General features: G+C 39.4%; 1 protein-coding gene and 1 pseudogene across 1 annotated transcript; both read left to right on the top strand.

The window, feature by feature from the left end:
* Positions 1–36,164: 36,164 nt before the first annotated feature.
* Positions 36,165–65,285, top strand: LOC112397268 (RAD52 motif-containing protein 1-like; annotated as a pseudogene).
* Positions 58,986–61,847, top strand: LOC112397970 (RAD52 motif-containing protein 1-like). The gene is made up of 4 exons (XM_024742361.1): positions 58,986–58,997; positions 60,080–60,202; positions 60,581–60,749; positions 61,708–61,847. Exons 1-4 carry the CDS (start codon positions 58,986–58,988, stop codon positions 61,845–61,847), a joined length of 444 nt encoding a protein of 147 aa, XP_024598129.1.
* Positions 65,286–69,260: the final 3,975 nt, after the last annotated feature.

The raw sequence follows: 69,260 nt of genomic DNA, 5'->3' as shown, positions 1-69,260 counted from the left end.
TACTGGGCATATACCCAGAGAAAACCATAATTTAAAAAGAGTCATGTGCCAAAATATTCATTGCAGCTCTATTTACAATAGCCAGGACATGGAAGCAACCTAAGTGTCCATCAACAGATGAATGGTTAAAGAAGATGTGGCACATACATACAATGGAATATTACTCAGCCATGAAAAGGAACGAAACTGTTATTTTTAGTGAGTTGGATGGACCTCGAGACTGTCATACAGAGTGAAGTAAGTCAGAAAGAGAAAAACAAATACCGTATGCTAACACATATATATGGAATTTAAAAAATGTGATCAGCAGAACCTAGGGGCAAGACGGGTATAAAGATGCAGACCTACTAGAGAACGGACTTGAGGATATGGGGAGGGGAAGGGTAAGTTGGGACAAAGTGAGCCAGTGGCATGGACATATATACACTACCAAGTGTAAAATAGATAGCTACTGGGAAGCAGCCGCATAGCACAGGGAGATCAGCTCGGTGCTTTGTGACCACCTAGAGGGGTGGGATAGGGAGGGTGGGAGGGAGGCAGATGCAATAGGGAAGAGATATGGGGACATATGTATATGTATAACTGATTTAGTTTGATATAAAATAGAAACTAACACACCATTGTAAAGCAATTATACTCCGATAAAGATGTTAAAAAAAAAAGAAGTAATGTGACACAAACTTTTGGGTATTTGTCCTGGCACTTTCCACTCTAATTTCCAACCTAGGAACAGGAGTTCCACTAAGTTTCCGTTTGCCCTAGCAATCAAGTTGAGTATGAATAAATTCCACTGCCTTGTTGCCCTTTCCTGCAACTGCAGCATTAAAACCAAGGCTTATGGGTACTTAATATTCACAAGGGCTGTAGGGCTGCAAATGACCCTTGCAATCAGGGAATGTCCAGGGATAGTTAAGCAAAAAAAAAAAATTCAAAAGAAACAGACTTTCAAGATCTTATTTCAATAGGTAAATTTTACTCACACTGTTTAAAAGAAAAGCACTTGAAAAGATGCTCTAATTCATGTACTATTAGCAGCTTGGAAACCAATACTACAATGAGGGATCACTTCTCGTGAGTCAGAATAGCCATCATCGAAAAGTCTACAAACAGTAAATGCTCGAGAGGTTGTAGGAAAAAGGGAACCCTCCTATGCTGCTGTTGGGACCTAAATTGGTAACAGCCACTATAGAGAACAGCATGAAGGTGCCTTTACAAGGTAAAATTACAGCTACCATATGATCCAGCAGTCCCACTCCCAGGCATATATCAAGAGAAAAGCAGAATTGGAAAACCCACATGTGCCCATATGTGTACCGCAGCACAATTCACAATGTCTAAGACATGGGAGCAACCAAAATACCAGTGGCAGATGGATGGATAAAGAATTGGTACATGTTCACAGTGAAACATTACTCAGAAATGAAAAAGAATGAAAGAATGCCGTTTGCAGCATCATGGATGGACCTAGAGATAATCATACTAAGTGAAGTAAGTCAGAAAGAGAAAGTCAAATATCATATGATACCACTTATAGGTGAAATTTAAAAATTGATACCAATGAACTAATTTACAGGAGAAAAACAAGAACTTCCCTGGTGGTCCAATGGTTAAGAATCTGAGCTTCCACTGCAGGGGGCGTGGGTTCGATCCTTTGTGTTGGGAGAACTAATATCCTGCATGCCTCGCAATGCAGACAAAAAAATAAAAGAGAGAGAAACAAACTTACAGACTTAGAAAACAAACTTATGGTTACCCAATGAGAAAGGTGAGGGGGAAGGAATAAATCAGGAGTTTGGGAAAAACATTTACACACTAATACATATAAAATAAATAATCAACAAGGACCCACTGTATAACAAAGGGAAGTCTTCTCAACACTCTCTAATAACCTATATGGGAAGAGAATCTGAAGATGAATAGACCTAAGAATATATATAACTGAAAAAGATTCTGTATGCCTACCACAAACAATATTTTAAATCAACTTTACTCCAAGAAAAATGAAAAATTAAATTAAAAAAACCAAGAAGTAACAAAATACATGATTTTGGGTGTTTGTTCTGGCACAGTCCACACTAATTTACAATCCAGGAGCCCGTCTTCCACAGTGGCTCTGGTTACCCAAGTAACCAGAGAGGGACATGAAGGAAATCCTACCTCTTGTGCCCATTTCCACAACAGCAACTTTATAACGTGTGTTTATGAGTGCTTAATATTCACAAGGACTGCCAGAGTGTAAATGGCACATGTGCTTAAGAAATATCCTGTGGTAGTTATCAAAAAAAAAATTTTTGCAGCATCATGGAGCCATTTGCAGCATAATGGACAGACTAAGTGAAGTCAGAAAGAGAAAGTCAAATATCATATGATACCACTTATAGGTGAAATTTAAAAATTGATACCAATGAACTAATTTACAGGAGAAAAACAAGAACTTCCCTGGTGGTCCAATGGTTAAGAATCTGAGCTTCCACTGCAGGGGGCGTGGGTTCGATCCTTTGTGTTGGGAGAACTAATATCCTGCATGCCTCGCAATGCAGACAAAAAAATAAAAGAGAGAGAAACAAACTTACAGACTTAGAAAACAAACTTATGGTTACCCAATGAGAAAGGTGAGGGGGAAGGAATAAATCAGGAGTTTGGGAAAAACATTTACACACTAATACATATAAAATAAATAATCAACAAGGACCCACTGTATAACAAAGGGAAGTCTTCTCAACACTCTCTAATAACCTATATGGGAAGAGAATCTGAAGATGAATAGACCTAAGAATATATATAACTGAAAAAGATTCTGTATGCCTACCACAAACAATATTTTAAATCAACTTTACTCCAAGAAAAATGAAAAATTAAATTAAAAAAACCAAGAAGTAACAAAATACATGATTTTGGGTGTTTGTTCTGGCACAGTCCACACTAATTTACAATCCAGGAGCCCGTCTTCCACAGTGGCTCTGGTTACCCAAGTAACCAGAGAGGGACATGAAGGAAATCCTACCTCTTGTGCCCATTTCCACAACAGCAACTTTATAACGTGTGTTTATGAGTGCTTAATATTCACAAGGACTGCCAGAGTGTAAATGGCACATGTGCTTAAGAAATATCCTGTGGTAGTTATCAAAAAAAAAATTCAAAATAGTCAGACTTTCAAAAAGTCAACTTCAACTGTAACTTTTTCTCAGTGTTAAAAAAAATACATGTAAACATGCTCAACATCTTGAGTTATTAGACACATGCAAATCAAAACTACAACAAGGTATCACCTTGCACAGTCAGAATGGCCATCATCAAAAAGTCTACAAACCATAAATGCCGGAGAGTACATGGAGAAAAGGGAACCCACCTATGCTGTTGGTGGAATGTAAGCTGGTAAGAGCCACTATAAAGCACAGTGTGGGGATGCCTTTAAAATATAAAAATAGAGCTACCATATCATCCAGCAGTCCCGTTTCTGGGCATACATCTGCAGAAAACAAGAATTCAAAAAAACAAATGCCTTTTGTTTCTCTAAATCCAATACCCCTCTGTATGAAATAAACAAGCAAGGATATATAGTACAACCCAGGGAAATATAGTCATTATTTTGTAATAAATTTAAATGGAGCATGATCTATAAAAATATTAAATCCATAGGTTGTACCACTGAGACTAATGTAATATTGTATCTCACAGAGAACAAATTAGTGGTTACTGGTGAGGCAAGTGAAGGGGGGAGGGAAATACAGTAGTTTGTTTCTCTAAATCCAATACCCCTATGTATGAAATAAACAAACAAGGAAATATAGTACAACACAGGGAAATACAGCCATTATTGTGTAATCACTTTAGTGGAGCATGATCTATAAAAAAATTAAATCCATAGGTTGTACCACTGAGACTAATGTAATATTGTAAATCAACTATAGTTCAATTTAAATAATCCCTAGGGTGGCTGAATGGATTAAAGAAAGTTCAATTATACTGTGTACAAGAGATTCATGTTAACTTTAAATCCATGTATAGCATAAAATTGAATGATTGGAAAAAAGATACTCCATGAAAATGATACTTGCCTGACTAGTCTATTATCAGGTAAAAAAGACTTGAAGTCAAACCTCTCAAAGGAAAGAAGGTCGTCATATAATGATAAAGGGATTAATTCATCAAGAAATCATGACAATTATAAATATGTATGTGTCCAGCATTGGAGCCTCTCAACATATAAAGAAATTATTAACACACATGAAGAGGAAAATGGGCAGAAATAAAATAATGGTAAGAAACATCGATACCCAACTTTCAACACTGTATAGATCATCCGGACAGAATATCAATCAGGAAACATTGAACCTGAACACACACTTGATATCAAATGAACCTAACAGACATATATAGTACATTCCACTCAACAGCAGCAAAATTTCCATTCTTCTTAAGTACACATAGAACATTGCCTAAGGTAGATCCTATGTTAAGCCACAAAACAAATCTTCAAAAATCCAAGAATATTGAAATCATATCAAGGATCATTTCCAACCACAATGGTATGAAACTGAAATTCAATAGTAAAAAGAATAATTGAAAATTAAAGAACACTTAGAAACTGAACAATAAGCTCCTGAATAGCCAATGCATACAGGAATAAATCAAAAGGGAAATTTAAAAGAAATCTTAAAGCAAACAAAATTGGAAACACAAAGTACCTAAATTTATGGAATACAGGAACAAGACTGCAATTCAAAGAGTTATGTTTACAGTAATAAATGCATATATTTTCAAAGAATTCTTGAGAGGGGATCAAGATGATAGAGTAGGAAGATACTGAGCTCCCCTCCTGCCAAAGACACACCCAAATTACAACAACTTACACGGAAATTATCTCTGAAGACTAGCAGGGAACGTTTTCCACAACTAAAGATATAAGGAAGGAGAAACCACAAGGCAGGTAGGAGGACTGGAAACACAGTCTAATTGGAACCCACACATGGAGCAGTGACCCACAGCTGGAAGATATCACAATTGCATACGTCCTCCACATGGAGGGAAGGGTATGAGCGTGCATCAGGCTGCTCAGCCCAGGGTTCCTGCACTGGAAGAAAGGAACAGAGCAGGTCTGGCTTTGAAAACCTGCAGGGATTGCTTTCAGGAAAGCTGGAGACTAAAGAAAACTGAGACTTTGCTCTCATTGGGCACACACAAATCTCACACATTCTCAGACCCTGTGCAGAGCCAGTAGTGTGAAAGACACCTGGGTCAGACCAACTTCCTAACTCGGAGAGCTTCTTGGAAAGGCAAGAGGCAGCTGGGACTCCCGCTAGGAACTGAGACATTGGCAAGCAACATTTTAGAGTCTTCCCTGGAGCTGATTAGAATCAGGGGCCTGCCCCATTTACCACCATGCCCATAGCACTCCTGCACCAGAGGCCTCACAACCAGACACACTGGGGGCCTACCCTGTCCGCCTGTGCACCTGGAGCACCACACAGCCACCCATAACGGAGGGCTGCCTTGGCTAACAGCACACCCATGGCAATCACATACATGGGCTCACAGCCATTTAGGTCAGGGTCCAACACCGCCTACCAGCTTGGCTACAGCAGTTGGCCCTCCCATAAGAGAAAGGTGTGTGCAGCCCACACAGGGGACACCCCTGGAGCATGTGGCTCTGATGGCCAGAGGACAATGTGCTGCTGGGCCCTATCAGTCATCTCCTATATAAGGCCACTTCTCTGAGACCCGGGAATGTAACAACCTGAACCTAATGAATAGAAATGCACAGAGAATTAGGAAACATAAGGAAACAGAGGAATATGTTACAAATGAAGTAACAAGACAGGACATCAGAAAAAGAACTGAATGAAACAGGGATAAGCATTCTACGCGATAAAAAAAGTGTTCACAGTAATGATTATAAAGACGCTCACCCACGTCAGGAGAAGAATAGATGGACACAGTGAGAATTTCAACAAAGAGTAATAACATGTCAAAAAGAACCAAACAGTGAACAATACAATAAAAGAACTTAAAACACACACACACACACACACACACACACACACACACACACACACACACGAGAGAAGTCACATTATATTCTATGATACGGAAGAACAGATCAGTGAAATGGAAAACAGAGAAGTCACATTATATTCTATGATACGGAAGAACAGATCAGTGAAATGGAAAACAGAGTAGTGAAAATCACCCAAACTGAATAGCACAAAGAAAAAACAATTAAGACTATAGGTAAAGGGACCTCTGAGACAACATCAAGAATATGAACATGAGCATTACAGGGGTCCCAGAACAAGGAGAAGAGAGAAACGGGCAGAGAACTTATTAGAGGATATAGTAACTGATAACTTTCCTAACCTGGGGAAGGAAACACACATCCAGGTCCAGGAAACACAGAGTCCCAAACAAGATGAAGACAAACAGGTCCACACCAAGACATATTATAAAGTGCCAAAAATTTAAGGTAAAGAGGGATCATAGAAGCAGTGAAATAAAAGCATCTAGTTATGTTCAAGTTATTCCCATAAGACTGTCAGCTGACTTTTCAACAGACTTTGCAGACTAGGAAGGAATGACAGGATATATTCAATGGGCTAAAAGGAAAAAGCCTTCAACAAGAATACTCCACCAGCAAGATTATGATTCAGAATTGAAGGAGAGGGCCTCCGTGGTGGCACAGTGGTTGAGAATCTGCCTGCCAATGCAGGGGACACAGGTTCGAGCCCTGGTCTGGAAATATCCCACATGCCATGGAACAACTATGCCCATGAGCCACAACTACTTAGCCTGTGCTCTAGAGCCCATGAGCCACAACTACTGAGTCCGCGAGCCACAACTACTGAAGCCCGTGCACCTAGAGCCCATGGTCCACAACAAGAGGAGCCACCACAATGAGAAGCCCGCACGCAGCAACAAAGACCCAACACAACCATAAATAAATAAATTTATAAAAAAAAGAATTGAAGGAGAGATCCAGAGTTTCCCAGACTAGCAAAAGCTAAAAGAGTTCATCACTAAGAAAGCAGGCTTATAAGCAATGTTGCAAGAATTTACTTAAGCTTAAAAGAAGTCTCACTAATTATTGATAGTAACCAGAAAACAAAAGTAAAAATCTCACTGCAAAAAGTATACATAGAGTAAAGGTAGTAGATCAAACACTTATTAAGCTTCTGTAAAGAATAAAAGACAATAGTAGTATGATTTTTTAAACAGAGAGAGAACAAATAAATCAGAAATTAAAGAGATGAAGTTACAACAGACACCACAGAAATACAAAGTATCCTAAGAGATTACAACAAACAATTATACACCAACAAATGGGACAACCTAGAAGAAGTGGATAAATTCCTAAAAACATAGATCTTCCAATATTGAGTTAGCAATAAATAAAAAATCTAAACAGATCAATTACTAGCAATGAAATCAATCAATAGTCAAAAAACTCCCCATAAATAAATGTCCAGGACCAGGTGGATTTACTAATAAATTCTACCAAACATTTAAAGGACAGTTAGCATCTATCCTTCTCAAGCTATTCCAAACAATTGATGAAGGAGTGCTTCCAAACTTATTTTCTGAGGCTAGCATCACCCATATATGAAAACCAGATAAACACACTACCATAAAAGGTAAATTACAGACCAATATCCCTGGTGAACATAGATGCAAAAAACCTCAACAAAATACTGGTAAACTGAATTCAACAATACCCTAAAAGAACCATACACCATGATCAAATGGATCAGCTCAGCAATGCAGGAATGACTCAGTCTATGCAGATCAATTAAGTGACACACCAGATTACCAGAACAAAGCATAAAATCATATTATCATCTTCATATCTCCAGCAAAGGATTTGGCAAAATTCGACAAAATTCAACATTTTAATTATGATAAAAACTCTCAACAAGGTGGGTATAGAGGCAACATACCTTTTTATAATAAAGGACAGGGACTTCCGTGGCAGTCCAGTGGTTGGGAATTCATGATTCCACTGCAGGTGGTGTGGGTTCAATCCCTGGTCTGGGAACTAGGGTCCCCCATGCTGTGCGGTGGGGCCTGAATGAATGAATGAATAAATAAATATAAAGGGCATATATGACAAAAGCAGACCTGACATCATACTTAATGATGAAAAGCTGAAAGCATCTCCTCTAAGAACAGGAACAAGACAAGGATACCTACTCTCACCGCTTTTACTCAACCCGGGATTAATAGTTCTAGCCACAGCTGAAGACAAAAATAAAAATACAAAATAGGATCTAACTTGTAAAGGAAGTAAAACTGTCACTCTTTGCAGATGACATGATAATATGTAGAGAAAACTCTAAAGGTCTCACCAACAAGCTATTAGCATAAATAAACTCAGTAAATTTGAAGTATACACAATTTTTTTCTTATTTTTTTAATTAACTTTTTTGGAGTATAGTTGCTTTAAGATTTTGTGTTAGTTTCTACTATACAGCAAAGTGAAGCACCTATACGTATACATAGATTGCCCTTTTTTGGATTTCCTTCCCATTTAGGTCACCACAGAGCACTGAGTAGAGTTCCCTGTGCTATACAGTAAGTTCTCATTAGTTATCTATTTTATACATAGTATCAATAGTGTTTATCTGTCAATCCCAATCTCCCAATTTCTCCCATCTCCCATTTTCCCCCCTTGGTGTCCATACGTTTGTTCTCTACATCTGTGTCTCTATTTCTGTTTTGAAAATTAGATCATCTATACCATTTTCTAGATTCCACATATATGTGTTGACATATGATATTTGTTTTTCTCTTTCTGACTTACTTCAGTCTGTATGAATCTCTCTAGGTCCATCCACATCTCTACAAATAATCCAATTTCGTTCCTTTTTACAGTTGAGTAATACTCCATTGTATATATGTACCACGTCTTCTTTATCCATTACTCTGTTGATGGACATTTAAGTTGCTTCCATAACCTGGCTACTGTAAATAGTGTCACAGTGAATATTGGGGTGCACGTGTCTTTTGGAATTATGGTTTTCTCTGGGTATATGCCCAGTAGTGGGATTGCTGTATCATAACATAGCTCTATTCCTAGTTTTTTAAGGAACCTCCATATTGTTCTCCATAGTGGCTGTATCAATTTACATTCCCACCAACAGTGCAAGATGGTTCCCTTTTCTCCACACCCTCTCCAGCATTTATTGTTTGTAGATTTTTTGATGATGGCCATTCTGACCGGTGTGAGGTGATACATCATTGTAGTTTTGATTTGCATTTCCCTAATAATTAATGGTGTTGAGCATCTTTTCATGTACCTGTTGGCCATCTGTATGTCTTCTTTGGAAAAATGCCTATTTAGGTCTTCCACTCATTTTTTGATTGGGTTGTTTGTTTTTTTAATATTGAGCTACATGTGCTGTTTCTATATTTTGGAGATTAATCCTTTGTTGCTTCATTTGCAAATATTTTCTCCTACTGTGAGTGTTGTCTTTTCATCTTGTTTATGGTTTCCTTTCTGTGCAAAACTTTTAAGTTTAATTATATCCCATTTGTTAATTTTTGTTTTCATTGAAATATATGCAATTAATATACAGAAATCTGTTATTTTTCTCGGCACTAATAACAAACTGTCAGAGATATTAAGAAAAAAAATTTACAAATGTACCCAAAATAATAAAATACCTGGGAATAAATTTAACCACGGAGGTGAAAGATTTATATATTAAAAATTATAAGACATTGATGAAGGAAGTTGAATATGACACAAACAAATGAAAAGATAACCCATGCTCTTGGATCAGAACAATTAATCTTTTTAAAATAGCCCTATTATTCAAAGCAACCTACAGATTTAAAGCAATCCCTATCAAAATACCCATGACATTTTCATACACAGAACAAATAATTCCCCAATAAATATAGAACCACAAAATACCCACACTGCCAAAGCAATCCTGAGAAAAAAAAGACCAAAGCTGGAGATAGCATGCTCCTTGACTACAAAGCTACAATAATCACAAAAACAGACACATAGATCAAGGGAACAGAATAGAGAGCCCAGAAAGGATCTCACACACTTATGGTGAATAAGTCTATCACGAAGGAGTCAAGAATATACAATGGAGAAAAGAGAGTTTCTTCAATAAGTTGTGTTGGGAAAAGTGGAGGGCTACATGTAAAATAAGGAATTTAGATCATTTCCTCACACCAGACACAAAATTCAAAGTGGATTAAGGACCTAAAAGTAATACACCAAACCATAAAACTCCTAGGAGAGAACATAGGCAGAACATTCTTTGACATAAATTGTGCAATGTTTTTTGGGATCTGGCCTCTAAGGCAAAAGAAATAAAAGCAAAAATAAACAAGTGGAAGCTAAATAAAATTTAGGAGCTTTTGCAACAGCCATGAAAACCATGAACAAAATCAAAATTCAAAGTGTAAGAAAATATTTGCAAATGATATGACTGACAAAAGGTTAATATCCAAAATATATAAATGGTTCATACAACTCAATATCACACACACAAAAAATGAACAAACAACACAATCAATTATGGTCAGGAGACATGAGTAGACATCTTTCCAAAGAAGATACAGATGGCTAAAAGGCAGATGAAAAGGTCCTCAACATCACTAATTATTAGAGAAGTTCAATTCAAAGCAGCAATGAGATATCAACCTCCACATGTCAAAATAGCTCTCATCAAAGTGTATACAAATACCAAATTTTGGAGAGCATGTGGAGTGTACCCTTGTACACTGTGGGTAGGATTGTAAATTGTTGCAGGCACTATGGAAAATAGGATGGAGGTTTCTCAAAAAAGTAAAAGTAGAACTACCATATGATCCATCAATAACTCTTCTGGGTACCTATGTAGGAAAAAAATGAAAACACTAATTCAAAAAGATACATAAACCCCAATGTGCATAACAGCACTATTGACAATGGCCAAGTTATGAAAACAACTGAAATGTCGATGAACAGACAATGGATAAAAAGATACAATATATATGTACAGTGGAATATTACACAGCCATAAAAAGAATGAAATTCTGCCATTTGCAGCATCGTGGATGGAGCTCGAGAATATTATGCTTAATGAAGTAAGTCAGAGAAAGACAAATACTGTGTGATAACTTTGATATGTGGAATCTAAAAATAATACAAATGAATGTATATGCAAAACAGAAACAGTCTCACAGATCTATAAACAAACTAGTGGTTACCACTGAGGACAGGTAAGGTGGGAGGGGCAAATTAGGGGTATGGGCTTAAGGGGTACAAACTACTATGTATAAAATAGATAAGCAACAAAGATGTATTGTATAGGACGGAATTATAGCCATTCTCTTGTAAAATCATTTAATCAAGTGTAATCTGTAAAAAATCCCAGATCACCTGAAACTGATATAATATTGTAAATAAATTATAATTTTAAAAAATAAAATAAAAACAATTGGGTAGAGGATCTGAATATACATTTTGCCAAAAAAAAGATGCTAAAAACCACATGGAAACATGCTCAACATCCCTAATCATCAGGAGGGAAATGCAAATGAAAACCACAAAAAGAGATCACCTTACAGGTGTCAGAATGGCTATCATCAAAATGACAACAATTAATAAGTGTTGCTGAGGATGTGGAGAAAAGAGCACTCACCTGAACTGTTGCTAAGAATGTAAGTCAGTGCAGCCAACTATTGAAAACATTACGGAGGGTTCTGAAAACATTAAAAAATAAAACTACCATATGAGTTAGCAATTCCACGTTTGGTTATTTATCCAAAGAAAAAAAATCAAAAAACTAATTTAAAGAGATATATGCACCCCTGTGTTAATTGAAACATAACTTACAATAGGCAATATATGGTAGAAACCTAAATGTTCAATGATATACAAATGGATAAGTGATATATATACACACACATGTATACACATACATACATATGAATATATACAATGCACATACACACATATGTATACATGTATCTATACATATATGTAGATATATTCATATACAGATACACATATATGTATATATGTGTATACAAATGTACATATAGAGTTATATATTACTAAGCCATAAAAAGATAAAAATCTTGCCATTTTTGACAACATGGATGGACCAAGAGAGTATTATGCTCAGTGAAGTAAGTCACATAGAGAAAGACAAATTCCACATGATCTCACTTATGTGTATAATCTAAAAACAAAACAAATACAACAAAGCAAATCTTACAGGCACAGTGAACAAACTGGTGGTTGCAAAAGGGGAGGGGAGTTGGTCTTGGACAAGACAGGTGACAGGGTATAAGAAGTACAAAATTCCACTTATATGATAAAAATTGACAAGAATTTAATATACAGAATAAAGAATATGGTTCATGATACTGCAGTAACTGTGGATGGGGACAGATGCTTACTAGACTCATCAAGGTGATCATTTTGTAATATACTTAAATGCTGAATCATTATGCTGTACATCTGAAACTAATGTAATATTATAAGCCAACTATTCTATCAAAAAACAAAACAAAAGAAAGAAAGAAAAATAATGTATGCCGTGACAGCATTTCACCTGAGCCATTTCTTGGGAGTGTGTTTGTAATGACCAGCTTTGAGGAATGAGCTAATATCTCTCCCTAAGACAAAGATGAACCTGCTAACCTCTAGATTCCACATATATGTGTTGATATAGAGACACATTGCTTTGTTGATGTAGAGACACATTGCTTTTCCATTTTAAAAGCAATAAAGTCCTCAAACTCAGTGTTCTTCAGTGTAACACAGCCGAGTACATGCATAGCACTCAACTGGATCCCTCTCTGTCATCCCAGTGGGAACCTGGATGTGGGGAAGGAGAACCAATACAATATCGTGCTCATGCTTGCTGTACCATAAGTAATAAAACCTTTTGTTTCTGAAAAAACACTCAATTAAAGAACCTAACTTTACAACTAAAGGAACTAGGAAAAGAACCAACCAAGCCCAATATTAGCAGAATGAAATAAATAATAAGGATTAGAGCAGTTATAAATGTAATGGAAGGACCTACTCTCTAGCACAGGGAACTCTACTCAATACTCTGTAGTGATCTATTGGGAAAGGGATCTAAAAAACAGTGGATATACATATAACTGATTCACTTTACTGAACAGAACACTGTACATCAACTATACTCCAATAAAAATTAAAAATAAAATAATAGAGGCTACAAAAACAGTAGAAGGATAAATAATATTGGAGGGTTTTTTTGAAAAGATAAACAAAATTGACAAACTGTTAGCAAGAATAACTAAGAAAAAGAGACTGAATGAATGATGAATGAATGAACAAATAAATAAACACACACACATGCATATAAAGGCATTACAGTGATGCCACAGAGATACAAATGACAATCAGAGACTACTATTGACAATCATATGCAAACAACTTGGATTACTTAGACAAAAAAGGACAAACTCATAGAAACATACAACCTACCAAGAAATAGAACATCTGAACAAACCAGTAATGAGTAAAGAGAATGAAACAGTATTGAGAAACCTCTCCATAAATAAAATCCCAGGACCAGATGGTTTTTCTCGTGAATTATGCCAAATATTCAGAGAGAAATTAAAGCCAAGACTACTGAAATACTTCCAAAAATTTAAAGAGGAGGGAACGCTTTCAACCCATCTTATGAAGCATTACCCCAGACAAGGGTAATGCCAAAACCAGATAAGGGGGGCTTCCCTGGTGGCGCAGTGGCTAAGAATCCTCCTGCCAATGCAGGGGAAATGGGTTCGATCCTGGGTCCGGGAAGATTCCACATGCCGTGGAGCAAAAAGCCAGTGTGCCACAACTACTGAGCCTGCCCTCTAGAGCCCGTGAGCCACAACTACTGAGCCCACGCACCAGAGCCCAGCTCTGCAAGAAGAGAAGCCACTGCAATGAAAAGGCCGTGCACCACGACAAAGAGTAGCTGCCGTTCACCGTAAGCAGAGAAAGCCCACGTGCAGCAACCAAGACCCAACGCAGCCAAAAAAAAGGAAAAGAAAAAGTTGCTAATCAACTAGATACTTTTACTCCTGTAGAGATAGAAGTAATGACGGTAGCTGATGCAAAGTATGCAACCAAGTCGACAGCTATCCCTATGGTAAACATATGATGGGCCCACAAGAGAAATCCTAAAAAGCCAGTAGACATGACTCATACTATTCCCAAATAACTGAAAGGCACTTTTCGTCCTAAATAGTATGTAATGATATGTGAGTTTATAACAAACCCTGGTAGGCCATGAATGCAGACTTCAGGGTGACCAAAGAATCAAAACAGGTGTTGGTAGAGGATTCGGTCTCCTCCTGAAGGGTCAAAGAAAGTAGTGTTGAGATTTCTATCTCTTAACAGTATGGCAAATCTGGCTGCTCGGACTGACACTGGTAATTATAGTAATACGGCTATAGTCGGGGAAGATTAAACTAATAGTGGTGTTTGGTATTGGGATATGACTGCTGGTTTTGTATGAAAGACTATAGTAATAAAAGTAATAATACCAAGAGTTACAGAGACACGGGCTAAATGTAAGAAGAAAATGGTTAGGTCGACAGAGGCTCCTGCGTGGGCCAGATTGTAGGCTAGAGCTGAATATGGCATTCCGCTGGTACCAGAACCTGCTTCTACTATCGGTGATATGAGTAGGAGTAAGAATGATGGGGGAAGTAGTCAGAATTTTACATGATTTTTTGGGGAAAATGCTACCTCAGGTGTCCGAATTGTTAGTGGGCCAAGTCAGTTTTCAAACCCTGCAACCATAATGGGTACAACTATAAAGAAAATTATTACAAGTGCAGGGACTGTTATGACTGCCTTACAGACTTGGGCATCTCCAAGTAGCGTCCGGGTTAGCATAGCTCAGCCTGGATTAATATACCTAAGGTGCTGCCTGCTACTCCAGCTCAAGCACCAAATAGTAAATATAAAATGCTGATATCTTTGTGATTTGTTGAAAATAATCAGCAGTGTATGAACCGAGGTAAAAAGACTGAGCTAGCATTCGACTGTAAATCTAAAGGCAGAGATTGAGCCCTCTTTCTCAAAAACCCTGTGGTGAATCAACAAATTGAATTGTAACTTCAGAGAAGCAGCTTAAACTTCTGCCGGTGATTTTCCTGCCTTTTTTTCTTTCTCAAATGAAGCAGAAGTAGACTGAAGCCAGTTGACTAGAGGGTTGGCCTGTTAACTAAAGTTTCCTGGAGTTAAAACTCATCAATCTCGTAAAGATTTGGCTTAATTACAATGTTTGCTTTACATTCAATTGATGTAGGATGAAGTCTTGCAATCCTTATTTTTAGGAATTGAGTAAATTTTACTTGTTTAGGGTTATGAAAGCTCTTGGTCTGAACTAACCTAAATTCCTAGTCCAGCACTGATAGAATGGGTGTTATGTGTAGTAATCGTGTGGATATTATGGTTGGTAATGATAGGAAGGTTATTTCTTTGTATGTTCAAATTGTTTTATTTTTGTGTTGTTTAATGAAGGGAACATAGTTAGTGATGTGGAGTATGTTAGCTGCAAGTAGAAATATATGTTGAGGACTGCTATGATGGCTATTAGTGTTGGAAGAATGATGTTATCATTTTTGTTATCTCTTGGATAATTACTCATTTGGGTAAAAGCCCTGATAGTGATGGGTGATGTCCTAATGATACTATAATGGTGAGGAAAAGGATTGTGATGGGAGGTGTTTTATCTCATGTGTGTGATAACGATACTCTTGGAGTACATGATCTGGGCATAAATAATAAGAAGAGAGTGTTGTGATGATATAAATTCATATGTTTAGGATTGTTATAATTGGAATATACTTTATAATAGCTGTTATTCATCCTATATGGGCAATTGATGAGGAGGGTGTAATTTTTCCCGGGTGAGTATGGCTAAGTCTGCCTCAGCCTCCAGTTATGATTTATAATATCACTATGATTAATAGTATATTTAGCTTGATGGATGGTGACATGTGATATAAAAGTGATAGGGGTGCAATTTTGTCAGGCTGATAGCATCAGGCCTGCTGTTCATGGGATGCCTTGTGTGACTTTAGGCACTCAGAAGTGAAATGGGGCAAGTCCTACTTTTGTGACAAGGGCGATTGTCATGAGGGTGGATGCTGCTGGATTAAAGATTTTATCCTTATTTTTAGGAATTGAGTAAATTTTACTTGTTTAGGGTTATGAAAGCTCTTGGTCTGAACTAACCTAAATTCCTAGTCCAGCACTGATAGAATGGGTGTTATGTGTAGTAATCGTGTGGATATTATGGTTGGTAATGATAGGAAGGTTATTTCTTTGTATGTTCAAATTGTTTTATTTTTGTGTTGTTTAATGAAGGGAACATAGTTAGTGATGTGGAGTATGTTAGCTGCAAGTAGAAATATATGTTGAGGACTGCTATGATGGCTATTAGTGTTGGAAGAATGATGTTATCATTTTTGTTATCTCTTGGATAATTACTCATTTGGGTAAAAGCCCTGATAGTGATGGGTGATGTCCTAATGATACTATAATGGTGAGGAAAAGGATTGTGATGGGAGGTGTTTTATCTCATGTGTGTGATAACGATACTCTTGGAGTACATGATCTGGGCATAAATAATAAGAAGAGAGTGTTGTGATGATATAAATTCATATGTTTAGGATTGTTATAATTGGAATATACTTTATAATAGCTGTTATTCATCCTATATGGGCAATTGATGAGGAGGGTGTAATTTTTCCCGGGTGAGTATGGCTAAGTCTGCCTCAGCCTCCAGTTATGATTTATAATATCACTATGATTAATAGTATATTTAGCTTGATGGATGGTGACATGTGATATAAAAGTGATAGGGGTGCAATTTTGTCAGGCTGATAGCATCAGGCCTGCTGTTCATGGGATGCCTTGTGTGACTTTAGGCACTCAGAAGTGAAATGGGGCAAGTCCTACTTTTGTGACAAGGGCGATTGTCATGAGGGTGGATGCTGCTGGATTAAAGATTTTTGTTATTCATTGTGTTCTTTGACCAGAGTATATTAGATTAATGATAATAGCCATATAAGTAGTGTTGATGTGGTGGATCGTTTTAGGAAATATTTATTGGATGCTTCTGTAGCTTATGGGTTCGTGTTTTTTATTAGAATGGGGATACCATTAACCAGTGTGAGTTTGTTATACAATTATGTTTCCTGAGAAAATGGTCAGTAAAATGATAGTAAAAACAATGAGAGTTTATTAGTACAGGAAGGATATACGACAACATTTTGACGGTATGGGCCTGAAGCTTACTTAGAGAACCTTATTATATAGCATGTGGTGTAAAGTGGTAATGTGGGGCCTTTAGGGACTTTCCACCCCCTCACTTGTTCCCGGAAACCAATTCTTCTCCCTATCGTGCGCCACTCCTTCTCCCTATCGAAACCAATTCTTGGAGTTTTTCAGTTGACGGGGACTTGCCAGACAGCGGGTAATTTTCCAGTTGCCCGTAACAGGTATACGCCCTAACCGCCACAATGAACAGACAACTATAACGGCCAGAAGGTGGGACAAAAGTTCCTAAGCCAATGAATTCAAAAGTCACCACATTTACCCAATCATTGTGAGAATATACCCGCCCTATGAGTAAATAAACCTATAAAAAGTATGTGATTCCGCTTTTAGGGGTTCCCCATCGGCCTCCTGCGTGAGGTTCAGGGAACCCCGGTGCATCGGCTCCTAATAAACCTCTTGCGTGTTGCAGCGGCTCTCGACTCTTGGCGGTTCTTGGGCGAGTTGGAATCCCTCGTAGACCGTTTGGGTCTAACAGTAGCATGGAGAATGTAAGATTCTTAGGAAGAATTCAATTCCAGGAATAAGAGCATTGAGACCTCTATGATTTACTCTGTCAAAGTAACTCTTTTGTCAGACATATTTCTTAAGTTTGTGGTCGGTTGCCTGGTATGATGACAGGTAGTGAAAAAAACTCATATATATAGGGCTAATGTTAGTAGTAAAAAAACTTTTTATAAGAGATGTATACGTCAATCATATCAAAATTCTGGGTAGGATGCTCAAATTCATAGAAAGGAGATTGTTAAATGTGTTTTAATGATGACTTGGGCTGTATATAATTCTGGCACCTAGGGATTTTCGAATGCTCCTAAAAGTAGATTGTTGTGGAAATGTTTATTATAAGGAAATTGACATATTCTCTAGGAAGGACGGGGTGAATGGGCCTGCTACATTTTCTACATTGAAGACATATACAGGTTTTGTTTCTACTTCTGTGAAATCAAGTGGGGCTTCATTGGATTTCTGCTACTGCGGAGATAATCAAATTCTGGGTAGCAGTAGGAGAAAATTAGTCATAGGTGTTCTCGTGTAATAATTACTGTTGCAAGTGTAAATGATCCATTTATCAGTAAGACTGAGAATGGCATAACTGCTACATTACTTCATATGAGATTGTGTGTGCTACTGTCCCTAGAACTCCAGTGAGTGAGTATTTTGAATCTAAAGCTCATCCAGATCTGAGGATGGAATAAATGGCTAGGTGTGATATGGCTAATATAAATAATATGCCTGCATTTATATTAATTAGTGGATAAGATATGGGAAGAGGAATTCATGTTGTGAGAGTCAGGGTTAAGGCTAGCATTGGGGCAATAATATATAAATTGATGATGTTGATGGACATAGTGGTTCTTTAATAAGTAATTTGAATGCCTCAGCAATGGGTTGTAATAATCCATGGGGGCTGATGATGTTTGGCCCTTTCTGGATTTGTATATAGCCTAGGAATTTCCATTTAGTTAATATGAGGAATGCTATGGTGAAGTAAATTGGGTCATTTGTGAAAGAATGTTGATTATAAACATATTCTTAGGAAGAGGACTTGAAACAGTGCAGATAAAGGTTTCAGTTTTACATAATTACTGGGCTCTGCCACCATAACCAACCCGGTTCTACAGTAAGGTATGTATAAATTAATTGAATGTAGGTTTTATCATCATTTAGCTTGCAGACATTTTGTAAAGTAAGCCGTATTGCTCTTGTCCTTTCATACTGGAAGAAACCTGCAATAGACAGAAAGCAACCAGGATGACTCCAGTCTGAACTCAGATCATGTGAGACTTTAATCGTTGAACAAACAGACAATTAGTAGCAGTTATACCATTGAAATATCGTGATCCAGCCTCAAGGTCATAAACCATATTGCCGATATGAACTCCAGAATACAATTACACTGTTATCCCTAGTAAAACTTGTTCCGTTGATCAGTGTTTTTAGGAACATGTGATAAAGCATTTTGACTAGCTGGTCTAAATTTTAATCACTCAGAGGTGGTTTTATTATCCAAAAAATAAATGGCGCTCGGAGTCAAGGTGCACCGGCTTCAGTAGTTGTGGCGCACAGGCTCAGTAGTTGTGGCCCACTGGCTTAGTTGCTCCGTGGCTCGTGGTATCTGCCCGGACCAGGGATCGAACCCGTGTCCCCTGCATTGGCGGGCGAATTCTTAAGCACTGCATCACCAGGGAAGTCCCAGAATCACAGTCTCCCTTTTAATATACCTTAAGCCCAAAGAATCCATGGAACATTGTTACAGAAAATAAGACGATAAAATATTGTAAGGACTATAACAGAAGCCTATAGTACACAGCTCATATAGACACATCCCAAGCAGTTACAAAGTATATGAAAAGGGAGACTGCAATTTTATTTTATTTTTTATTATTTTTTAAACATCTTTATTGGAGTATAATTGCTTTACAATGATGTGTTATTTTCTGCTTTATAACAAAGGGAATCAGTTACACATATGCATATGTTCCCATATTTCTTCCCTCTTGCATCTCCCTGCCTCCCACCCTCCCTGTCCCACCCCTCTAGGTGGTCACAAAGCACCAAGCTGCTCTCCCTGTGCTATGCGGCTGAGGGAGGCTGCAATTTTACAAGAATAAGATAAATTATACCCACAAACTCCCAATATTTCCTGAAACATTGCAATCTGAAACCCTATTGTAGGAAGCAGAAGATTCCAGGAGACATTCTACAAACGAAGGACTCTAAACGCTGTGGTTGGATAAGGAATTCTGGAAGGAAGGTATCCTCACCCAAGGAGAGCAGGTTCGTATACTTCTCTAACATCACATCCCTGTACAATTCCCACTGATCTTGGTCCAGGCATTCTCACTCCTCTTGAGAGAAATCTATGGCCATATCCTGGAATGTCAACAGTCCCTGAAATTAAAGGTACACATGCCATGTGGCCACCAGAAGAGTTCATAATGTGACCCAAGAAGAAAACAGCAAGTTAAGAGAACTGGATTTAATTTAGAAGAATGTCTTTAATTATCACAAATATCTATCTATCTATCTATCTATCTATTACAAAGTAACTTTCTCTGCCTTATTTCTAACTACAAGAAAAGAGTATGGCATGTGATTCACAAAACCAATATAGAGACTATACTTATCTGGAAAAGAAATGATAAAATGATGGTTTCAACACAGGCATATGCATGTTTGAATGTTTTATTTATATCAAACTGGATAAAATGTGTGTATTTCTCAGACAGAAAAGACATGTCAAGGTAGAAATGTACCTTTCAACGATTCTTGGGTACACAAGTACACTGGGGAGATTGTAAAAGTGCAGATTGTGTATGATTGAGGAGGTCCGGTGGGCCTGAGTTCTATTCTTTTAACAAGCTCATTTTTAACTAGTGATGCCACAGTCTCTGATCCGTTAAGGACAATCGTGAATATCAGAGACATAATTAGAAAGGTAAAAATTCATCTTTAATTTTGAACTTAAAGTGTTTTATGGATTTTACACGTTTAATAGGACAGTAAGCATAGCAGCAACAATCATTTGTGAATATTTACTATAGACCGTGTATCTTTCTAACTTTTTTGTGTAGGATTCCAGGAAACAGGCCTGGGCTGCGGTCACAGCTAGGGGTGGGGCCCAGGCCGGGCCGCCCCTCCAGGAACCCCGACGGGGCCCTGCGCTCCTGGCGGCTCCCTCCCCCGGCGCCCCCCTCCCTTCGCCCCTGGCTTCGGCCTGGCTCGCGGGGCCTGTGGGGCGTGGGGAGCGGGTTCGGCCTGAGTGTCCTGAGGGGAAACGGGGCAAGGGTGGAGCAGGGTCGGCTGCAGCCCCAGCGCCCCTCCTCCCGACTGCGGGGAAAGCGGCTGAAAACTCCTTCCGAAGCTCGCAAGCCCCTTATTCAGCCGAGTCTCTCTGCGCTCCTTCCTCCCTGAGCTACAGTATCGGGGGGAGGGGACTGGGCAGGGGCCTGGCGCAGGTACTGGGGAACATTAAAAGGTGATTGTTAACTAAAGAAAACCAGCTCTCCCAACGTGAGGAATGTAGCGCTTTTCTTTGTATAGGAAGATGCCAGAGTCAGGGCTCACTGAAATCCATCCTTTCATATGCACCTCAGCTCTCTGGGGCCTGCATTCTCTACTTGCATATCCTGAATTACTCAGGGCCCGCGGCTCACACTGGAGGGCTGCAAGCGCTGATGACTGTGACATCCTTTGTTTACTGAGCCTGTAAGAAATATTCCATTTCTCACAGGCTTGAGGGGCAGACAGTGAAAGAGTCGGAGAATCTCACTCAGCATGTACTTTGGTTTACATATAGATAATATTTATACTAAACTGTGCTAATAGAGGTTCTCAAGTCCAATCAACTTGTACTACTGCCCTCTAGGTATTCATTTCATCAATATCATAAGATAAATGCCTATAGAATTGACTTAATCCATTTAAATAGGATAATGATTTTTAAAGGAAACATAATAGAAATATAACAACAAAACCTTGACCACTAAAGGCTGGGTCTGGAACAACCTACATAAATGTTCCATTGTTAAAATATTGAAATATGTATTCAATAGAAATATCAACAAAAATGACAATAAGGGCAGCAGAATGTTGAAATGTTCTATCTTTATCATTAAAGTGGCAGAAAATCATATATTAGTAGGCACTGGGGGCAGAAGATGCCTGATTTTATATCTTTGTCATATTTGTACAGTTGTTTCAACAAGTTACTTAAAGACAAAATGGAAAAACAAGGAGGTTTGTGCCTGAGATCACGTTGATGTAAAACCAGGGATGGCCACCTTGTGCCAGGTGAGTTAAGTTTACCTGGCAGGTAGACCGCAGAGCTCCTGAGAAGCAAGGGTTGGAATTTTTCTGCTGAGGGCCCTGTAGGTTCTGTGACTTGACTGATTGTGAGTCATGTTTCGGGAAAGACCTGGGCACAGGAAAAGGGTGGGAATAGAGTGATTTGGGGAGCAGCTAACAGCATTCATCACGGCTCAGGGCCTGAATGAATTTTAAAGAAACAGGAAAACAAATGCTTCTCATGGAATCAGAGAATGTGAGGGCTGGACAATCCCACGAAATGAGGAGCACCCGTCCCATTTTCCAGATGAGAAAACAGAGGCCCAGCAAGGTGAAATCCCTCACCCAAGTTGCACCCGTCTCCCCTCCCCACTGCATGGTTCATGAAAGCAGGACTCTTCCTGTCGTGATCACTGCTGAACCCCAAAAAGGGCCAGGTATCTAGCAGCTTCTCCAAAAATTTTGGTTGACTGTAGGAGCAATGCTATTTCTTTCTTTCTCACTCTTATTCAGGATTGTGCCAAGAACTCCCCAGTTTTCAATGTAATTCGATAAATGTAAATATTAATTGAGTTTTGTTGTGATTAGGACTTAGGCTTTGAAGGTAGCAGACTTGGTTCAGATCCTGGTTCTGCCACTCAATAGCTGTTTGGCTTTGGGAAAATTACGAAACCTCTCTGAGCTTATTTCTTCCTTTGTAAAGTGGGGATAAAAGTATCTGAGCCAGCAGAGCACCTGCATGAGAGATGTGGACTAAATATTCGTCTTTCTCACTCTACCATGCCATCTCTGTGTTCTTCCCAGAGAAGTTGTACAGAAGGATATAGTACTTTAAAAAATAATTCATTAATTAATTTTTGGCTGCGTTGCGTCTTCGTTGCTATGCACGGGCTTTCTTTAGTTGTGGCGAGTGGGGGATACTCTTTGTTGCGGTGCGCAGGCTTCTCATTGCGGTGGCTTCTTTTGCTGCGCTTGCTGTGGAGCACCGGCTCTAGGCGAGCGGACTTCAGTAGTTGTGGCCTGCAGGCTCAGTAGGTGTGGCACATGGGCATACCTGCTCCTCGGCATGTGGGAACTTCCCTGACCTGGGCTCGAACCCATGTCCCCTGCGTTTGCAGGCAGATTCTTAACCACTGCTCCACCTGGGAAGTCCGGTATAGAACTTTATAAAGAGGGGTTTTAATTTATGTCAGATAGTGTACATGCTTCTTGTAGAAAAGATTATTCCACTATAGAAACATTAACACGCGATACGACTACAAATGCAGTATTCTATGGGCTAGATCTTATCAGTAAATTTCATAAGTAATTGGGCAAATGACAAAGCACTAGGTACTGGGGAGTAAGAAGACTCAAGTCTGGGGTGCCCCCCGCCCCAATTTCAAGAGCAGGGTGTGTTTTTCAAATCCATATTTCATCTGGTCTTTGTTTCTCATCCATTCTCGGTGTCTGCCTTTCTCAAGAAGGCTCAGATCCTCCGCTTTCACACCTTCCTGGCTGGCTGTGCCCCAGCTCCCGCCCTGGAACCTCGGCATGCATGGGTGTGCCCGCTCTCCCTGTGCATCACCAGCTTTGCCAGGGAGCTGCTGTATCGTGCACTGCTTGCTGTACCCCAGGGTACCTAGACCCTTCTGGTACGTGAAGTACACTCTCATCACCATGAGTGCACGCCCATCCCCTTACCTTATATCTTGCCTCTAAGCCAGGCTTGGGAGTGACTACAGTGTGCATTCAGCTATGTGAGCTGCTGGGATCAAAGCGAAGTTCCCAACTTTAGAAGTTGCAGGCTTGAGGGGCACACAGTGATTTAAAGTCGGGTCACCTGACTTAAAGTGGGGGGCTGATTGATTTAAAGCCAAGGCAGCTGACTTAAAGCCTGCGTCCCTCAGCTGCAGGAAGAGACCAACTCTGGGGGTGCATGGGTTCGCTCCAAGCCAGCACTGCTGTTCAGGAAGAGCTTCCAGTAGTGCCTTAGTGGCTGGACTTGCGGCACCCCTTGTCTGATGGCAGGGAAGTGGGGGCGGGGCTGTGTGGTGTCCTGGGGCTGGACTCACCAGGTCGACTCCGCCTCTCAGCCTCCTAACCTCCCACACACACTCCACAAGAGTTTCCAATAATATGTAATTGCGCCTTAGGTTCTCGGTCTTCAAAGTCATACCCGGACTCCCAGGTCCCTTGATTCATCCAATTCCTCTGTGCTCTTTCTTCTATTAGATACAGTCCGAGAGGGAGGGGCTGGGGGATGGGACTGGAGGGTCCCCGGCAGCACTGGCCTCAGCTGACTAAAGAGATCTGGGGCCTGCGCTCTCACATGTGTCCGAGGACCCTTAAGGCGGAATCGAGGGGGCCAGTTAGAGGCAGTCCTTGCTGCCTCAAGTGAGTATGGATCACCGTCCGGTAGGGAGCACGCTGACCCCTGAGAAGTACTGTGAGGAGCTTGTGTTCCTCCCTCGGCTTCAAGGACGTGGGTGGACTTCAGGGCTCCAGTTCCCCTCCAGGCCTCCAGGTCCGACTGCACCCCAGTGGCCTTGCAGACCTGGCTTCCTGTCCCAGAACTTTCCAGGCTCCAGAAAGAATCCAGACTGCAGAGATGGTGCCTGAGGGCTCCCGCTTAAGAACTGCTGCCCCTGGAGACCCAACAGTGGAGGGAGGAAGGGTGAAAGGAGTATGGGGGTGGGGTAGGGAGGGGTGGCTACCCTGGGAGTTGTTGAGAGAGAAATATTGCCTTCCACACCCATGACCCCTGCAACTGACACATTGATGCCATAGGATCTCAGGGCCTTTTAGTCAGAGATGCCTTTCTCTGCTTCTTTACTCCTGTGTTCAAAACTATGCAAAACAAACTCTTCATCCTCTTGCTGCCTTGCCAGGACTTTTAAAGCACTGTTCTTTTGAAGCACTCGTTCCCTAAACTGCAGTTTGGAGCTGTCCTGGCTATTTAAAAGTTTTCTCCTTAAACTGAGACTAAATCCTACTCTTTTGGAAAAACGACCTTCACTTCAGAGGAGATCATCTTTTCTGCCCATTCCTTCCTTGTACTTCCCTCGAAAGCACCCCTGTGCTCAAAGAGCTTGGTGATTTATTTTCTGCTTGATGTCAAAAAGAAACCTTCTTCATGCACCCCAAAAATATTTCCTTGAACATAGGTGTTTCAAAACCATGACAGTGTCTTGCAGTTAGTATACACTGGGTAGACTGCCTAGCAATCCCTCCAAGAGCCAGAGGTGAGCGACACCTTTACTTATTTGATTGGCTGTCCTTCAAGTTTAGGAAGGTCCCATTCTTATGCCCCAGCAGATAAGAGAGAGCCCTGGATGGCTGTGGCTGTGATTAGATAACTTCTGATGATTTTATTTCCCTTACTGAGCTGCTGCTTCTAGGTTAAATTCATTTTATTACCTGTCCTTCTTTTTTGCAGTACACGGGCCTCTCATTCTTGTGGTCTCTCCCGATGTGGAGCACAGGCTCTGGACAGACAGGCTCAGCGGCCATGGCTCACGGGCCTAGCCGCTCCACGGCATGTGGCATCATCCCGGACCGGGGCACGATCCCGTGTCCCCTGCATTGGCAGGCGGACTCTCAACCACTGCGCCACCTGGGAAGTTCTGCCTGTCCATTTTTAAAGAAAGGCTGACAGAGTCACTGTAATAGGTCAGGAGTCTGAGCTCAGGGTTGGTCAAAGGTACTCACAGGGAAGAAGGTGGATAAAAATAGGTGGGTAAAATAGGAGGGTTGGTAAGTACAGCCAGGACAGCCGTGTTCACCATGCATACTAATAAAGGCCAGAATCTCCTCATTTACCTCTGGTGGGAAGTTCTGCTGGTTTCACAGGATCAAACTCAAATCATATTCAAACTAGGGGGCTTCCCTGGTGGCGCAGTGGTTAGGAATCCGCCTGCCGATGGAGGGGATGCGGGTTCGTGCCCCTGTCCGCGAAGATCCCACATGCCGCGGAGCGGCTGGGCCCGTGAACCATGGCCACTGAGTCTGCGCGTCCGGAGCCTGTGCTTCCCCAACGGGAGAGGCCACAACAGTGAGAGGCCCGCATACTGCAAATAAAAATACAAACTAGGGGATTTCCCCTGAGCATAAAAGTAAGTATCTACCCCTTGCAGGAGTCGCTGCTGAGGAATAAAGAAGCAGATGTAGAGAACGAACTTGAGGACACAGAGAGCGGAAAGGGTAAGCTGGGGTGAAGTGAGAGAGTGGCAGAGACATGTATACAGTACCAAAGGTGAAACAGATAGCTAGTGGGAAGCAGCTGCACATAGCACAGGGAGATCAGCTCAGTGCTTTGTGACCACCTAGAGGTGGGATAGGGAGGATGGGAGGGAGACGCGAGAGGGAGGGGATATGGGGGTGTATGTATACGAATAGCTGATTCACTTTGTTGTACAGCAGAAGCTAACACAACATGGTAAAGCAATTATACTCCAATAAAGATGTTAACAACAGCAAAAACCCCGAAAAAACTAAGTCAGTCAAGCCAAGGGAGACATTGTATGTGTTTACAGTTCAAGAAATCCAGAAGAGAATCCTTTACTCTGTATGCACTGAATGTTCCATTTGAAAAGAAAAAAACTTTCTGAAATGTTGTTTTTCCATTTATTGTTCAGAACATCATTTTTATACCTCTGCATTTCTTACTATTCAAAGCCAAGTCACGTGAGTTACAGGGAAGCAGCTGATTGATTTAAAGTTGGGTCATGTGATTTCAAAAGCAGTGGCAGTTGATTGATTTAAATCCCGGTCACATGACATGAGGAGGGAGTGCTAAAAACTGCTTTTTCATCTCTGGCTCAGAATATCATATTTACTTTGGTTTTTCTTATGATTTAGAAAACTTGAGCTGTCTCCCCTTGGAATCATCAGGACAAAAATACAGTATTTCAGGTTCATTCTTGAAACCAACTTTACGGTTAAGGTGTTTTGACTAAAAGATCTCCTTCCAGAGATTCCAAACCTCTGTAGGACACTTCATTGCCATTGGGGAAAAAGGAGAATGAAATCAGGCCAGCAGCTGCAGAGGGCAAGGCAGCCCCCAGGACTAGGGAAGGAGGAGGAGGAAGGGCTGAGAGTTGCCATAAGAGAAGACAACGTCCAGAGGGCGCTGAAGCACCGGCAGAGCCCACCTGCACTCCCACTTTGGCACTCCAGGATCAGAGTTGTGTTTGGAGATGGGGTTGTTGTAACCCCAAGGAGGTGAGCAGAGAGGAGGAGTTGATTACCGGTCTCCTCTGACTCTCTGGCCCACATTACCTGGCTTCACAGGCGGGACAGAGTTTTGCTTTCAGCAACTGAGGGGGCACTTCCAGGTTGGTGGGGTTGCCCAGTGGCCTGACAGCCTGACAGGCTGACTGCGGTGTGACCGCCCTTTGTTTCTCCAGAATCTGTACATCAGGAGGTGCATGGCTGTGGGAGCCCATTCACCGCTCTCCCCCCAAGGGGGATGGCACCTTCCCTGGCTGTACCCTTTGATCACCAGGTACTTGAAATGAATGCAAGTTTTTTGACTTCAAGGAAGAGCTCACATAACCCCTTCTGCCTCATAATGTGTGGGATTTACTATAATGGAAGGACATTATAAAGAACAGGTAGAAAACTCACCTGTTGGTCTCCATGTAGGATTTTATTTTGCACGAATCCCTCCTACACGAGTAGATAGCAGAGGTTTATTTTTGTTCCTGTGTGTGTAGTTGTGGCAGAGGATGTAGGTATGGTGATTTGAAGCCCCGAAAGAAATATTCTCAGAATTCTCAAGACTTCTCTTGATTGGAATTGAAAGAGACCTGGAAAAGGAGGAAAAGAAAAAGAGGAGGGAGAACGAACGACTGTTTCTCAGTAAGTTCACCTTCTTGGTTGATTGTTCTGTCTTCTCATTGCTTTTAACTTCTATGTATGTCTAATGGAATAATGTAGAAAGGCTGATTTTTATGGTTTAAAAGATTTTACATCACAAACTAGAAGTGGCTAACAGAACTTATTCAAATCAATGTTACATAGAGACTTTGATATTAAATTTGTATACTAAAATTGGTTAATCCAAATTTTCTCTTTCTTTTTGAGTGAATATTTGTAATATATTTTTGTAGATAATAATTTATTTTAGGTATACAAAATGGTGAGAATGGGTACCATTTTTCACCACTTAAATGATTTCTTTTAAATGAATAGATTGTACACTTTAAATGCCAATGTTGTGTCTTACATGTTGTTTTTTAATTCCTTGATTTCCAAAACTTGTGTTTATTTAATTGATTTCTATCTAACAATCTCCTCTTTATTGTTTCTTTATATTTTATTGACCTATAGTTAATTTACATTATTATATTAGTTTCAGAGGTACAACACAGTGTTGGTTGATTGTTCTGTCTTCTCATTGCTTTTAACTTCTATGTATGTCTAATGGAATAATGTAGAAAGGCTGATTTTTATGGTTTAAAAGATTTTACATCACAAACTAGAAGTGGCTAACAGAACTTATTCAAATCAATGTTACATAGAGACTTTGATATTAAATTTGTATACTAAAATTGGTTAATCCAAATTTTCTCTTTCTTTTTGAGTGAATATTTGTAATATATTTTTGTAGATAATAATTTATTTTAGGTATACAAAATGGTGAGAATGGGTACCATTTTTCACCACTTAAATGATTTCTTTTAAATGAATAGATTGTACACTTTAAATGCCAATGTTGTGTCTTACATGTTGTTTTTTAATTCCTTGATTTCCAAAACTTGTGTTTATTTAATTGATTTCTATCTAACAATCTCCTCTTTATTGTTTCTTTATATTTTATTGACCTATAGTTAATTTACATTATTATATTAGTTTCAGAGGTACAACACAGTGATTCATAAATGTTTAGGTTGTTCTCCATTTATACTTATTATAAAAGAGTGGCTCTCTTCCCCATGCTATACAGTACGTCACCGTAGATTATTGATTTTATACATAGTGGATTCTTCCTCAGAATCTCCTCCCAATATTTTGCTCCTCCACCCTGTCTCTCCCTGCTGGTAACCACTAGTCTGTTCTTTAATCTGTGAGTCTGTTTTGTTGTTGTTGTATTCAATTTTTTGGATGCCACATGTAAGTGATAACCTACCAGGCTTGTTTTCTCTGTGGCTTATTTTACTAAGCATAATACCCTCCAGGTCCATCCATGTTCTTGCAAATGGCAAAATTTCATCTTTTGCTGAAGTCATCATAGAAAATCATTTTTATCCCCTAACTTATTGATGAACATTTAGTTTGACTCTATATCTTAGCTATGGCAGATAACACTGTTATGAACATTGGTGTGCAGTTATGTTTTTGAAATAGTGTTTTTGTCTTCTTGTTATATACCCAAGAGTGAAATTGTAGGATATTATGGTAGTTCTGTTTTTAGTTTTTTGTGGAACCTCCATTCTGCTTTCCATAGTAGCTGCACTACTTCACATTCACATCAAGAGTGTACAAGAGCTTCCCTTTCTCCACATCCTCACTAACCTTTGTTATTTGTGACCTTTTTGATGATAGCCATTCTGACAAGCCTGAGGTGATATATCTCATTGTTTTGATTTGCATTTTATTGCCAGAATAGCTATGTTTAGCATCTTTGTGAGTTCTGGCTGTCTATCTGTATTTTTTCCTTGGAAAAATGTCTATTTAGGTCTTCTCATATTTTTGAAAAAGATTTTGGGTGTTGTTCTGATATTGATTGTATGTGCTGTTTCTGTAGTTTAGATATGAACCCTTGCTTGGTCATCTTTTTGGTGTTAACCTCTTATCATGTGCAAATATTGTCTCTCCTTCAGCAGGTGGTCTTTTCATTTTGTCTTTGGTTTCCTTTGCTGTGCAAAATCTTTTAAGTTTAGTGAAGTCCCATTTGTTTATTCTTGCTTTTGTTTCATTTGCCTTAGTAGACTGAACCCAAAACTGTTGCAATCATTTATGTTGAAGAATGTTCTGTATTTTCCTCTAGGGGTTTTATGGACCTATATTTAAGTCTTTATTCAGTTTTGCGTTTATTTTATATATGGTGTGCTAAAATACTCTAATTTTATTATTTTCCATGTAGCTGACCAGTTTTCCCAGTACCACTTATTGAAGAGACAGTTTTTTCTCCATATTGCCTGCTTTGTCATAAATCAATTAAATATAAGTGTGTGGGCTTCCTTCCGGGATCTCTTCTATTCCAGTGATCTTTGTGTCTGTTTTTGCTCTGGTCCAGTTCTCTTTGATTACTGTCGCTTTGCAGTATAATCTGAAGTCAAGGTGCCATGATGCCTCCAGCTCTGTTCTTTCTGAAGATTGTTTGGCTATTTGGGATCTTTGTGTTTCTATACAAAATTTAAAATTACTTTTTCAAGTTCTGTGAAAATGCTTTGGTATTCTGAGAGGGATTGCATTAAATCTGTAGATTGCCTTTGGTAGTATGGTTATTTTAACAGTATTAATTCTTCCAGTCCATGCACCTGCTATATTTTCCCATCTGTTTCTGTCGCCTTCAACTTCTTTCACCAATGGCTGGTAGATTTCTGAGCACATGTCTTTACCTGCTTAGGGGTGTTTGTTCCTAAGTATCTTATTCTTTTTGGTGTGATTGCATATGGCATTGTTTCCTTAATTTTTTTCTTTCTGACAACTTTGAGTTTTGTTTTTTCTTCTTTTTCTAATTCCTTCAGGTGTAATGTTAGGTTGTTTATTTGATATTTTTCTTGTTTCCTAAGAATAAGCTTGTATCACTATAACTTCCCCCTGTGAACTGCATTGGCTGTGTCCCATAGATTGTGGATCATTGTGTGTTCATTTTCATTTGTCTTGGGTATTTTTAGAATCCCTCTTTAATTTCTTCAGTGTTCCTTTCTTCCCCTTTTATTCCCTTCATCTGTGATGTGAGGACTATCTTTAATATTATGTTTGGATTTCTTTCAGTTGTGTGTGTGTGTGTGTGTGTGTGTGTGATTATTTAAGTTGCTGAGCTCTAAATTTCCCATGGACACTAACGACCCTGCACTGTTACTCTGCTCCCCCAGTTACTGAATTTGACCTTATATTTTACAGCTACTTGTTTTTTGTGTCCCTGAACTTCTTATTGTGAATATAGATGATTTTATTACTGTTTTCTTTCATCCTTCCCATTAGCTATGTACATGGTTGATTTCCTGCCTTTGTTGAATATTGGCCTTATCCAATGAGGTTTTTCCTTTAGTAAGTTTCCTTTCCTAATTTTTAGGTTTCAGTCATGGCCTTTCCTTTTTTACTGAGAAAAGCCCCTTTAAGATTTTTCATAAAGCTGGTTTGGTGTTGCTGAGCTCTTTTAGTTTTGCTTCTCTGTAAAACTTTAGATCTCACCATCAAATCTGAAGGAGAGCCTTGCTGGGTAGAGTATTTTTGGTTATAGGCTTTTCCCTTTCATGACTTTAAACATACCATGCCACTCCTTTCTGGCATGCAGAGGTTATCCTGAAAAGTCAGCTGATAACTTTATGCAAGTTCCCATGTTTGTAACTTGTTGCTTTTCCTTTGCTCCTTTTAATAGTGTCTTTTTATCTTTTTTTTTTTTGCCATTTTAATTACAGTGAGTCTTGGTGTGGTCCTATTTGGGTTGATCCTGTTTTGGCCTTACTGTGTTTACTGGACATGGATGTCTGTTTTCTTTCCCAGGTTATGGAAGTTTTCAGCTCTTATGTCTTCAGGTATGTTCTACACTGCTTTCTCTTTCCTTTTTTGCTCTGGGACCAGTATATTGCAAATATTAGTACACTTGATGTTGTTTCACAAGTCTGTTCAACGTTCCTCATTTCATTTTTTTTGTTTGTTTGTGTTCGTTTTTTTTTTTTTTCTTCGTTTTGTTGCGTTATGCGGGCCTCTCACTGTTGTGGCCTCTCCCGTTGCGGAGCACAGGCTCCGGACGCGCAGGCTCAGCGGCCGTGGCTCACGGGCCCAGCCACTCTGCGGCATGTGGGATCTTCCCAGACCCGGGCACGAACACGTGTCCCCTGCATCAGCAGGCGGACTCTCAACCACTGCGCCACCAGGGAAGCCCCCTCATTTCATTTTAATCTATTGTTTTACCATTCATCTTCAGTGATTGCCAGTACTCTGTCCTCAGTTTTCTGATTCATTCCTCTGTATCATTTAGTCTACAGTAGTTTCCTTTTAGTGTATTTTTCATTTCAGTTATTGTATTCCTCATCTCTGTTTTGTTGTTCTTTAATGGTCTCTTTTAAAAAAAATTCTAACTTCTTGCTCTGGTCGTCGGTTCTTCTCCTGAGTTCTTTGATCATCTTTATAGTCATTACCTTGAACTCTTTGTTGAGGAGATTGGCTATCTCCACTTCACTTAGATCTTCTTCTGAGTTCTTACCTCGTTCCTCCATTTGGATCGTGTTTCTGTGTCACCTCATTTTTCTTAACTTGCTGTTTCTATTGCTATGTATGTAGTAGGCTCGTTGCACTTGCTGACCTTGGAGAGGTGGCCTTTTGTAGGAGAGGTCCTATGTGTCCCAGCAGCCCACTGTCCCCTGGTCCCTAGAACTATATGTTCTAGGTGTACCCCCTGTGTGAGCTGCTTGGGCTCTTCTGTTGTGGTGGGCTGACTACTGTGGGTGGTCTGGTAGGCTTGGCTGCCCCCAGAGTGCATGTTTGCCAGACTCTGCCTAGTATGGAGGCTGTCTGTGTTGCTTGGTGAGGCTAAATCATAAGGCAGCTGGCTGCACAACTCTGGGGGACACCAAATCTAGTGCTGGATCACTTATGGGTTGAATTGCAGTCCAGGTGATATCAGGGCTAGTGCCCAGTCACTGGTCCTGGGGCTATGCTGGCTACTGGGAGGAAGACACAGGTCCTGAGTTCTGGCTGCAGGACCCAGGAGTCGCAGAGTTGGTGTTGGATCACTGTCCCTGACACAACTATCTGCAGGGTCTGGGGTATCCCTAATCTTGTGTTGGCATTCTGATGGGCAGGGTCAGGACCAGCTGAGTCCATGGCTGCTTCTGGCCTGCAAGTGAGTGTTCTGGTCACACACGCTGCTGGACGGTGGTATTCCTGAAGCTGGTGTGTGCCTGTTGGTGTATGAGGCTGATCCCACTGATAGAGCAGGTTTGCTGTTGGGTAGGTCCAAGCTCCATCCAGTCCCTGTTCAGTAATCACCTGCCAATGGTGAGGCTGATTCCAAGGCCAGAGCAGTTAATCTGGTGATCCCGTGGAGCATGTTTTAGAAAGGGAGAGGGTAGAGATGGAAACAGCAGTCAGAAGACAGTTATACCGATCTAGGTGAAATGAGAGACTAAGCTGGAATCAATGGAAATAAGATAGTCAGCTATCGTCAAGAGTAGGTATTTTCGAATAAAAGTCAATATGATAGAAAGTGTAATCCTGGATTAACGTTACATATTAATGATAGGAGTAACATCCTTTCAAGTTTTGTGAAAAGGTATCTTTTATTTCTTCCGGTAATGAATTGGCCTAGAGAAACGGAACTATACTGGGAAATGTGTAAATATAAGAATATTCCTTCTAATATTAGAAATTATAATGATATATAGAGATAAAAACGTTGAGCTCATAATCTAGAATTTGATAAGGCCACAAAAGTTGGAATCTAATCAATGCCTCTGCTCTCAGGAAGGATTACCTCCAAAATCTATAAAGATCTATAGTTGTATATTTAATTTATGAAGATTCTGAAGGTGAGACTCTTAAGAGAGGTGAAGTCAGGATTAGGGGCTCTGGAAGGTTCAAATAGTAATTCATAAGGTTTGGAGATTAGAACGAAGCTTCTTATTTATTATTATCATTCTAACTTCTACTAGTTATTCCTACTAATTAGATATCTAATAGCTAATTGAGGCAATATTTTCCTTTTACCTTTCCTAGAGATTTATCCTGCAATAAAATACCGTCTATCGAAAAACGTACATGTGAACCAATACCTTTTTGGCAGTTTATGTAAGTTACAAATATAACTTCATTATATTTGGAATTTTTATAAAGCTTAATTTTTTATAAAATTAATTTGTTACTCATTTTGAAATACAATTAAAAATACTAAATAATAACTAAAATTATGTAGCAAATCCTTTTTGTCTCTAGCAAAGATTAGTGTGAAAATTATTACACAGATCAGAGGAATCTTTATGGAGCAGTGGTTCTCAACCAGGGTGATTTTTGCACGCAGGTGACATTTGGTAGTGTCTGGAGATATTTTTCCTTGTCAGAACTGTATATGCTACTGGCATCTAGTGGACAGAGGTCAGAGATGCTACTAAACATCCAGCTGTTCAGGGGAGCCTCCCACAGCAAAGAATTATCCAGCCCCAAATGCCAAGAGTGCTGCCTTTCTAGAGAAATAAAGATCACTTAACACAAGTATTTAATGAACATTTACTATTTTCTATCTAATGCACCACATATATAATAATGAAAGTATAAATCATAATATCTTCCACAGTGAGATTTCTTTAGTGTATATGGAGGGAGTAGTGATGTTATGTTTCATCATATATAAATTAGAATGATTGCCAAAGGATAAATGTTCTGAAAGAATATATATTTTTCTTCTTCTTTTGCTTGTGTCTTTTTTTGTAGAAATCTTGGTTGCAATTTACTCACAGAACTGAGCTTTGGAACATCCAGGCCCGGCATGGAATGCAGTTTTTCCACAAGTAGTAAGTGAAATAGAAGATGAATACATGTAAAAAACTGTGTGTAAAAGCATCATGCAGTTATTGGTTAGCTGGGTGTAAGACCAGTATGAATTCTGGAAAACATGTCTTGAGAGCCATTTATTTTATTTTTTCAAATGAGGAAACTAAGGAACAAAGAGGCCAAGAGACTTGTATAAGTCATATATATGAAACGCTCTGCTTTCCATAGTACTGATCTTTGGCATGGGCAGTAAAAGGCACCAAGCGAAAACACTCAAATTAGCATTGTCATGGAATCCCATTGATGCCTCTCCAATATGCGAATGGTCCATGAAGTTCCACTTTTGAATTTAACTTTGAATCCTCCTCATGTGCAAAGTTCCTAACTGCTTAAAATGTATGCAACACAGAGCTGCAAAGAACGAAGTTTAGCATCGAATTCTTCAGGGAGCAAAAGGTGTGGGTGCTTCCCCAACCATTATTAGCTCTTTTAAATGGTAAAGCAGAAAGAATTCCTGAACACCCACCACAGGGATCTCCCCAGCCAACCAGAACATTATTTTTCAAAAAGCATATATCTCTGAAGCGAATTATCTGTGGCCAATGGGAACCTTTGAGGTATGGAAAAAGACGTTGTTTGTGTTCAGCTGTAGTGTGAAAAATATAAAGAAAATACATTGCTGTAGCCTAATTCAATATACTTTTTTTGCTGACTACTCTTCAATAAGCAGTGTGGGTTTTACACCCCTTCAGCTCAAAAATTCTTTGATTTCTCATGACACAAATAAATGATAGAGGGTATGTTCAATGGACCGAAGGTGATTTCAGACTCAAGGTAAAAAAGAGCTCTTCTACACCTGGCTTTGGAAAAGACTCTCTTACCTGTCTTGTGGTTCAGAAATCCAGTTTCACACAGTTCACACATTTTGGGTTAATGAAGGTGTTGAGGCTGTGTCTGGAGCTGGATTAGCAATTCCTGCAGATGCCTATCTTTAGCGCCCTCCTTCCTTTCCCTTGTTAGTTTGCTGATGCCTACCTTGGGGAGAGAGCACCAAGGGTCAGTTTTTCTTTTCCAGCACACCGGAGAGCAGGCTCATGAGGTCCCTTCACCAGGAAGTTTTAGTAGCGACAATACAAGGTCTTAAACTCACCACCTTTCCTAAACATCCTATAACACCAAGAGTTCCTTATAAGAATCAGAGTTTCACTATAGTTATGTCGGCAACACGGGAAAATACATTGTGGTAATAAATAAATAAATAAATCACAGTTTAAAAATTAATGAATTCATTCAAAAACATTCACTGAGTGCCATGCCCACTGTGTGTCAGCACTGTACAAAGTACTGGGGATACAAAGACGCAGAGGGCAGGGACTTTGTCCCCAAGAAGCTTTCATACTGGAAGGAGACAATGGATGTTGATGGGAAAACATATGTGAGAGCTATTCGAGCATCTATGCAGCAAGGTAACAAGGTGAGGGACGGGGGGGATGAAGTAGAAAATGCGTGGTAGGTTAGAAAAGATTTGTAATGGAAGAGGCACCAACTTGTTCCTTTTGAATTTGTGTTCCTCTTAAATGACAGAAAAAGGTAGTGAAAGAATCAGATCTGTCTGGTGTTGTAAATAAATTAGTACTGTACTCCTAAAACTCATTCACAGTTACTTTCAAAAGATTGTCACAGTGCTTCCCTGGTGGCGCAGTGGTTGGGAGTCCGCCTGCCGACGCAGGGGAGTCGGGTTCGTGCCCCGGTCCGGGAAGATCCCACATGCCGTGGAGCGGCTTGGCCCGTGAGCCATGGCCGCTGAGCCTGTATGTCCGGAGCCTGTGCTCCGCAACGGTAGAGGCTACAATGGTGAGAGGCCCGCGTACAGCAAATGAAAAAAAAAAAAAAAAAAAAATTGTCACAGTATAGTAAGTCTTTGTTTTGGGATAAGTCTTTCTAATAGACATAGCTAATTTGCTTCAGGAAACATTTTCCATGGTGAGATAAAAACTTTATTGCATCTCTTTCCAAAGGCTAGCCACCAAGGGAAGATGCCACCCTCGAGTTAAGTTATTTTAGTACCTATAATGACATATTACTGGGGTGTTTATAAGTTTCCTGCATTAAATAAGTTTGGGAAAGGGCCCCAGCTGAGGTGGATTTATCATGAATTCAATGAAGCTTAGGCTTCAGGGCTCCTCACTTGCAGAGGTCCCTTCCAAAGTCTTGAGAAGGGTCCTAGCGATTTTTGTATTCATAATTTTGCATGTTTTTATTAGATAGGATTTTCCAAAGTAGATGAGCTTCAGGCCCCACAAAACCTTGATTCATCACCGGGCTGCAGGTAATTATAAGTCAGTAGGTTACTGGAATGAAGCCTCTATGTTATTGACAAACATCAGGTGAAGTAGTTAGCAGTGTCGTAGTCTATTTTGTTTTATAAGTTTCCTGCATTAAATAAGTTTGGGAAAGGGCCCCAGCTGAGGTGGATTTATCATGAATTCAATGAAGCTTAGGCTTCAGGGCTCCTCACTTGCAGAGGTCCCTTCCAAAGTCTTGAGAAGGGTCCTAGCGATTTTTGTATTCATAATTTTGCATGTTTTTATTAGATAGGATTTTCCAAAGTAGATGAGCTTCAGGCCCCACAAAACCTTGATTCATCACCGGGCTGCAGGTAATTATAAGTCAGTAGGTTACTGGAATGAAGCCTCTATGTTATTGACAAACATCAGGTGAAGTAGTTAGCAGTGTCGTAGTCTATTTTGTATCCGAAATCAACCTCAAAAATGAGCCAAGAGCTTATTAATTAATAAAGTACCACCTTTTGAATGTTGGTAGTAATTATATCTCTTTCAGATAAAATTAGGAATGAAATATATTATGGAAAACCAGCAGTGGTTGATAATCCTAAATGTTAAGTATACTTTTTTTTTCTGACTTTAAAGTGTTTCTGCTTCATTCACCTATGAAGGTCCAGACTGATGGCTTATTTTAAAAAATTCTTTTAGTCACTTCATTGGTTCTAACAATACAAGCTCCATGATTTTAGAAACTGTAGGACTCTACAATGTAGAAAGGCTAAAAAAAAAAAAAAAAAAAAAAAGTAAAAATAATATGGTACCAAGAACATAAGCGCTAAGAGAGAATAAGGGGAAAATCAAAGCCTTGTCCCTATTGAATTATTTACCTCATTGTTGAGAATATCAATAAGGGAGGTGTGGCTACACTATGAAGGCAAATTGAGCTGCGGTCACAGAGCCACACTAATGCTTCCCCAGTCAGCTAGCATTGGTTTCCTTTAGATAGCGACATACACACAAAAGTTTATATACTTCAGGGTGCTGTCATCACTTTTTGCTATGTACTAGAATCCTGGCAGCTTCTCAGATTTAGAAAAGCATTAACACTAAAAACAAAAATAGCTTGGGTCTGCCCTTTGGGGTGATTCAGGGTGGCTGTTTTATTTGTAATAGGTCAAAATCTTGAGATTGTCACACCTAGCAACTACTATGCTTTTCTTCTCCCAGCTGCCTCTTATTCTTCCCACCTGTAGTATTTTCTCCCATTCTATATGTTTTTTCACTTTCTTGATAGTGTCCTTTGAAGCACAAACTTTTTAATTTTTATAAAATCCAATTCATCTATTTTTCCTTTGGTTGTTTGTACTTCTGGTATCATATCTAAGAAACTATTGTCTAATGCAAGTCATAAAGATTTACTCCTGTGTTTTCTTCTAAGAGTTTTATAGCCTTAGCTCTTACATTTGGATATTTGATCCATTGGGAGTTTATTTTCATATATGGTGTGAAGTATAGGAGTCCAGCTTCATTATTTTGTGTCTGGATGTGCAGTTGTCCCAGCATCATTTGAAAAGACTGTTCTTTCCACATTGAATTGTTTTGGTACGCTTGTTGAAAATCAATAGACCAAAAATATGAGGGTTTATTTCTATACTGTCATTTCTGTTCCATTGATATACATGTCTGTTCTTATTCCAGTACCACACTGTGATTGCAGTAGCTTTGAACTGAGTATTGAAACCAGGATGTGTGAGTCCCCCACTTTGTTCTTTACCAACATTGTTTTGGTTATTCTGTTTCCTTGAATTGCCATGTGAATTTTGTAATTATTGGCAATTTCTGGAAAGACATCAGCTGGGATTTTGATAGGAATTGCAATGGAACCATAGTTCGATTTGGGAAGTAGTGACATTTTAATAAGATTATCTTCCAGTCCATGAATCCAGCATGTCTTTATATTTATTTAGATCTTCTTCAATTTCTTTCAACAGTTTTGTACTTTCCAGTGTGAATCTTGCACTTACTTGGTTACGTTTTTCCCTAAGTATTTTTTTTCTTGTGGTGCTGTTACACATGGAATAGTTTTTTTTCTTAATTTCATTTTTGGATTACTCATTGCTGGTGTGTAGAAATAATATTGATCTTATATCCTACAACCTTGATGAATTCTTTTATTAATGCTAACAGTTCTTTTCCTAGATTCCCAGGAATATGTCTTGCGGTCTTCCAGTTTCCCAGGAATACATTGGCACATTTCAAAGTCTCTGTGGACATCTTATTCCTCAGCTTTTCTTTTTAAGCTTTTCGGTTGGGCTGTTTATTGCCCCAAACTGTTAGCCATTGCCTCATGCAACCGCCATGTTAAAATATTTGCTTGAAGATGTTTTCCAGAAATGCAACCTGAGGAACGGCTTTTCTCACTAGACAGCTCTCAGTCAGGTCAAAGGGCAAGCCTTTCAAGTGATGTCTTCCAGGGGACCACCAGACATGTTAAACAATGACAGTTCTTTGGGAATGAGGCTTTGAAGGACCTCCCAGTCCATGCTTCTTCGTCTGGTACCAGGGATGTGGGCTGTTTTTCAAGGCTACCACTGGCATGGAGAGCAAAGGTCAAGGACAGGTTCAAGCAACACAGATCTCATTGTTCTTACAGAAATTAATTTGTTTTCCTTGAATAAATTGCTTCCCAATGTGCAGTAAGCCTGTTGGTTAAATCTCCAGAGTTCAGAAGAAGTTGATTCTGACCACTTTTGCCAGTTTTGTTGTTGTTGCTGTTGTTACTGGTATTGTTGCTTCTATGGAGGGATGAATTTTCAGATGTCCTTCCTCCATCATTTTTACTGATTTTCCTGCAATAGTTTTTTAAAAATCTCTAAAGTCTCAATGACCATAGGCTAATTAAATATTTGTCATGGGAGATGATTAAGGAAAAAATAAATTAAAAGATAAATACTAACTAAAAAGAGAAAATATAATTCTCATAGAGGCTTTCCCAGATGGGTAGATGAAGACTGAAAAGGTATTTCTATATTTAGTGCTCTGAAAATTAAGGTTAAATTAACATATGTTTAATACACCCCCACTTTTTTTTTCATTCAGGTTAAACACAGGCTTTACAGTCAGAAGTGAGTTCAAATTCTAGCTCTGCTTCTTACTAACTTGATGACTTAGGACAAGTTATGTAACTTCTCTGTGCCTCAGTTTCCTCATTCGTACAATGGGGTAATATATCTGTCACATAAGGTTACTGTGAGGATTGACTGTTAAATGCTGATCACAGATGCCTGGCAACCCAAAAGGTATTAGTTTTGGTAATTATCTTTATAATATTCTTCAAAAATACGCTAATAATTCTTGAGTAGAGTTAACCTAAAGTTAGATATTCTTTTCTTTCTTCCTGTTTCTTTTGGTCTTTTTTCCCCTGTTTGTTTTAAAGAAGTAAGAAAAAAAAAAAAAGAGAGAAGGAACTAAGAAGAAAATCTATTCCAGCATTTTGGAATAAAATTTTGTTCCCCCAAATTTATTTGTTTATTTTATTGATATATAAACAAAATTTTATTTATTTATTCAGCAAACATTTATGAAATACCTAGTAAATATTAGGCACTGTGTCAGGCAGAGGAATAATAATGAGAATAAAGTGTGGTCCCTGCTCTCAAGTTGCTGACTATCTAGGGGACTGACAAGTAAACAGGTGATTACATACACAGTAACAAAGGCTGTGATAGAAGAATACACATGGTACTATGTGATGGGAGTATGGCTTTCACCAGTTCCTATTGGATTTATCTCTCCTTCTCTGGCTCCAGAACCAAGGAATTAGCCCTATTTTTGTCTTTAACTGGGTAGTTTAAATCATGAAATTTTAAAAAATTTGTAGAGATGGAAGAAAAACACCTTGAATTATGGAGGACACTAGGAATAGTACTTTTTTACAGAGCAAGGGCTTTACCAGCATAGGCACTTCTTGGGTTTTTAACCTGAAAAGTTCTTTGGCATATTTTTTCTTTGCTAGCTACTTTTTTTTTCTATTTTTTTGTTTGTTTCTCTTCTCCGCTTTATCATCTAGAGAACTGGGTAGTTCCCAAAGAAAGAGTGTTTTACAGACTCTTAGAGTGATTTATAGGTAAAAATAGAAAATGATTTTTTTTTCACCTTCAAGTTCCATACCAAAAAAAGTGAATATAAGCTTTCATGGAAGTAATGGAAAATGCAGATAATTTTAATTCCATTCCATTTTTCAGACTTCTCAATCATAATCCTTTGACAACAGGTAAAGATTCTTATCTTTTTAAATTGCCAGCATTAAAATATTTGTAAGTATTGCAACAGTTTCATGGCTCATGAGATAATTTCTGCTCTTTTTTGCTTTCGTCAAAGATTGAGTACTTTGGCTGAAAAGTCATAATTTAGATTTTAACTGGGTTATTGAAAATAAGAGTTATTGGCAAAGAAAAGGATTAAGAAAGAATATATATGGGTAAGACAGCCAGCAGAGAATGAGAACAGTGTTGAAGAACACATATAGTTATGAAGATGTAGATGAATGTAGGAATATTATTTATCCCAGAAAGCAAAAAGGAATAAGGGGTACATGATTTTATTAAAAAGAGTGATCAAAGAGGTAGATGCAATTGAAAATGAAAAGTTCGGATAATAAATAATGATTGTGCTCTTCAGCACCAAGGTCATTCATTTGATGATGCAAATTTAAATTTCTTCAGTAAAAGTTCTTTAGAATTATCATCTATGGCAAGTCAGAAGCCAGAATTGAAGTAATCACATGTTAAGTATCTTCTTAAGTTTAGAATTTTTGTCTTTGGGTTTTATATCATGCATGTTTGGGCTTCTCCTTCAGAGACATGGTAACAACACAAGTGTCACTTACAACTATTGAAAGCATCGTCATGTTGACCCTTGAATTGGAAAAACTGTAAATTGATTTTTCTTACATTTATTTTCACTCAATTGTTTTTCTTTAGTTTTGTTTTATTATTTTCTTATGTCGGGTTTATTTATGTATAATTTTCATTTCACAAAATTCACTGTTTATAAATATACATTGTGATGTGTTTTGACAAACTTATAATTCTGTAGCCACCACATTTGAGGTAAAGAAATCTTCTGAAATCCCAGAAGACCTCTCATGTCCCTTTGTAGTCAATCCATCCTCCTCCCACTACCAGCCCCTGTCAACCAACAATCTGATTTTTGTCCGTATAATGTTGCCTTTTCCAGAATATCTTATAACTGAAATCATGTGGTATGTAGCCGTTAGTTTTTGGCTTCTTTCACTTACCAGTCTCTTTGGAGATTCATCTGTTTTGTTGCACCTGTCAGTAGTTCATTCTTTTTATTGCTGAGTAGTATTCTACTTGTGTGGAAACACAGTTTGTTTACACATTCATCGTTTGATGAACATTTGAGTTTTTTCTAGTTTTCTGGCTATTATGAACAAAGCCTCTGAAAACACTCACATGTGTGTGTGAACATATGTTTTGTGCGAGCATATGTTTTCATTTCTTTGGGGTAAAATACCTAAGGGTTGGATTGCATCATCATATGCTATGTGCATATTTAACTTTTTAAGAAACTGCTAAACTGTTTTCTAAAGAGCCTGTGCCATTTTGCTTTCCCACCAGCAGTCTATGAGAGTTGCAGTTGATCCACATCGTCACCTGATTATTATATTTGTTTTTAAAACAAATGTAGCCTTTCTTTTAGGTGTGTAGTTGGATCTCGTGGTTTTTGCCACATTTTGCATTTCTGTAATAGCTGATGATGTTGAGTATCTATTCATGTGCAAGTATCTTTTTAAATGAAGTGTCTGTTAAAATCCATTTTTAATTGGATATTTATATTGAGTTTTAAGAGGGCTTTATATAAAAAGCAATGGAAAAAGTCCTTTCTTTCAGAGATGTGTTTAGTAAATATCTTCTCCCAGATTGTGACTTATCTTCATGGTATTAAATTGTCTCTGAATACTAGAAGTTTTAAATGTTTGATGAACTCTAATTTAGCAGTTTTTTTCATATTTATTTAATTTCTTTATTTGGTTGTGCTGGGTCTTAGTTGCAGCAGATGGACTCCTTAGTTGCGGCTCATGGTCTTCTTAGTTGTGGCATGTGAACTCTTAGTTGCGGCATGCATGTGGGAACTACTTCCCTGACCAGGGATCGAACCGGGGCCCCCTGCGTTGGGAACTGGGAGTCTTAACCACCAGGGAAGGCCCTTAGCAATTTTTCTTAGATGGTTTGTGCTTTTTTGTGTCTTATCTAAGAAATCTTTTTCTGAGACCCCATTGTATAATCCAAAATCTTAAAGATTTTCTCCTATGTTTTCTTTCGGAAGTTGTATAGTTCCATTTAGGTCTATGATTCATTTTGAGTTAATTTTCATATATGTTTTGAGGGAAGGGTCAAATTTCTTTTTTTTTCCGTTAAACAAAATCTATTTCTGTAGGACCCTATTGTGACAGTTCATTATACAACTCACTTCACCTTAAATTGTGCCATCGCCCCTCCAGTATGGCAAGCTAATAGAAAGTTTTTGTTGTGCCAAGGCTAGTTGAGGGGATTGCATGAGATTAGTATGCGGAAAGAACCCTGCATTTAGCAGTCTGTTCCAACCGTCTTTGTCAGGTCAGCTGACAAATGACTGTCTTCACCACGCCATCACACATTGTTCACTGCTCTAGCCTCATCTTCCTCAGCCTCCCACAGCATCTGCCACAATTGTGATCCCTCTCTTGTCAGCTAGATGTCCTCCTCTCTGGATATTAAAAATTATTTCCCGGGGCTTCCCTGGTGGCGCAGTGGTTGAGAGTCCGCCAGCCGATGCAGGGGAGGCGGGTTCGTGCCCCGGTCCAGCAATGATCCCACATGCCGCGGAGCGGCTGGGCCCGTGAGCCATGGCCGCTGGGCCTGCGCGTCCGGAGCCTGTGCGCCACAACGGGAGAGGACACAACAGTGAGAGGCCCGCGTACGGCAAAAAAAAAAAAAAAATTTATTTCCTTATGTAACTACAATACTGTTAACACACAGTATTGAAAAAATTAAATTCCTGCACAATAATATTACCTAATAAAGAGTTGCTATTCAATTTTCCCCAATTCTCTCTCATATAATATCATTTCTATTAACAGCTTTTTGAGGTATAATTGACATACAGTAATCTGTGTTCACATACACACATACATACACACCATGAAGACATCACCAAAATCAAAATGTCTATCACCTCAGAAAGTTTCTTAACGTTTCTTCGTAATTATTGCTTCCAATCGTTCCTTGCCCTTTCCAGTCGCCATGCAACCATTGATGTGCTTTCCGTTTGCATTTTCTAGAATTTTATGTAAATGGAATCATGCAGTGTATACTTTTTTCTAACTGGCTTCTAAGCTCAGCATGATTATTTTAATCTTCATCCATATTTTTGTGTGTATCAGTAATTCATTTCTGTTTTTTGTTGAATAGTATTCCATTATACGGATGTACCCCAATTTATCTATTCACCATTGATGGACATGTGAGTTGTTTCAGTCTTTGTCTCTTACAGATAAAGTTGCTATATTTGTGTACAAGTCTTTGTATGGATATATACTTCCATTTCTCTTGGGTAAATACCTGCAAGTAGAATGGCTGGATCATTGGTAAGTGTATGTTTAAGCTTTTTAAAAATACCTATTTTCCATAGTGGCTTGATCATTTTACATCTCTACCAGCAGTGTACGAGAGTTGCATCTTCTTCGCGTCGCGGCCAACACTTGCTATGCTCAGTATTTTCAATTTTAGATAGTTTAATAGGTGTGCAATTTTTTCTCAGTCTAGCATCCCTAATGATTAATCTTGTCAAACATCTTTTCATATGCTTATTTTCCATATGTATATCTTTGAATCTTTTATCTATATTTTTCTGGAGTTTTGAGAGTTCTTTATATATTCTTGAAATTAGTCCTTTATCCAATGTGTAAGTTGCTAAGTATTTTCTCCCATTCTTGGACTCATCTTTTCATTCTCTCTGTAGTGTCTTTTGTAGGGTAGAAATTCTTAATTTTGATGGTGGCTAATTTATCTATTTTTTTCTTTTATGGATTATGCTTTTGGTGTTGTATCTAAGAAATCTTGCCTAACTCAAGGCCATAAAATTTTTCACTTGTTTTGCTCTAGAAGTTTTATAGTTTTATGTTATACATTTAGACCTTTGAACCAATTTGAGTTCATTTCTGTATATGGTTTGGATGGAAGTTGTTTTGAACCTGGATATTCAGTTGTTCCAGCATCATTTGTTGAAAAGACTATCGTTTCTCCTCTCAAATGCCTTTGAACCTGAAAGTCAGTTGTCCATATCTCTGTACTTCTGAACTTTCTATTCTGTTCCTTTGATTTTTTTGTGTATCTTTACACTACTATCACAATGTCTTGAAAGTGTAGCTTCATAAGCCTTGAAATCAGTTACTGTTCTTCAACTTTGTTATTTTTCAACGTTGTTTTAGTTATTCTGAATTTTATTTCCAGATAAAATTTAGAATTAGCTTGCCTGTTTCTACAGAAAAGCCTACTGGGATTTTGATCTATAAATCAATTTGGGGAGAATTGATATCTTATCAATATTGAATCTTCAGATCCATGAATACATTATATCTCTCCATTTATTTAGGTCTTCCTTAATTTCCCCCAGCAATATTTTACAGTTTTCAGTGTGCAAGTCTTTTACATATTTTATCAGATTTATTCTAAGTATTTTATATGTTAGATTCTATTATAAGTAGTATTTTAAAAGTTTGATCTCTGATTGTTGAGATAAATTAATCTTTTTGTATGTTGATCTTGTACCCTGCAAACTTGATAAACTCATTTATTATTTCCAGTAGGAATTTTGTAGATTCTATCAGGTTATCTACATAATCATGTTATCTGCAAATAAAGATAGTTCTACTTCTTCCTTTCCATTCTGAATATGGCTTATTTTTTGTTGCCCTATTGCACTGGCTAGAACCTTCAGTGCAGTGTCAAATAGAAGTAATGAGAGTAGACATCCTTGCTTTTGTCCTGATCCTGGAGAGAAAGTACTTTGTCCTTCACCATTAAATATGATGTTTGGTGTTTTGTAGAAGTCATTTATCAGGTTGAGGAAGTCTCCTTCCATTCCTAGTCAACTGAGGGCTGTTTTTTTCTTTAATCAGGAATGGATGTTAGATTCTTTTCATTGTTTTCCTGCATCTATTGCAATGATTATGTCATTTTTCCCTTCTTTTCTTTTCTTAATTTGTTTATTTATTTTTGCCTGCTTTGGGTCTTCATTGCTGCATGCAGGGTTTCTCTGGTTGTGGCGAGCAGGGACTACTCTTCATTGCAGTATGCAGGCTTCTCATTGCGGTGGCTTCTCTTGTTGCAGGGCACGAACTCTAGGTGAATGGACTTCACTAGTTGTGGCACATGGGCTCAGTAGTTGTGTCTCACAGGCTCTAGAGCACAGGTTCATTAGTTGTGGTGCACGGGCTTAGTTGCTCCGTGGCATGCGGGATCTTCCCGGACCAGGGCTGAAACCCATGTCCCCTGCACTGGCAGGTGGATTCTTAACCACTGCCTCACCAGAGATGTCCTGATTTTTCTTTTTTAGTGTACTAAGTTGGGTAAATTGATTTTCAAATATTAAACCAACCTTTCATTCTTGAGATCAACCCAATTGGACATGATGTATCATTTTTTTATATAATACTGGATAGATTTAGCAATATCCCACATGTTGACATATTATGTTTTCAGTTTCAGTGAGTTCAAAATAGTTTGTGATTTCCCTTTTGATTTCTTCTTTGACCACAAAGTTACTCAGAAGTGTGTTGTTTAGTTTCCAAATAATTGGAGCTTTTTCAGATTTGTTAACTTCTAATTTATTTCCATTGTGTTCAGAGACATATATTGAATGACTAAAATCCTTAAAAATTTTTTTAAAGTATTTTTTTAATTTATTTTTTTGCGGCGTTGGGTCTTTTTTGCTTCTCCTGGGCTTTCTCCAGTTGCGGCAAGCAGGGCCTACTCTTTGTTGCGGTGCACCCGCTTCTCACTGGATGTCTTCTCTTGTTGCAGAGCACAGGCTCTAGGTGCATGGGCTTCAGTGGACCGGGGCACGAACCCGTGTCCCCTGCATCGGCAGGCGGACTCTCAACCACTGCGCCACCAGGGAAGCCCGGCAGGCAGATTTTTAAACACTGAACAACCAGGAAGTCCCTGTTCCTGTATTCTTAATCTTTTATGTAGATCCATATTCCAATCTGATTTCATTTTTCTTCTGCTTGAAAATACTTCTTTTAACATACCTTAAAGTGAAAGTCTACTAGTAATGAATTCTTTCAGGTTTTGTATGTCTGAGACAGTCTTTATTTTGCTTTTGTTTTGACATATTTGGGTATAGAATTCTAGCTTGATAGAATTCAATTCACTACTTTAAAGATGTTATCTCACTGTGTTCTCATTTATATTGTTTCCAACAAAAATTCTGCTGTCATTGCTATGTTTGTTCCTCTGTATGTAGTGTATAGTTTTTTGCTCTTGCTGCTTTTAAATTTTTCTATTTATTGCTGGTTTTGAGCAATTTGATTATTTTTTGTGCCTTGGTGTAGTTTTGTCCATGTTTCTTATGCTTAAAGTTCATTGATCTCCTTGACTTTGTGGCTTTATAGTGTTTACCATTTTGGAAACATTTTGGCTATTATTTCTTCAAATTTTGCATTTCTCCTCTCCTTCATGGACTCTGATTACACATGTATTTGGCCACTTGAAGTTGTTGCACAGCTCACTGATGCTCTATTAAGTTTTGTTGTTGTTTAGTTTTGTTACTCTTTTTGTTTCATTTTGGATAGTTTCTGTTGCTATGCCTTAATGTTCAGTGACCCTTTCTTCTGCAGTGTCTAATCAGCCATCAACCTCGTTCAATATATTTTTAATTTAGACATTGTTTTTAATCGCTAGAAGCTCAATTTTGGTATCTTTTACCTTTTCCATGCCTGTACTTAACATTTTCAGTTTTTAGTCTAGGTTTTTTCACATATGAAATACAGTTACAATAACTTTACTTCAGGTATAATAACTTTTTAAATGTTCTTTTCTGCGAATTCTAACATCTGTATAGATTATGGGTTAGTTCTGATTGATTGCCTTTTCTCCTCACTATGGGGCATATTTTCCTACTTCTTTGCATGCTTGGCAATTTTTCATATGATCCCAGATACTGTGAGTTTTAGTTTATTCTGTGATATATATATTTATATTCCTGTAAAATGCTTGGGATTTGTTTTGGGTGAAATTAAGTTACTCAAAACAATTTTATTCTTTTAGGTCTAGCTTTTAAGCTTCGTTGGGTAGGAGTCCAAGTAGCCTTTAGTCTGGCGTGCATTATTTGCAACTACTGAGACAAGTCTTTTCTGAGTATCATGAGGTTTTCCAGTCTGACTTGTAAGAACAGGTACTATTCCTACAACCTTGTGTGATATCCAGTTATTCTTATTATTAATCCTTTCATGTGGCCCTTTTCCTGGCATCAAGTAATTCCTCCCACAAATGTACTGACAAATACTTTGTTGAATTCTCAAGAGATCCCTCTGCATATCTCCAGACTTCTTTGTCTGTGCACTTCTTTTGTCTCTGATACTCTGCTTTTTGAACTCTAGTTACCTTGGTTTTCCCAGACTGTCAGCTCCATTTCGTCAGTCAGGGAGTCCACCAGTCTCTGCCTGGACTTCTCTTCCCTGTACCATGACCTGGAAACTCTCAGAGGAGTAAATTAGGGCAATTATAGGGATCACTTCATTTATTTCCCACCTCATGAGGATTACTGAAGTTTATTGCCTGAGGTCCAGTTTCTTGAAAAGTGTTTTTTCATATGTTCTGTCTGATTTTTTCATTGCTTCAGGTGCAAGGTTAAATTGGTCCTTGTTACTTCATCTTGGCCAGAATCCAATAACATTCTTTAAGTGTGTTTTGCTTTGATACAGGGTCCAAATAAGATTAGGCATTGCGTGTCATGTCTTTGTTTCCTTTAATCTACAATATTTCCCTGCTATTTTTTTTCTTGGTCTTTTATGACATTGGCATTTTTGAAGAGTCTAAGCCAGTTGTCTTATAAATTGCCCAACAGTCTGGATTTGTCTGTTTCCTCATTAGATTCAAAGGAAATTTTTGGGGAAGAATACTATATAGGTGATGTAATCTTCATACTTCGTCACTTCAGGTGGCCCAGTGTTAAGTTTGATCACTTGATTAAGGTGGTATCTTCCATATCTCTCCATTGTAAAGTTATTTTTCCCCTTGGTAATTGAAAAATAATATGTGGGGTGAAAGTTTGGGATCAGTGAAGATCCTACTTTCAAACAACTCTTCACCCAAATGTGCATCAATGATAATCCTTGTCTGAATCGATTATTACATTGATAGTTGCTAAATGACACTTTGCTAACTCTATCTTTCCTTTTCCATTTATTAGCTGACATTATTCTATAATGAAGAGCCCCCCCCACTTTCATTTTGAGTATCATTATGAACTCGTGTGCTTTTCTTAAAATTAGCTATGTTATAACTTATTATAATGATAATGTTATTCTATGGAATGTTCCTTTTGTCCAGATTTGGCCAAAGCGACCTCTGTTATTGTTTAACCACACGATGCTTTTCTACTACTAGAATAACTTCTAATATATTACTACTCACAAATAGGACCTGAGAAAGGGACTCCAGAAGGTGCGGTCTTATTCAGACTCTTCTTAGAAGTCTGCCTTCTTCCTGTGTACTCTCAACCCAAAGTGAGGCTTTCGGGTTGGAAGGAGATACTTCGGATTTAAACTACAGATCACTGTCACCCAATTCTAAGCCCTATTCCCTTTTTTCTTGGCATACCGTACCTACTGCCATCCTAATCCTTCTGTTGGGCACATCTCTCCTCCTCTATATTTATTTACAACAGTCGAGAGCAGCAATTGGCCAACCGGCCCCTATCCAGTTCTGCAGTCCATATGCCCCAAGAACTCCTTTTTGCAGTGGTCTGTGGTGGCCTTGGCCTACCTCTTCTACCTACTCAAGTAACTCTTTTACCACGAATTTAATTACCTGTGTTTTCATTTATAGGATCTTACCTAGCTGTATGGCCTGCTGCCTCTGCCAATTTAAAAATACCATTGAGGTTGTCTGAAAGACAGTCAAGCTGCGTTGTGACAGTGAATGCCTGACAGACATCACACGTTGTGGTGAGTCTCAATTGTGGGATAAGAAATTTTTAATTATTTAATATTTTTATTTTTAATCAATGATGATAAATTTAAAAATTCATGATGTAATTGCATTATTTCAATTCATACTTTCAGAGTTCCAGCTCCCTAAGTTTCTAAGAACTACCCCCTTGCTAAAAGTCAGATCCTTGGTTACATTATTAAGCTAATAATAGCTCAGTTACATTGTCAGCTTAATAATGTAACTGATCCGCATACATAAAGGAACAAGAGAAAGGAATGGATGGGGGAAGGGAATTAACATTAATGGCCACATATCCTATGCTGTGCTCTCTGCAAATGAGAACTTATTGATATAGTGCCTCACAGTTTAACTGATTTTATATACATTAGGTCTCAGTTACCCTTTGTCTTATAGGACAGGTGTAAATATATTTTTGTTTATTTTGTTTGTTTCTGCAATTTTATAAAGAGTACAAGTGATGCTGTTTTATGTCCTCTTTGGAGCCTGAGAGTTTCTGGTTCCATAACCAGAAGCTGCTACCTAGCACTTCTAATGGAATGGAGAGCTAGTTTATTTTTTGGCTGTCAAGCTCTGAACTTGCTCTGAATCACACGCTTTTCTATCCACAAAACACTCAGGGGCTTTCAGCTCTTTTTCTATATATTAGATTTATTGGCACTAAGTATTTAAAGAGCACGCGTGCGCGTGTGCACGCGTAGTCCGTTTGCGCCCCGAGCAGCGCTCGTGCGGTGACGGTGGGTTGGTGCAATTGGTACTTTTTGCGGTTCCCATCGGGGGTGACAAAACCTTGCTGGTGTGGGAGCTGAGCTCTGGACCCACCCCCGAGGCTTTGCAATTGAGCCGTGCCGGAGCGGAGGGAAGGGTGGAAGAAGCCGCCCCGCACCCCAGTAACTGGACGCCCCGGGGTACTGCTTCAGTACCTCATCTGCCTGTGGTCTCCGCTGAGAGGAATCTTAGTTCTAGAGACGACCTGAGCAGTCAGCTCACCCCCATAGATTTTTGAGAGTTAGTCCCCAACAGAAGGCATTGCCTCCTAATGCTTCTCCAAGCTTAGGATTTCAGAGGGAACTTGTTCATGAAATGAGAAGTGTTTGGAGTAGCAGGCTCACCACAGTTACCTGTGGCAAAGGGCTGGGGGAATATAAGGGAATGGGCGATTTGGTTTCCTGGGCCTGAAATTTACTGCACTTTCTTAGTGTGAGACCACCCTAAAGCATTCCCTGTTTACAATCTTCTCCAGTTTGGCCTTCTGTATTCAGTCCGAGTCTTAAACTCAGCAGTGGGCAGTCTGGTTCTCTGCCATCAAGTTTTATTCAGCAAGGGATGCCCACAGAACCCAACAGGCATGCGACCAGAAGCAACTTTTTCACACATCTCCAGTGAAGGTGGGTCCAAATTTGGAATTCCTCGCTCTACTGGGATGAAGTGCTGAATTTAAAACTAATAGGCCATCTGGAAATCCCTGGTGGTCCAGTGGTTAGGACTCTGCACTTTCACTGCTGAAGGCCCGGGTTGAATCCCCTGGTCTGGGAACTGAGATCCCAGGGGGGAAAAAAAAAAAAAAACGGCTAGCGTTTGTACAGCACTGTGGTGTACAGAATGCTCTCACATGCACTGCTCCACTGATCCCCCAGTTCCCCAGTTGTTTCTTTCTTTTATTTTAGATGAAGAAACTCGAACTCAGGATGGTTAGGTGACTTACTTAAGGTTCATGACAGTAAATGTGGAAACTAGAGGCCAAACCCTAACTTAACTGATGTTAAACCTCATATCATTTTATGCTGCCCCTTAATTTAAGAAATCTTCACAAGAATCTTCCTTATATATACATTTATGTGGATTTCAAATGTGTGAGGTTGACAAAAATTTTTTTTAATTAATTAATAAATTTATTTATTTACTTTTGGCTGCGTTGGGTCTTGTTGCTGCGCGCCAGCTTTCTCTATTTGCGGCGAGCAGAGTTTGCTCTTCGTTGTGGTGCGTGGGCTTCTCATCGCGACGGCCTCTCTTGTTGCGGAGCACGGGTTCCAGGCACGCGGGCTTCAGTAGTTGTGCCTCACGGGCTCTAGAGCACAGGCTCAGTAGTTGTGGCACACGGGATTAGTTGCTCTGCGGCATGTGGGATCTTCACAGACAAAGATCGAACCCTTGTCCCCTGCATTGGTACCCAGTCTCTTAACCAGTGTGCCAACAGCAAAGTCCCGAGCTTGACAGACTTTTGTCAGATGTAAGATAAAGGAGGCTTCATCATCATCATCACTCTCAAACTGCCTATTAAGAACTCACTTCAGATTCCAGAAAATGGTTAAATATTCTTTAATGCATTGTAGAAACCTTATTCCATATTAACATGCCATCCAATTTTACCTCCCCAGAATTAACATTTCATTATGTTAAGGACCTTTTCAATTCTTCTGAATAAGTGAGTGAGGCTTAGATTTCCCAGACCTTTCCCTTTATAATTGTGTGTCTTCTCTGATTGGCTTCTTGCTCTAGCTACTTCCTACTGACCTCTGCCTCTTCTCAGCCATATTTCTTTACTCACTGATTTCACCTTTATTGAATCTGAGAACTCTCCTCAGATGTGACTCCAGGTACACTACCTCCCACTTCTGTACCCTGTTTAACACCCTCTTCAATCCTGGCTGTAGTCCCTGGGATTGAAAGGATTTTGTGTCAGACATTCTTTAATTTGCGGACCCTGCGACCATTTCACGTAGCACTCAGATATTACAGATGGTCCTGGAAAGATTATGAAACAGTTACTTGGTATTGGTTGTGAGTAATGAGTTCTTTTCTTATATTGGACATTAAGACCATTCCATAAGCATAGGTTGTGAGATTTTCACAGCATAAAGCCCGTCACTGATGGCGTAATGAAGAAAATGTTCTCCAAGTCACAATAGAGTTGAGAGGAAAGGGCATTCGTATTAGATTTCTTTATTTAATGCAGAGCCTTAGTTTACTACCCACAAGCCCGAAATTTTTCCCTACTTTACTTATGGGTTCTTTTTCAATTTTATTTATTTATTTATTTATTTGGTTGCACCGGGTCTCAGTTGCAGCAGGTGGGCTCCTTAGTTGCGGCTCAAGGGCTCCCCAGTTTTGGCATGTGGGCACCCCATTTGCAGCAGGCAGGCTCCTTTATTTGTGGCTTGCAGGCTTCTTAAATGTGGCGTGCGAACTCTTAGTTGCAGCATGCATGTGAGACCTAGTTCCCTGACCGGGGATTGAACCTGGGCCCCCTGCATTGGGATAACGGAATCTTAACCACTGCACCAGCACGGAAGTTCCAATTATGTGTTCTCTTATTCATTGGCAGGAATCTTCCTATCTTTTTTCCCTGTGTTTTTTATAAATACAGAAAAGAGAATAACATCTTAAAATAAAATGAAGGAAAGGCCTAATGTATCTGAGTTTTTCTCAGTAGCATGAAGGGAAAGGTTTGCCAGCAAGAACTGTGGCAAGCTTATCCCAGATGTCAACGGTCTCTACTACCCAGTGGCTCAGAGCCCTTCTGAAGCTTCCTAATTGTCCAGGACAGATCCATTGTGACTCACCGCACAGGACATAGCCTCCCATGGGACCCTCAACATTTAAACATTAGTCTTCATTTCTCCTTCCCTGCAGGCAGCTTCAGTTGGAGAAAGTAATTTCATTTTCTTATGTACTCATTCCTTCACTCAGTCAACAGACCATCACTCCTCTATTGTATGCCAAGATCTATGCTTGTTTCTGGTAACAAGGAAAGAATAATATATGGTTCCTTCAAGCACTTAAGGAGCTCATACACTAGTGACAGAGGAAGATGCACAAACAAATCAATAAAGAATTAACAATGCTTTGACTTTATTTGTATTATTTGAATTTTTATGACTATATTTATATACTACACCCTGTTCCAAATGGAAATGGACCTTTAAGAAAGAACTAGTGATATAAAAACTCCACAGTAATATGTAAGTTTCTTTAGAGAGTTAAGAATGGATATATTTGCACTCTCAAAGAAACCTGTTAATGCAGATGAACCTCTAATTCTTTTGGTTGCTTTATTAACATTCATAGAGGTGTATGTATTCCCTCTTCTAAGAGGGGTTAGGAACTTGGGGAGGGGGCGCTACAGATTAAGGTGTTAATTCAGTGGCAGGTCCATCTTGTCTCCTCTTCAGGTCATATTCTCAAGCAGGAGCTACAGGATGAGACGAGTAAAACAGTTCACTTCCTTTGCCTACCCCCATCCCCATAATAGGCTTCTGCCGGGCTTCTTTTGTTCTTTCATCATCAGTTTCACCACCAGAGGTCAGGGAACCTTCCGGTTAATCAGGGGTCCTGGAAATGATGCAGAAAAGTACTGACTTAAAAATACTAAATAACATTTATTTAGGGATCACTGTGAACCCATTGCTAAAAATTTCCTACTTAATCTTCACAACCACTCTGTAAAATTGGTATTGATGAATCTCAGGTATTTCCAAAATGAGTCTCTATGTAGGGTTGTGATATTTTTTGGTCTTTTATGTCTTTAGGTTCATCTCGGCATCAGACCTAAGGCGGTTCAACATAATACGCTTGCCCTAAAGAGCTCCAGATGCCAAGAATTGGCAAATTACAACTTTGGTTTCCGTGGGTGGTCAAAAAGGATCATCAAGGTAAACTCTGTAGATTTTCTTTGACTAACCAGACTTTTTTCAACATTGAACTCCTAGACTTTAGAGAGCAAAACAGAACAGGGCTATGGGGAGGAGATGTGAGAGACTTCCACATGAAAGTATCTGGGCATTGGCCTGCCACCTAGAATTAGTGATAATCTCAATGACTTGGATGGTGGTGTCCATAATTTTCTCCAGTATTTGTATGGTATATCAGAAAAAATAATACTTGTCCATATCTAGTCATTCATTTGCAAGTCTCAGTTGATTTTGAAGGGATAGCATACCTAGACTATTACCTGGGATTGCTGGAGTTTAGTTTTTATTTCTAACAACAGAATATGTTGAAGTCTAGCCTTTAATTCAAAATCCTAACAGCTTCAGGATCTTTCTAACCTTGAAAAAAGGGAAAATACAGATATTGTGACACCACTTCAGAAGCAAAGCCTGAAGTTCTTCCGTGCTTTAGAGGTGGTGTTGCCCTCCCACGAGTGCAGGAGTCCTGGAACTGGCATGGCTGAGGAACCTTTGGATAAGTTGGAGGAAGGTCTGCTTTCCAGTATGTGTGTGTGTGGGGAGGTGAGGGAGTGGGATTTCTCTTTTTTCCTTTCTTTCTGAAACTCAACTTTTCAGATACATCATCACCTTTTCTAAGCAACTAAAGCCCTGGGCAGAATGGTTCTGCTCGACAATATAGGTTTTTGTCTTAGGCAATACCTGACAGCACCTTAACCTTTAGAATTTTAGAACTGACTGCCTGTTAAGAATCTTAGGAGGAAGGAAAATTAGTTAGGAATTTTTTTTTTTTGGTTAATAATTATTTTTGTGCTAAAATAGTCCTTCAAATACAGATGTCTTCTGTCCTTCAGTTATCCTAAGAAAATCATTGTCTACAGATTGAAATAAACTCTTGTGTAAATGTTCAGTCCTTTGCCTCCTATAAAAGGGCCTGAGCAGAATAGGTAAATGTAGATCCCTAGAAAGGGGATTCCGATTGGTACTGAGTTTTTTCCTAGAATCCATGGCACTTGGGCTTAGGGTTTTAAGTCAGAGGCAGGACTGTTAGCGAATGGGGTGGAGGAGGCTCCACCATCCACCTGAGTGGGTGATGGTTGAGTAGAGTCCAGATCATCTGCACTACAACCAAATCTATCTCACTGTATGAATCCAGCGCTTTACGCACGGGAGAGCAGGGTCTGTAGCAGTGTAGCCTCAGCTTGTCCATTTGAAATCTGTGAGTAATATGAGATTTGTGCCACGCTTTTGGTTTACATTTCCCGTGTAGTATTTTAGGAACTTCCAGAATAGATCTGAGCAGTAAAAATATGCCATGCCAGGGTATACCTGCAACGGAGACATTCACCCGTACCCCAGTGTTGTGCCTGCCCTTAATCACTAAGGTAATGATCTAAGAATCACAGATGCATTTTTAGTTTTAAACATATAACCTGGAAATCAGTTATTCATATAGGCATTTTAAATTCATCTGTTTTGGTTGGATTTAGGGTCATTATCATTCCTTATGGGAAGGAAGGTAACCCAGAAGCTTGCTATTCAGAAGGCTATGACAGATGCATTCCAGAAATTGCTGAATGTGGTTTTAGGTAAGACCTTTTTGATTGTCCTTGAAGTACTTCAGTTTTAGTGAGCAAATAAACTTATGTGAAAAGTTAATTGGATGAAAATAATGGTTATCTAAAACATTACATATTCTTTCATTCACCAGATGCTTTCACAGCAGCAGTCTTACATTTGTTCTTTGCGGCATTTATGAGAAATATGACAGCACATATTATTGTCCCCAGTGTTTAGATGTAGAATCACTTGCCCCAGTTCATACAGAAAGTGTTCGATCCAGTTCTTCCTCAATTGCTTGCTTCTCATACAGAATAGTGTAGTGATTATAAGCCTTGGACACCTGTGTTTGAGTCCTAACATTGTCTCTTAGATTTTGTTGTTGTTGCAATTTTAGATTTTTGTAGCCAGAGACATTTGTAGGTATTTAATATCTCTAAGCTGCAATTTCTTTATCTGCAAATAGGGTTAGTAATTCAGCTTACCACCATATGGGGGATATTGTAAGAGTAAATGGGATGATGAATCGAAAAAGCTTAGAGCTATGCCGGAAACATAGTAAGCAGACAAAATATATTGACTATTAATATTACTGCTGTTTTCTTGTTGAAGAGTTTATTAGATTATGTTTTCGGAATCAGTTTAATTTCAGTTTTCATTTCTGATGTATTGGGTGAATATGATTCTTATATAATAATCGGCTACGTTTTTGTAAACCTTGAAAGTGGTCATATGATTGAATAGGATTGTTTTTGTTCCCTATCGAGTTATACAGCGGTGAGAATGGCACAGGCTGTGCCCAAACGAAACTTTATGATTAGTAGATTCCCGGAAGAGAACTGCTCCCCTGCTTGACAGCCCTGCAGGCTTAGAGACTGAGGAATCATAGCTAAGTTGTCAGAGACCTTATTTGCTTGTAAGAGTTGACCCTGGATTGGTCTTGGCTTTCCAGCCTGGGCAATCCTTCCAGTGAAGTGTGATTTCCCTGGTCATCAGGCAGAATCTCCATCAGCTGTCAACTCTGGGTAACAACCTTTAAGAACCAAACTAAATGACTGGGTTGTTTGTGCCTAATATGGCAAGGTACTCCTTATATGTACCCAAAACTCCTTAGACCAAAAAGCCTGGTGGCCCTAGCTTGCCTTGAGGAAAGCTGTATTGTCTAGAATGTACATGGGCCAGTTTCTGCCAGTAGAGTGTTCAAATGCTCTCTCTCTCTGTCTCTGTCTCTAAAGCTATGTTCATTGTGTCTGGTAGAATTTTGGTCTCAAGGAGTAGGCACTTGCCTTGCTTCTAATAGGAAGTATCTATTATAGTCCAGTGGTATCTATCCCAGGTTTGAACTCACTTTGACTCCCACCTAATGCCTTCCTATTTAATTGTATTGTGATTGAACATTTTTGTTTCCACAGCTTTTAATTTCTATGTCCTTATTCCTTAGTTCTTATTTCTAAGTTCATAAAATTTTTGAACCAAAATTGATACTTCTTATATATGTTTTCACAAATAATTATGATAAAAACTGAAGTGTCAGATGAGGGAACTTCTAGGAAAATGCTCTCTGCCTCTTCTCACCCATATTTCTTTACTCACTGATTTCACCTTTATTGAATCTGAGAACTCTCCTCAGATGTGACTCCAGGTACACTACCTCCCACTTCTGTACCCTGTTTAACACCCTCTTCAATCCTGGCTGTAGTCCCTGGGATTGAAAGGATTTTGTGTCAGACATTCTTTAATTTGCGGACCCTGCGACCATTTCACGTAGCACTCAGATATTACAGATGGTCCTGGAAAGATTATGAAACAGTTACTTGGTATTGGTTGTGAGTAATGAGTTCTTTTCTTATATTGGACATTAAGACCATTCCATAAGCATAGGTTGTGAGATTTTCACAGCATAAAGCCCGTCACTGATGGCGTAATGAAGAAAATGTTCTCCAAGTCACAATAGAGTTGAGAGGAAAGGGCATTCGTATTAGATTTCTTTATTTAATGCAGAGCCTTAGTTTACTACCCACAAGCCCGAAATTTTTCCCTACTTTACTTATGGGTTCTTTTTCAATTTTATTTATTTATTTATTTATTTGGTTGCACCGGGTCTCAGTTGCAGCAGGCGGGCTCCTTAGTTGCGGCTCAAGGGCTCCCCAGTTGTGGCATGTGGGCTCCCCATTTGCAGCAGGCAGACTCCTTTATTTGAGGCTTGCAGGCTTCTTAAATGTGACGTGCGAACTCTTAGTTGCAGCATGCATGTGAGACCTAGTTCCCTGACCGGGGATTGAACCTGGGCCCCCTGCATTGGGATAACGGAATCTTAACCACTGCACCAGCACGGAAGTTCCAATTATGTGTTCTCTTATTCATTGGCAGGAATCTTCCTATCTTTTTTCCCTGTGTTTTTTATAAATACAGAAAAGAGAATAACATCTTAAAATAAAATGAAGGAAAGGCCTAATGTATCTGAGTTTTTCTCAGTAGCATGAAGGGAAAGGTTTGCCAGCAAGAACTGTGGCAAGCTTATCCCAGATGTCAACGGTCTCTACTACCCAGTGGCTCAGAGCCCTTCTGAAGCTTCCTAATTGTCCAGGACAGATCCATTGTGACTCACCGCACAGGACATAGCCTCCCATGGGACCCTCAACATTTAAACATTAGTCTTCATTTCTCCTTCCCTGCAGGCAGCTTCAGTTGGAGAAAGTAATTTCATTTTCTTATGTACTCATTCCTTCACTCAGTCAACAGACCATCACTCCTCTATTGTATGCCAAGATCTATGCTTGTTTCTGGTAACAAGGAAAGAATAATATATGGTTCCTTCAAGCACTTAAGGAGCTCATACACTAGTGACAGAGGAAGATGCACAAACAAATCAATAAAGAATTAACAATGCTTTGACTTTATTTGTATTATTTGAATTTTTATGACTATATTTATATACTACACCCTGTTCCAAATGGAAATGGACCTTTAAGAAAGAACTAGTGATATAAAAACTCCACAGTAATATGTAAGTTCTTTAGAGAGTTAAGAATGGATATATTTGCACTCTCAAAGAAACCTGTTAATGCAGATGAACCTCTAATTCTTTTGGTTGCTTTATTAACATTCATAGAGGTGTATGTATTCCCTCTTCTAAGAGGGGTTAGTAACTTGGGGAGGGGGTGCTACAGATTAAGGTGTTAATTCAGTGGCAGGTCCATCTTGTCTCCTCTTCAGGTCATATTCTCAAGCAGGAGCTACAGGATGAGACGAGTAAAACAGTTCACTTCCTTTGCCTACCCCCATCCCCATAATAGGCTTCTGCCGGGCTTCTTTTGTTCTTTCATCATCAGTTTCACCACCAGAGGTCAGGGAACCTTCCGGTTAATCAGGGGTCCTGGAAATGATGCAGAAAAGTACTGACTTAAAAATACTAAATAACATTTATTTAGGGATCACTGTGAACCCATTGCTAAAAATTTCCTACTTAATCTTCACAACCACTCTGTAAAATTGGTATTGATGAATCTCAGGTATTTCCAAAATGAGTCTCTATGTAGGGTTGTGATATTTTTTGGTCTTTTATGTCTTTAGGTTCATCTCGGCATCAGACCTAAGGCGGTTCAACATAATACGCTTACCCTAAAGAGCTCCAGATGCCAAGAATTGGCAAATTACAACTTTGGTTTCCGTGGGTGGTCAAAAAGGATCATCAAGGTAAACTCTGTAGATTTTCTTTGACTAACCAGACTCCTTTCAACATTGAACTCCTAGACTTTAGAGAGCAAAACAGAACAGGGCTATGGGGAGGAGATGTGAGAGACTTCCACATGAAAGTATCTGGGCATTGGCCTGCCACCTAGAATTAGTGATAATCTCAATGACTTGGATGGTGGTGTCCATAATTTTCTCCAGTATTTGTATGGTATATCAGAAAAAATAATACTTGTCCATATCTAGTCATTCATTTGCAAGTCTCAGTTGATTTTGAAGGGATAGCATACCTAGACTATTACCTGGGATTGCTGGAGTTTAGTTTTTATTTCTAACAACAGAATATGTTGAAGTCTAGCCTTTAATTCAAAATCCTAACAGCTTCAGGATCTTTCTAACCTTGAAAAAAGGGAAAATACAGATATTGTGACACCACTTCAGAAGCAAAGCCTGAAGTTCTTCCGTGCTTTAGAGGTGGTGTTGCCCTCCCACGAGTGCAGGAGTCCTGGAACTGGCATGGCTGAGGAACCTTTGGATAAGTTGGAGGAAGGTCTGCTTTCCAGTATGTGTGTGTGTGGGGAGGTGAGGGAGTGGGATTTCTCTTTTTTCCTTTCTTTCTGAAACTCAACTTTTCAGATACATCATCACCTTTTCTAAGCAACTAAAGCCCTGGGCAGAATGGTTCTGCTCGACAATATAGGTTTTTGTCTTAGGCAATACCTGACAGCACCTTAACCTTTAGAATTTTAGAACTGACTGCCTGTTAAGAATCTTAGGAGGAAGGAAAATTAGTTAGGAATTTTTTTTTTTTGGTTAATAATTATTTTTGTGCTAAAATAGTCCTTCAAATACAGATGTCTTCTGTCCTTCAGTTATCCTAAGAAAATCATTGTCTACAGATTGAAATAAACTCTTGTGTAAATGTTCAGTCCTTTGCCTCCTATAAAAGGGCCTGAGCAGAATAGGTAAATGTAGATCCCTAGAAAGGGGATTCCGATTGGTACTGAGTTTTTTCCTAGAATCCATGGCACTTGGGCTTAGGGTTTTAAGTCAGAGGCAGGACTGTTAGCGAATGGGGTGGAGGAGGCTCCACCATCCACCTGAGTGGGTGATGGTTGAGTAGAGTCCAGATCATCTGCACTACAACCAAATCTATCTCACTGTATGAATCCAGCGCTTTACGCACGGGAGAGCAGGGTCTGTAGCAGTGTAGCCTCAGCTTGTCCATTTGAAATCTGTGAGTAATATGAGATTTGTGCCACGCTTTTGGTTTACATTTCCCGTGTAGTATTTTAGGAACTTCCAGAATAGATCTGAGCAGTAAAAATATGCCATGCCAGGGTATACCTGCAACGGAGACATTCACCCGTACCCCAGTGTTGTGCCTGCCCTTAATCACTAAGGTAATGATCTAAGAATCACAGATGCATTTTTAGTTTTAAACATATAACCTGGAAATCAGTTATTCATATAGGCATTTTAAATTCATCTGTTTTGGTTGGATTTAGGGTCATTATCATTCCTTATGGGAAGGAAGGTAACCCAGAAGCTTGCTATTCAGAAGGCTATGACAGATGCATTCCAGAAATTGCTGAATGTGGTTTTAGGTAAGACCTTTTTGATTGTCCTTGAAGTACTTCAGTTTTAGTGAGCAAATAAACTTATGTGAAAAGTTAATTGGATGAAAATAATGGTTATCTAAAACATTACATATTCTTTCATTCACCAGATGCTTTCACAGCAGCAGTCTTACATTTGTTCTTTGCGGCATTTATGAGAAATATGACAGCACATATTATTGTCCCCAGTGTTTAGATGTAGAATCACTTGCCCCAGTTCATACAGAAAGTGTTCGATCCAGTTCTTCCTCAATTGCTTGCTTCTCATACAGAATAGTGTAGTGATTATAAGCCTTGGACACCTGTGTTTGAGTCCTAACATTGTCTCTTAGATTTTGTTGTTGTTGCAATTTTAGATTTTTGTGACAGCACATATTATTGTCCCCAGTGTTTAGATGTAGAATCACTTGCCCCAGTTCATACAGAAAGTGTTCGATCCAGTTCTTCCTCAATTGCTTGCTTCTCATACAGAATAGTGTAGTGATTATAAGCCTTGGACACCTGTGTTTGAGTCCTAACATTGTCTCTTAGATTTTGTTGTTGTTGCAATTTTAGATTTTTGTAGCCAGAGACATTTGTAGGTATTTAATATCTCTAAGCTGCAATTTCTTTATCTGCAAATAGGGTTAGTAATTCAGCTTACCACCATATGGGGGATATTGTAAGAGTAAATGGGATGATGAATCGAAAAAGCTTAGAGCTATGCCGGAAACATAGTAAGCAGACAAAATATATTGACTATTAATATTACTGCTGTTTTCTTGTTGAAGAGTTTATTAGATTATGTTTTCGGAATCAGTTTAATTTCAGTTTTCATTTCTGATGTATTGGGTGAATATGATTCTTATATAATAATCGGCTACGTTTTTGTAAACCTTGAAAGTGGTCATATGATTGAATAGGATTGTTTTTGTTCCCTATCGAGTTATACAGCGGTGAGAATGGCACAGGCTGTGCCCAAACGAAACTTTATGATTAGTAGATTCCCGGAAGAGAACCGCTCCCCTGCTTGACAGCCCTGCAGGCTTAGAGACTGAGGAATCATAGCTAAGTTGTCAGAGACCTTATTTGCTTGTAAGAGTTGACCCTGGATTGGTCTTGGCTTTCCAGCCTGGGCAATCCTTCCAGTGAAGTGTGATTTCCCTGGTCATCAGGCAGAATCTCCATCAGCTGTCAACTCTGGGTAACAACCTTTAAGAACCAAACTAAATGACTGGGTTGTTTGTGCCTAATATGGCAAGGTACTCCTTATATGTACCCAAAACTCCTTAGACCAAAAAGCCTGGTGGCCCTAGCTTGCCTTGAGGAAAGCTGTATTGTCTAGAATGTATATGGGCCAGTTTCTGCCAGTAGAGTGTTCAAATGCTCTCTCTCTCTGTCTCTGTCTCTAAAGCTATGTTCATTGTGTCTGGTAGAATTTTGGTCTCAAGGAGTAGGCACTTGCCTTGCTTCTAATAGGAAGTATCTATTATAGTCCAGTGGTATCTATCCCAGGTTTGAACTCACTTTGACTCCCACCTAATGCCTTCCTATTTAATTGTATTGTGATTGAACATTTTTGTTTCCACAGCTTTTAATTTCTATGTCCTTATTCCTTAGTTCTTATTTCTAAGTTCATAAAATTTTTGAACCAAAATTGATACTTCTTATATATGTTTTCACAAATAATTATGATAAAAACTGAAGTGTCAGATGAGGGAACTTCTAGGAAAATGCTCTTATTTTCTGCTTTTAGAAGTCAAAAGAATGTCTAATTATTCGGTGCTACCGTTGTATACAGGAAGTTTTAGAACAAGAAAACTTCTGAATTGATCCTTGTTAACTTTTTTACAGAAAGTGGTAAAACAGCTGTGGCATATAGACCCTGTGAAGAGGTCACAGATGCTAGAACCGAAGAGGAACTATAGGATTTAATTCAAGTATGTGTAGGTAAAAGCTCAAGGGGTACACAGCCAGTGTAGCCATAATTTGAAACAACCAGCAGGATTTGGAAGACTTCAGCATATCTACTCAGTTCTGTCTTCCTTAGGAAAAGGTGAAACTCTGAAACTGGTTTTGAGGCAGGGAATTTCTAGGACTTTTCCAAGTTCCGAGCCTTGTCTCTGGCCCGTTATTTGAAGTTTGGAGAGCAGGATCGAGGGTCATCAGTGTACGTCTATGGTTGTAGACACAGGAGAAGACACAGGCCCTTTAGAACTCCCCTCAATTAGAATTGCATGGATTTGGGAACAAACTAACTATGGTCTTAAGTGTGATTATGCTACACTGTTTAAAAACTATTCATGCCTTTCAAGTAAGTTGTATTACCCAGATTTCTTATATATCTTGTGTTAAATCTTTTTGCCAAAGAACCTTTCTGTAAACCAGTTATATGGATACCTCGAATTAGGGATTAAGTTGTCAACGTAATTTCTAAAAGAAAAAATTAATGTACTGCATATAGGATTTTTCTTTAAAAGGAGCAAAAAATGTGTTTCATGCCATTGAGAGCTTAATTTGGGGCTAGATTTCTGATTATTTAACTCACCCCAATATTGCAAAGTTTGTTTTGAAGGGAAGAAAGTAGAGAAAGAAAAGGTGGTTATGTTCTGAAAAATGAAAAAATTTTGAAAGTTTTTCCTCTACAAAATAATTATTTCAGTTCAATTTTAATCAGTCAAGGACACTTCAAACGTATCCATGTTTGGGCTTTAAGAAGTCTATCTTCCTGTGAAATGTGAGAGGAAAGGATTCCGTATTGATACTAAAGATTTTGGAAATCTGATTATAACAACAGATCCACTCCTAAATGAGGCCAATCTTGGAATCAGTTCCCTTTAGAAACCATTATGTGCTAGGCACTGGAAATAGGATGAAGCTCCTTCTCTCTTGGAGTTTAGGTGTTAAAGGTGTAGCAGACAATTAAAAAGGACTAAAATTAAATAGATTATAAAAAGGACTGTGAAGAAAGCAAACTGGGTGCTAGTTACAGTATTTCAAGAACATTACTTAACATGCTGACTTTAACATTCTAAGTGTATTCTCCATATGTGCACACAGGGTAGACCTTTGAAAAGTGACACTGTAGTTTTTTCTAGATTAATGGCTCTGTTGGGACAAGTTGGGATGGGGGAAGTCTTCCCATGGTAACGTAAAGGGCCATTCACTTGGTTTTAGACTCTTTCCCAGAATGAATTGCTCACCTGCCCCAAACCCCTCCTACAGAAGTTCTGGAGTCATCACTGATTCAGTGGTGACCCCTAATAACAGAGTGGTGTATGAATAATGAGACGTGAATATTGAGAGTTTGGAGGAAATGGCAACATTTTCGCATAATTGTAAGGTGTGTTCCCCTCCCACCACCCTAACTGGTGCTCATTTTGCAGGTCAGCTACTTTTCTTGTCAGCCATGTGGCCAAAGGGAGGAAGAATGTCTCTCAGACTTCAGCTTTGTGGAGGAAGAGCTCAGATTGCCAGAACCGGACTAGCACTTTTGAATTTCCCAGAATGCCAGGTCCTTTGGTTTCCACGGGAAGGTCTGCATCCTTCCCAGCCCCCCTCCACCCCTGGGCTGCTGGAGTTTGGGGCCACTCGGGTCTGCAGCCCAAATCCCGCCTCATTGTTTGGGGCCAGGGAGGGCAGGGAGGGGTTGGGAAGAGGGCCCAGCAAGATGTAATTTTTGCCTTTGCAAGGGGAAGGGTGGCTTGCGCCATGGGGACTCTGGGAAAAAGGCCCACTCTGGTGGCGCGGATTGGATCTCCGCACGAGCCTAATAACTGTGGCGCAACTAAAGATGTCATAAATAACAGGTGGGACGTTAGGCGGGGCCGGGGCCCGCGGTTGCTAACGTGAGCCCTCGTGTCCCGGTGCTGGCAGAGCAGTTAGGTTTGGCTCTGAAGGAGGATGAGGCTCCGGCTCCTCACTGGCCTGGGTTGCTGGGCCTGGGAGCCACCGCATGTTATGTCGCGGCTGCGCCTCTGTGTCGTGGCTGCGCCCCATGGCTCTTCCTCACATGGCAAGGACTCTGGTTTCTAGTCCAGGCAGTTCAGCCTCCGGCGTGGGCCATGGGCCCCGTGCAGGTGACCCCCAACCCCACACGTCTGACCGAGGTTTTGTATTCACATGTCTCAGAACCTCTCCCAAATTGCCCCATGCCCTTACACCCCTGGCAGAAGCCGGGGTCTTTAATTACTTGATGTCCTTGTCTCCAGTCCAGATGTTTGCCCCACCTCATCAGGAGTTGCCTGAGACTGAGGTTCCATACCTGGACACGGATTCGGTTGGAGAGATGCCTACAGGGCCAGATCAGTTTGCTGTTCCACATCAGTATCTGAATAACAAGCAAACGCAATATCAAAAGTTCCCAGAGGCAGTTCCAGTGCAAAAGCTCCCAGAGGCAGTTCCAGTTCTAGACTGGGATCAGAATTAGCCCTTGTTTCTGCCTTCTGGACACAAAAGTAAGGCTAAAGACATAGGTCTAGATCAGGCTGAAGATCATCAATCGTTTGGAATACTTGTTCCACCTCTAGGTAGTAAGAGCTCAAAACCAATGAAGTTTATGGTTTCACCCCCAAACCTGAAGAAAGATCTAGTTCAGCATCAATGGCTTGCCAAACTTGTTGTTGGAACTACAGGCCAATTTCAAAACAACACAGTCAGGGTCTAGAACAACAGTTGGAGGGTGATTATTTAGATTGCCCTACCCAGGTACGTGGGGAGTTTCTTGCCTTTTGGGAGCTCTGAGGTCTTCTGCCAGCCTTCGGTAGGTGTTCTGTAGGAGTTGTTCCACGTGAGGAAAGCGATCTCCACGTCTTACTCTTCCGCCATCTTCCAACCCAACCCCCATGTAAATTATTGAAGAGTGTCCCATAGACCTCCGTTTCTATATGGCCGGTCTTTTTGACATATGTATTTAATACGCATTTGTACACGTATGGTAAACCTGGTCTTAATTTATCCATTCCCTCTATCTTTCCTTTTAGATAAGCATAATTTGTTTTCTAAGTCTGTGAGTGTCTTTCTCTGGAAATATGTTCATTTGTGTCAGTTGTTAGATAATGCCTATAAGTGATATCATAGGATATGTATTTTGCTTTCCGACTTACCTCACGTTCTGTGATTATCTGTAGGTTCATCTATGGTGTCTCAAAGAGCAGTGTTTCATTGTTTCCCAAGGTTAATATTCCATTGTGTACATGGACCACTTTTTCTTTATCAATTCATCTCTTGATGGACATTTTGGTTGCTTCCGTATCTTGGGTATTGTGAAAGTGGCTGCAGTGCAGCTGTTGCAGCCTCTGTCTTCTCGATTCTGGTCTTCTCAGGTGAGAGGCCCAACATTGGTCCTGCTGGATGGAATGGTGGCTCGGTTTTACATTTCTTTTCTTCTTTTTTTTGTGGTACGATGGCCTCTCACTGTTGCGGCCTTTCCCGTTGCGGAGCACAGGCTCCGGACGCACACGCTCAGTGGCCATGCCTCACGGGCCTAGCCACTCTGCGGCATGTGGGATCTTCCCGGACTGGGGCACGAACCCGTGTCCCCTGCATCGGAAGGCGGATTCTCAACCACTGCACCACCAGGGAAGCCCCAGTTTTTACTTTTAATTGAGGTCCTTTCTGTTCTCATTATTGGCTGTAACCACTTTACATCTCACCAGCAGCTAGAGAGTACACAGTTCTCTAAAACCCTTTCAGCATGTATTGTTTGTAGACTTTTTGCTGATGGTAGTTGACGTGTGTGAGTTGAAACCTTTTTGTAGATTAGATTTGCATGAGTCTAATAAGTCCTGATGTTGAGCTTTTATCCATTTTCCTTTCTTTTGAAGAAGAGTGTGCAAACTTATCTCTTCATACTATCTCCTTTAAACATTTGCATGTCTTGAATATTTTTGATCATTCCCTAGCTCAGGACATTTTTTGAGGGCAGGTGTCCTTTACAGCCCTGAGTCTGTGAATGTTAAGTGACCATTAGCAGTGGGTTTAAAGCCGCTCTTGCCGCAAACGGCCACAAGATGGCAGCATTTCCAACTCTGGGTTTTTGAGCAACAGAGCCTTCCTGGAAATCCTGTTAGTAGGCTGCCAATTAGGGTGGAATGTGCCAGGGCAAACCCCCAAGAGCTTATATCTCCTTACTCCTTGTTTGTTTTTTAAATTTAATTTTTATTTAGTATCAGAGTAAATTTGATAAAAATATTGTGTGTGTTCTAGGTGTACAGAATCTGGTTCATTTTATGTATGTATCGATCTATTCATCTTTGGATCCTTTCCCATGTATGTTATTACAGAATGTTGAGTACACCTCTCTTGGTATTCCATAGGTATTTGGTGATTATATGTTTCATATGTATTAGTACATGTCTGTTAATCCCCATATCCTAATTCTTACCTTCCTTACACCTTAACATTTGCTTAAACATAATTTGGTTTTCTCAATCTATGAGTGTCCTTCTCTTGGAAAGTATTTCATGGATATCAATTTTTAGGTAACACCTATAATTGATGTCATAGGATATCTGTCTTTTGGTTTCTTTCTACTTCAAGTTGGGTGATTATCTCTAGATCCTTCTATGGTGGTGCCAGTGGCACTGTTCCATGCTTTTCCATGGCTAATATTCCATTGTGTACACGGACCACTTCTTCTTGGTGCATTTTTCTGTTGATGGACATTTTGGTTTCTTCCAGGTCTTGGCTATGGTACATGTTGCTGCAGTGCAGGATTGCCAGCCTGTGTCTCTTTGATTCTGGTCTACTCAGGTGATAGGCCCATCAGTGATCCTACCATATCACATGGTAGCTCAATCTTTACCTTTAAACACACCTCCATTCTGTTTTCAGTACTGTCTCTTACCTGGTTACATCCCACCAGCAGCTAGAGGGTACACAGTTCTCTAAAGCCCCTTCACCATTTATAAGTTGTAGACTTTTTTGCTGGTGATCATTCTGACGGCTGTGAGGTGAACGTTTGTGTAGGCTGGATTTGCATGGCTTTATTAATTCCTGATGTTGAGCATTTTTCCTTGCCCTTTTTTTTAAAACAAAAAAAAAGAGAGAAAAAGAAAGAGAATACAAAATGTGCGTAAAATATGCCTCTTTAAATTGTCGTTTTGAAATATGCACGTCTTTTGAGATTTTTGCTCGATTTAGTAACCACGGATTTGTTGAGAGGGCAGGTGTCACTTACAGGCCTGGAATTACTTTGAATATCAAGCAAGCATTATCGCTGGGTTTAGAGCTGCTGCTGTGTGAAACGGCCACAAAGAGGCACAGTTCTCCTTTAACAAATCCGGTTATTAGGGCAACAGAGCCTTAATAGAAGTCGTGTTCTAGGTTGTAAATTAGAATGGAATGTGCCAGGATAAAGCCCCTTAACTTTATATCCCACTACTTCTTCTTCCTTTTTTTAAGTTTAATTTTCATTTTTTAATCACAGCAAGTGTGATTACGATGTTTTGCTTGTTCTAGCT

Source organism: Neophocaena asiaeorientalis, unplaced genomic scaffold (assembly GCF_003031525.2).
Source record: "Neophocaena asiaeorientalis asiaeorientalis breed wild unplaced genomic scaffold, Neophocaena_asiaeorientalis_V1.1 scaffold17, whole genome shotgun sequence".
NCBI lineage: Eukaryota > Metazoa > Chordata > Mammalia > Artiodactyla > Phocoenidae > Neophocaena > Neophocaena asiaeorientalis.
This window is presented reverse-complemented; position numbering and strand designations above follow the sequence as displayed.

Coding starts and splice junctions, on each gene's coding strand:
- LOC112397970 (XM_024742361.1), top strand. Junction 60,203..60,580: donor GGTCAAAAAGGATCATCAAG/GTAAACTCTGTA, acceptor AAATCCTAACAG/CTTCAGGATCTTTCTAACCT. Junction 60,750..61,707: donor TTTGGATAAGTTGGAGGAAG/GTCTGCTTTCCA, acceptor GGTTGGATTTAG/GGTCATTATCATTCCTTATG.